The sequence below is a fragment of the Pseudochaenichthys georgianus genome, unplaced genomic scaffold (genome assembly GCF_902827115.2).
Source record: "Pseudochaenichthys georgianus unplaced genomic scaffold, fPseGeo1.2 scaffold_768_arrow_ctg1, whole genome shotgun sequence".
NCBI lineage: Eukaryota > Metazoa > Chordata > Actinopteri > Perciformes > Channichthyidae > Pseudochaenichthys > Pseudochaenichthys georgianus.
This window is the reverse complement of record NW_027263317.1, coordinates 14,234-77,941: the sequence shown is the minus strand read 5'-3', so window position 1 is coordinate 77,941 and position 63,708 is coordinate 14,234. Positions and strand designations below refer to the sequence as shown.

The 63,708-nt window shown below is 42.8% G+C and overlaps 2 protein-coding genes and 1 long non-coding RNA gene across 3 annotated transcripts; 2 read left to right on the top strand and 1 right to left on the bottom strand.

Moving 5' to 3' along the window:
* The first annotated feature begins 11,608 nt into the window (after positions 1 to 11,608).
* LOC117444254 (homeobox protein pnx-like) lies at positions 11,609 to 15,286 on the top strand. The gene is made up of 2 exons (XM_034079915.2): positions 11,609 to 12,200; positions 14,718 to 15,286. The coding sequence occupies exons 1-2, from the start codon at positions 12,089 to 12,091 to the stop codon at positions 15,152 to 15,154; spliced, it is 549 nt and encodes a 182-aa protein (XP_033935806.1). The 5' UTR covers positions 11,609 to 12,088; the 3' UTR covers positions 15,155 to 15,286.
* A 4,391-nt stretch (positions 15,287 to 19,677) lies between these two features.
* Positions 19,678 to 53,680, bottom strand: LOC139433632 (uncharacterized). The gene is made up of 3 exons (XR_011643038.1): positions 53,609 to 53,680; positions 45,107 to 45,171; positions 19,678 to 19,755 (listed from the first exon to the last, which is right to left on the bottom strand). It is a non-coding gene; the product is annotated as an uncharacterized lncRNA (long non-coding RNA).
* Positions 25,354 to 25,989, top strand: LOC117444253 (homeobox protein pnx-like). The gene has a single exon (XM_034079914.2). The coding sequence runs from the start codon at positions 25,369 to 25,371 to the stop codon at positions 25,852 to 25,854; it is 486 nt and encodes a 161-aa protein (XP_033935805.1). The 5' UTR covers positions 25,354 to 25,368; the 3' UTR covers positions 25,855 to 25,989.
* Positions 53,681 to 63,708: the final 10,028 nt, after the last annotated feature.

The window sequence follows — 63,708 nt, the reverse complement described above, 5'->3', positions numbered from 1 at the left end:
TACTCGGGACATGTACTTGAGGAAAAGTAGAAGTACTCAGGACATGTACTTGAGGAAAAGTAGAAGTACTCAGATCTTGTACTTGAATAAAAGTAGAAGTACTCAGATCTTGTACTTGAATAAAAGTAGAAGTACTCAGTTCTTGTACTTGAGTGAAAGTAGAAGTACTCAGATCTTGTGCTTGAGTACAAGTAGAAGTACTCAGATCTTGTGCTTGAGTAAAAGTAGAAGTACTCAGATCTTGTACTTGAGTAAAAGTAGAAGTACTCAGATCTTGAGTAAAAGTAGAAGTACTCAGATCTTGTACTTGAGGAAAAGTAGAAGTACTCAGATCTTGTAGTTGAGGAAAAGTAGAAGTACTCAGATCTTGTAGTTGAGTAAAAGTAGAAGTATTCAGATCTTGTGCTTGAGTAAAAGTAGAAGTATTCAGATCTTGTACTTGAGTAAAAGTAGAAGTACTCAGATCTTGTACTTGAGGAAAAGTAGAAGTACTCAGATCTTGTGCTTGAGGAAAAGTAGAAGTACTCAGATCTTGTAGTTGAGTAAAAGTAGAAGTACTCAGATCGTGTACTTGAGTAAAAGTAGAAGTACTCAGATCTTGTTCTTGAGTAAAAGTAGAAGTACTCAGATCGTGTACTTGAGTCAAAGTAGAAGTACTCAGATCTTGTTCTTGAGTAAAAGTAGAAGTACTCAGGTCTTATACTTGAGTAAAAGTAGAAGTACCAGAGTGTAGGAATACTCTGTTACAGTGAAAGTCCTGCATTCTAAATGTTCCTCAAGTGAAAGTAGAAAGTATTCTCATCTAAATATAGTGAAAGACAGTGAAAGTAGTCGTTGTGCAGATTGGTCCATTTCAGAATAATATATATGATATGTTTTATAATGATTGATCATGAAAGTGTTCTCAGAGCTGGTGAAGGTGCAGCTAGTCTGAAGTACTTTGTAGACTGCAGGGTAGCTGGTGAAGGTGCAGCTAGTCTGAAGTACTTTGTAGACTGCAGGGTAGCTGGAGGAGGTGCAGCTAGTCTGAAGTACTTTATAGACTGCAGGGTAGCTGGTGGAGGTGCAGCTAGTCTGAAGTACTTTGTAGACTGCAGGGTAGCTGGTGGAAGGTGCAGCTAGTCTGAAGTACTTTGTAGACTGCAGGGTAGCTGGTGAAGGAGCAGCTAGTCTGAAGTACTTTGTAGACTGCAGGGTAGCTGGTGAAGGTGCAGCTAGTCTGAAGTACTTTGTAGACTGCAGGGTAGCTGGTGAAGGTGCAGCTAGTCTGAAGTACTTTGTAGACTGCAGGGTAGCTGGTGGAGGTGCAGCTAGTCTGAAGTACTTTGTAGACTGCAGGGTAGCTGGTGAAGGTGCAGCTAGTCTGAAGTACTTTGTAGACTGCAGGGTAGCTGGTGAGGTGCAGCTAGTCTGAAGTACTTTGTAGACTGCAGGGTAGCTGGTGAAGGTGCAGCTAGTCTGAAGTACTTTGTAGACTGCAGGGTAGCTGGTGAAGGAGCAGCTAGTCTGAAGTACTTTGTAGACTGCAGGGTAGCTGGTGGAGGTGCAGCTAGTCTGAAGTACTTTGTAGACTGCAGGGTAGCTGGTGAAGGTGCAGCTAGTCTGAAGTACTTTGTAGACTGCAGGGTAGCTGGTGGATTTACTCCAGGTGGAACTACAGTCTGATTCAACACTTGGTTATATTTCACATCATTCATCCACATCTGTGAAGTAACTAAAGGTATTACATACATGTAGTGGAGTAAAAGTACACAGGAGCAGAACATGGAAATACGGAAGTAAAGTACGAGTACCGTGAAATTGTATTTAAGTTCAGTACATCTACTTAGTTACTTTACACCACTGGATATTTTAGATGTTCTCCGCATAGTTTTAGCTGTAACGGTTATTCTATGACATGCTAACGTTAGCTAGCCAAGATGCTAACAGCTTTTACGAACATAAATCAGCACATAATGGCTCCATATTTTCACAGATAGTTAGAATCACGTGCTACACATTAGTAAGAATAAAGAAGACTTTGAATGAAGGACACAGACCCGTCTCCGGTCTCCGCTTCTGTTTTAGCAGCGATGACCGCCTCTCCTTCTGACGCCATGTTTCAAATCAATGACAACAAAAAGGAGAAGGCTTCTAGTTTGCACCCACTTCCGGTCTGCTCGCCAGCGCAGCAGCGCCACCGCAGGTTGACGTGAGAACTGCAGCTTGCCTCCAAATTAACATTACATTATTACAAATAAACTATCAATGACGCTGGTTAAACTGATCTTTTCCCATGTTCTTCAAGAAAATAATAAATATATAAAATCTGCAAACAATAAATTAAAAATATGTGTACAAAAGAGCAGTGCATAAAAAAGGTGGCATTGTGAAGGAATGTGCAAAACGTACAGAGGATCAAATATTAGAGGTTTAGTGTTTCATCTTTTTCTCCATGAATTTACATTTGCTGTGTTTTTTCAGGTGGATCTTTATGGAGCTAATTTCCTGCCATAACTCCAGTCCACAAACAAACAAGTTTTACAAATGCCTTAACAAACATAGTGTGGTTTGCAAATACAACACACCATCTCTACAAACAATGCATTTCATTTCAAACCTTTATTTAATCAGATTGGTCCCTTGAGATCATAGATATCTTTTTCAAGGGAGACCTGCAGCATATAGATTCCACATGAAACAATAAAGGACATTACACATTATATTTACAGGTTACATAGTTATAGACATTTACAAGTGCCCATTGTATCAGCGAGCATTTCATTTACCCTTGCTTTAAAAACATGCAGAGGAATGAGATGCTCAGTTTCAATTCTTGCTGAAGATTGTTCCAGCAAGTGGAGCTGCGCACATAAAAGCTGTCTCACCTCAGACAGTCCTTGCTCTTGGCACATCTAACAAGACTACATCATGTGACCTCAGACAATAGCTGCTTGCAACTCTCTGTGTGATCAGAGAGCAGATATAATACGGGAGTTTACCCAACAAAGCTTTATAGATAGACGTGTACCAGTGACTGAGCCTCCGTACAGAGAGAGATGGTAAACCTGCCTTGGCATACAGGGTACAGTGATGAGTCAGCGCTTTACAGTTAGTCACAAATCTCAGAGCGCTGTGATACGCAGCATCCAATTTGCTCAGGTAACAGGCAGGTGCATTCATATAGACCAGATCACCATAGTCCAGCACAGGTCAAAGGTCACAGAGCCTTTTCCTGGCCTCAAGCGAGAAACAGGACTTGTTTCTGAAAAAGAACCCTAGCCTCACCCTCAGCTTTTTAAGCAGGTTATTGACATGAAGTTTAAAAGAGAGACAATCATCAAGCCAGATACCCAGGTATTTGTAACAGGCAACAACTTCAAGTTTTGTTCCTTGCGTAGTTACAATATCTAAAACAGGCTCTGGTGTCTTTTTAGCTTTAGGAAAAGAGCATTACCTTGGTTTGATCCACATTTAAAAGAAGCTTTAGTTCAGAGAGCTGAGTCTGAATAGTGTTAGAAACAGCCTGTAATTTAACACCAGCCTCTTTAATGGAGGGACCTGCACAGAACATCACGGTATCATCCGCATAAAAATGTAAAGTAGCTTCATCCACTTTTTCACCTACACTGTTAATATATATGGAGAATAAAAGTGGTCCTAACACAGAACCTTGAGGTACACCATTAGAAATGTTCAACCACTCAGAAGACAGTCCATCAAAGTGAACACATGGGGACCTTTCAGAGAGGTAGTTCACAAACCACCCACTGCATGGCTGGATAGGCCTATACTGAGTAGCCTCTGCTTTAAGATGTGATGATCGACGGTGTCAAACGCTTTGGAAAGGTCAACAAACAGAGCTGCACAACTCTGCTTATTATCTAAAATATTAGTAATGTCATTCACCACTTTCATCGTGGCAGTGATGGTGCTGTGTTTCTTTCTGAATCCTGACTGATGTTCAGACAGGATGTCATTTATACATAAAAACTCCTTTACCTGTTCACTCACTAAGCGTTCAAGAACCTTAGCCAGAACTGACAACTTAGAGATTGGCCGATAGTTATTTAAAATAGTTGCCTCCCCTCCTTTCAGTAAAGGCAAGACATAAGCTGACTTCCATGCACTTGGGGGGCATACCTTTTTTACTGACGTCAGTACAGTATCAATAAAGCCAGCACCGCGCTGAGTATGCCTTTTCCACAACTCGTCCCGTCATGCACGCCGTACACACACACGCACACGCACACACACACACACACACACACACACACACACACACACACACACACACACACACACACACACACACACACACACACACTCACAGACACACACACACACACACACACACACACACACACACACACACACACACACACACACACTCCCTCACTCACACACACACACACACACACACACACACACACACACACACACACACACACACACACACACACACACACACACACACACACACACACACACACACACACACACACACACACACACACACACACACACACAGACACTCCCTCACTCACACACACACACACACACACACACACACACACACACACACACACACACACACACACACACACACACACACACACACACACACACACACACACACACACACACACACACGTATCAAAAGTAGGAAAACAAATCTTCTCTTTACAGAAACACAGAGTTACCATGGAAACCCAATCTGCTGTGATGCATGGAGACGCAGAACATGTATGTGTGCACCTCGTTGGCTCCGTGCAGCTCGTGCACACCCAGCCGCAGACCAGATGTTCGGAAGTGCAAATGCCTTCTTTGCTTTTCAACCGCTCCACATTTCCATGTGCTGTGTTCCAAAGTGAACACAGAGAGCTTTGAGTGGACCAGAGACCACCCCGCGCACGTTCTTCCCAAAGTCAAGCGTGATTTAGACGTTTTGTGGGGGCCGTTAAACGAGCAGCAGTTAAAAGACAGCACAAAGTGTGCCAGCAGCAGTCGCCTCACAAAGAGCTGCGAGCACCCCCGGGTGCTACAATAAAAGCCTTACAGACATTGTTGGAGGGATAATAGTCCTGTTTTCTACTCCTCCTCTCCTCCTCCCCTCTCCTCCCCCTCTCCTCCTCTCCTCCCCCTCTCCTCCTCTCCTCCCCCCTCTCCTCCCCTCTCCTCCCCCCGCCGCGGAGACACATCTGTGAGAGGAAGGAACGAATAAGTGACCGTTTCAGACCTCAAGTAACTTTATCCAGCTATGGGTTTTTCTCCGAGGGCACTCACTAGAGCAGGGGGGTGCTGGTGGAGGGCCGGACTGGTTCAATGCTTACTGCAGAACTTATTGAAATGAACTTGTTGCACATTTTAAACCTGGAACTAACAAAGCTTAAACTATTGCCTATAAAAACAACATTAAATAATCAGTTGCTTTCATTTCTCATGGCTCTATCTGCAGCTTCTCCAGAGTCACTTCTGATGAGCACATTTCCCCACAGGCCAACAACAGCTTCAACAGAACTATTCCCTCAGAGAGAAACCAAACATGCTCTGCTGTCCTGAGAGAAAGTGCAGAAGGAAGCATCCTTTGAAGTCAGTGTGCTGCTCTGTGATGCTAGCTCAGACACTTGGCGTCTCATCAGGGTGCAAGGTCATCAATGTTTGGGGTCCGGCTCTGAGCGGAGGAGACCCTCAGGATGGAGGGAAGGTGCAATATACCGGCGGCCAGATCTAACAGGAATTAGAAATGATCCTGCGGGCCGAAATTAAATCCACCACGGCCCTGATTTGGCCCCCGGGCCTCGAGTTTGACACCTGCCTCGCACTAGAGGCACGTCGCCTCATAATGTATACGTTGGAAAAGTCAATCCCATGTAATTATTCTTGATACTTGAAAAGCAGCTCCCAGCTCTCCGGAGGGTTTCGTTCTGTTCGCAGCTCGTTCCATAAAACAGATGGATTATAACGAGGGGAAATATGACGGGAGATTTCAAGCTTGTGAAGTCATCGGGCTTTTTTCTTATCGACTAAGATTTGTTAGAACAAGTTAGAACAATGTGTAATGTATTTAACATTTAAGAAGTACGATATAAGACAAGCCCAAGTTTCACCTGTGGGCCGTCTCCACTGAGTGAGCCGAGGGCCGCTTCAAAATGGCCGCTGCACACCAAGCAACTACTTCACATCTTCATCAACTCTTCATCATCCTCTCTTCATCTTCCTCTCTTCCTCATCCTCTCTTCCCCATCACCTCTTCATCATCTCCCCCCCCACCCTCTTCCCGTTGTCCTGCAGGAACAAAGCAGAGGTCGGAGAGTTCAGACTCAGCTTCTCTTCTGCTAATTGTCCTTCTGCCCGGCCTCCTCTCTGCGGGACGCCGCAACCCGGCAGCTGCCATCTTCATCTCTTTACTTCGTCATCACTGACCCCCGCCTCAGGATCATTTACTACCCCAGAGACCCCCCCCCCTCTCCCCTCAGGGTATTAGGAAACTATAAGCGACACACACACACACACACACACACACACACACACACACACACACACACACACACACACACACACACACACACACACACACACACACACACACACACACACACACACACACACACACACACACACAGCCATTACTTCTATTTCACTATGTTGGAAGTCTGGCTGTCACAAAGCGTTCTCCACAGATGAAGAGAAAGCATCCTATACTTCCTAAGAAACTAAAGAAAAAAGTCTGAGATATAAAACAGATTTTGTACCAGAACCGATTTCTTCTGCTTCTCTCATTTATGGAATGAAAACTTTATTACAGACTCAGGTCCTGATAAAAGACAAGGCATTACATTTAATCAATTACATACACAGCGTAAAAATAATTCATAGTTTAAGAATCATTAAAATCGGTGTCCTACAAAGAGACAACTATACCAACGTCTCCACAGCTGCGATTGGTAGCGTGTGCAAAGCCTTATGTTCGAGTCATTAAGCCGGCAAATATATTTATACATGAGATTTCTTAAAACAGCTTGTCGACCTGTTCTGGGAATGTCCTTCCATAATCCCTCGTTGGACTCAGGCCCACAATTATATGGTAAAGATGCTTAATGCAAAAGTACCACTGAAGTTTGAAGTAATGTCCCTGGGGAAAGTAGACTTCGATATAACGGATAACGACAATAAGTACATTTTTAACATTTTAAAAATGTCACTACCCGATCCGTCCCCCTGCCCGATCGGTACTGCGCATGTGCGAGATGGTCCGCCGTATTGGACAACTCCGGACGGCAACCCACGATGGACACTTGACACGGTGGCTTTTAGCAAAGCTCAAAAAGAAAATTCGAGAGAGATGAGTTATTGTTATTTCAACGTGACTTCACTATTTAACAACTCTTTTTATTGGGTTCTTTAATTTGGGGTTAAGTACATTGTCAGAATAAGTGAGGAATGGATTTAACTTCTGTTAGACAGCTATATGCCACATGTTTGCATACATTCACAGTAAATATGTATTCAGTATGATAGCTTCTAAGTATTACTGTTACTATTCTGTATTCCCTTATCTATACATTTTCTTTTAATATTATCTTCTACATTACTTTACTTTTATACATGTATCTATTTTATTTAGTTAGTTATTTAATTTACTAGCTAGGACCGGGAGGGGGGGGGACAATAAATAAAGATATTGACTGTATACATGTAAACTCATTGTGCCTGAATAAAACAGCTTGTAGAGGATTGACTCCTGCAGCCACCCTCATCACCTCCACCCTCATCCACCTCCACCCTCATCCACCTCCACCCTCATCACCCCCACCCTCATCACCTCCACCCACATCCACCTCCACCCTCATCCACCTCCACCCTCATCACCTCCACCCTAATCCACCTCCACCCTCATCACCTCCACCCTCATCACCCCCACCCTCATCCACCTCCACCCTCATCCACCTCCACCCTCATCACCCCCACCCTCCATCACCCCCACCCCCATCCACCTCCACCTCCTCCACCTCCACCCTCATCCACCTCCACCCTCATCCACCTCCACCCTCATCACCCACCCTCATCCACCTCCACCCTCATCCACCTCCACCCTCATCCACCTCCACCCACATCACCCACACCCTCATCACCCCCACCCACATCCACCTCCACCCTCATCCACCTCCACCCTCATCACCCACACCCTCATCACCCCCACCCACATCCACCTCCACCCTCATCCACCTCCCCCTCATCACCCCCACCCTCATCACCTCCCACCCTCATCACCCCCCACCCTCATCACCTCCACCCTCATCACCCACACCCTCATCCACCTCCACCCTCATCCACCTCCACCACATCACCCACACCCTCATCACCCCACCCACTCCACCTCCACCCTCATCCACCTCCACCCTCATCACCCCCCCCCTCATCACCCCCCCCCTCATCACCTAACCTTCATCACCCCCACCCTCATCCACCCTCATCACCCCCACCCTCACCCCCATCACCCACCACCCTCATCCACCCCCACCCTCATCACCCCCACCCCCTCCACCCTCATCACCTCCACCCATCCACCTCCACCCTCATCACCTCCACCCCCACCCTCCTCCACCCTCATCACCTCCACCCTCATCCACTCCACCCTCATCACCTCCCCTCATCCACCTCCACCTCATCCACCCCCACCCTCATCACCTCCACCCTCATCCACCTCCACCCTCATCACCTCCACCCCCACCCTCATCCACCTCCACCCTCATCACCTCCACCCTCATCCACCTCCACCCTCATCACCTACACCTTCATCACCTCCACCCTCATCACCTAAACCTTCATCACCCCCACCTTCATCACCCTCATCACCCCCCCCCCCCCCTCATCCCCCCCACCTTCATCACCCCCCCCCCTCATCACCCCCACCCTCATCCACCCCCCCCCCTCATCCACCTCCACTGGCTGCCGGTCAAGTCGTCCTGGATTCAGTACAAAACACTCCTCCTGCCCTCGCCCCCCCAGTACTTATCGGACCCCCTCTCGGAGTCTGCGGTCCTCAGACACGGGCCTGCTCTCCATCCCCCGCTCTCGCCTACGAGCTGTTGGTGACAGGGCGTTCAGTGCTGCGGCCTCCACCCTCTGGAGTGCACTTCCTTCTGAGATGTGTAATGCATCCTCCCTGGACGTCTTCAAAGCATCACTAAAGCACACCTGTTCACCCGGCCTTCGGGCCGAGCCCTTTCTGGTCCCCCGGCTTCCTCTATTTATTTCTTTGGTCTGCCCGATGATTGTCTGTCTGTTTGTCCACCATGTGCAGCGGCCTTGGGTCCCTTGAAAGGCGCTATATAAATATCATTTATTATTATTATTATTACTTGAAGTTTCCGTAAACTTGCTTTTCTGTAGTTTGACCACAGACCGTTTAGAGCGGTGTGCAATAAGCTCTGAGCAGACACATCTTCACTCCATCTGCACACGCACCCAACTCACGCAGGAGAACGTCTGCTTGTGCACATCATGCGGCGTGTGTTCTGTAATAAAGTGTCCAAGATATGTTAACTTATTGCAGACACTAAGATTAATATCAGACCATTTAAAATCAGGACATTTTAGACATTTATCTTCTTTGGTTCTAAAGACATGACAGCACTCTTCCTGGCGCTGATGCCATGCTCCACACCGGGCACAGTGTCATCATCTCACGGTCTCAAATCATGTGTCTTTAAAGATGCAGCTGGGACCTGAACGTTTCTGCCTCTTTACTGTCAGGAGTCATTTTGGGACTTTTTAAATGAATTAACATGAAAAACTGTAAGTCCACAGATTCTATAAGTATCTCTCAGAGTACTTTTACTTTTTGTATTTTAAATATACTTTGATATAATAATACTTTTTTAATCACAACTTACTTGTAGTGGAGTATTTTAAGACTTTGTATTTGTACTTTTCCTTAAAGGTCTCCTATCGTGCAAAATGCACTTTGTGATGTCTTCTCTCCATCAACATGTGTCCCCGCTGTGTCCCCGGTGCGTCCCCGGTGCGTCCCCGGTGCGTCCCCGCTGTGTCCCCGGTGTGTCCCCGGTGTGTCCCCGGTGCGTCCCCGGTGCGTCCCCGGTGCGTCCCCGCTGTGTCCCCCCGGTGTGTCGGGGAACTCACGCAGCGTCAGAAAATAAACCCCTCTCTCTTTTCCTCCGTACCCAAATCTCTAAAAACGGGGAACAACGGAGCTGATCCAGATGTGCGTCCGATATGACGTAACATCTGAAATGTGGACCCACGGCCCAATCAGAAACGCTGCTATCAGAAACAATGACCGACTGTTTTGGACGTAATGTGGTCGGTGTTTACATTAGCATCGCTAACACTCAGAGCTAACCTGTGCTGGAGAGCATGTGTGTGAAGAAGCAGGAAGTAGAAAGGAACTCACCTTGTGGTGTAACCGGGAGAGAGGAAGCCTTTGAGCTCCAGACTGTTTCAGATCCTTGATAATCCATGATATGGAGTTTCATCACGGCAGCATTTAGTTTAGACGGTAGCTGCCGGGTCCCGCATGAGCTCAGACCCTCCTCTTTAAAGCTTTATCCCCAAATCAGCACTTTAGAAACAGGAAGTGGAACAGAGGGAGATGAGGCGTGGCTAGAATGATCTGTTTGGTATTCTGAGCAAAACACTTCATGTTTTTATATATTTGTATATATCTGAGAGCTATGCTGTTGCCTGAAGATAGCATGACAGGTGACCTTTAAGTCAAGGGTCTGATTACTTCTTCTAACAATGTGTACACTGTAGTGCCGAGAGATATGGAGTCAGAGGCGGTGCATCGAAGGTGCAAAAGGGAACTTTAATGAGGAGCAGAAAAGGACATGTTGTAGCTAAGAGGGCACACACTATTTATAGGTAACCCATAACATGTCCGTGTGGGAACAATAACCGCAACTGTAGTTCCAAGTTTGAATTATGTCCCAGTGGTTAAATAGGTGGTCACCACAACACACACTTGAGAGCACTAAAACATGCAGACATGCATCTAAAAAGGTATGGAGTGATACAAAGAGATATAAAATGTTGACTCTCATATGTCAACAACATAAAGCAAGACTCTTTAGACTTTAGACTTTAGACTTTATCAACACATGTCTCTTCTGGAAATGAATGCACACGAACACATATCTAGTGAGATAATGGCTCATCTCACCACAGCACTCGCACACAACCCACTTTCCAGGTTCCTTCCTCTCTACATTCACACTCACTTTCTACTCGCTTTAGCACTAACAACATTAGTAACAATATTGCAGTATTTCTGATGTATGGAGTGACACAACCATCTGTATAAACCTGTATAAATAAAACAAGAACCTGGCCTTATATATGCTCACATGTCTCTTCTGGGAAATATGCAAATTAACACATTTGTAATAACACAATGCCTCATTTGCATATCTAAACGCAACATTTAAGAAACCTTGCAATACAAAAAAGACTTGCTTTAATGTCAGTAATGAAGTGATGAAGTTTCATTGTGATATCTATTAGTTTAAATGTTGCCCCCCCCCCCCCCTCTCTCTTTACTGCAGGATCAGATGCTCATAAACGTGTTAGTGGCTTTATCATTAAACCGCGGTGCTTTGTGGGGGATCAACAGAGGAGAGAAAGGCTTCTTAACTTTCCCTTTGAGGAGTCCATCAATTAGCATCACAAGACGCGTTCACGTGTCCTACCCGCGGAAAATCAAACATTTCCAGATAATGACAAGCGGAGAAACAAAGAGAGACACGAGGGGGAAGAAAGAGAGACAAGCGGAGAAACAAAGAGAGACACGAGGGGGAAGAAAGAGAGGCACGAGGGGGAAGAAAGGGAGACACGAGGGGGAAGAAAGGAGGAACATCTCCAACAGATGCACCGTAATAAATAACGGCTCCAGCTGAGACACGCATTTGCATTTTGAAGTGTTTTTGGGGTAAAAGCGTGTCAGAGAAACGATTGTTCGACAATACACATCCGGGTCTTTTTCAGTGACATGTTAATGTGCATGGTGGCGTGTGCAGAGGCTGTAATATAAAGGGTGAAGAAGAAGAGGAGGTGAGAGGTACCTGCAGAACTGAAACCGATCCTGAAGATGAAGCAAGAAGCGAAACTGACCCGGAGGACATCTTTCTCTGTGGAGGACATTTTGGACCCGGCGAAATTTACAAGAAGACACATTTGTGCAGAGGAGGACACTTCAACAGGTGAGAAATAGTTTTAGAAAGTGTTCAAACTGTGCAGAGTTGGAGGAAGAGTTGTAACATTGCACACTATTTCATTTTAAATGCTTTCTTTGTAAAGATAGGATTAGATTTTGATCCTTAATTGGTGCTGTGTTAGTGTTTACTTGCACAATTCTCCTGTAGCCTACTATTTTATTTGTATTTCTACTTTTATTGCAAAAAGTACACTGCAGCTATATGACAAGAAAGCCTTTAAAGCAGGGGTGTCAAACTCAAGGCTCGGGGGCCAAATCTGGCCCGCGACTTTATTTCATATGGCCCACTAGAGCTCTGAAAGAATATAATATGTTTATTATACGATTACATGGCGATTTACAGAAGCACGTTGCCCATAAACTACATGTCCCACAATGCATCTGAAATTTGACTTTTTTCTCAGAATTTGAATTTTTTTCTTCAAAAATATGCCTTTTTTCTTAGAATTTTCCCTTTTTTTGTCACTTTTTCCCCAAAATGTCATTTTCTTTTCAAAATATCACTTCTTTTTTCCAGAATTTGGCTTTTCTTTAAAAAAAATGTTGTGACATTCTCACTGAAGAGACTTGCAATTACTTGCCCTAGACTTCTGCTTTCAGACGTAGTTAATTATGAAGTTATTACCCTATCAGATAATAATCCAATGCAGAGGCGATAATGTAATATAATGCATTATATTTATATATGTATTTTTATATAGTCTTAAAGTTACAACCGGCCCTTTGAGTGCAACCATAATTCCTACGTGGCCCGTGAGGAAATTGAGTTTGACCCCCCTGCTTTAAAGCATCACTAAATTGTAAAAAGTCATGCATTCATATTCTTACTTAAAGGTGGGGTAGGTAATTCACTTCAGAAACACTTTGTGTTATATTCCATGGAATGCTCTTAACATCCCGATAGCAATGAATATCTGAAGTGCTTTGACAATAAATACATTAATAAATATCATCTGTGGAAGCCGTGGCGCTGTAAAAAGCACGACCAATCATCTGAGCCGGCTAAAGTAACTGGATGGCCTACCTGCCTGTCAGCCTTCCATCTGGGCTCAAACTTACCTCGTGCCCTCATTGGTCATGTGCGCGTTCGTGTGTGTTGGAGGAGGGGCTCTGTGAGGAAGTCTGAAGGAAGGGGCAGGTTTTTTTCGGTTGTGTATTTTCAAATTCTAGCGCACTCGAGCTGGTTTCTCCATTCTTACCGACCTACCTTTAAGTAGAAGTACAAAAGCGTGGGCCTAAAAAAATACCATAATAAAAGTTAAGTCTTTTATTTTACCTTTTTCTTTTATATTTCTCCATTTGAATGAAGGAAGCTAAAAAGTGAAACATCCCCAAGTGATCATAATAATAATAATCTTTAACACATAATAATACATCTATAGTATGTATTAAATCCAATACAAATAAATTCAATACAATTGGGTTTAATCTTTAATATATGAAATTATTTAGTACAAAATTCATGTTGGACTTTATTAAATACAACAGCTCACGACTGTGCATTACACCTCTGTAAGTATGAGGTAGATATATTACTTTATAACTTCATTAACTGATCTAATCATTCATTCATATGTTGCATAGAGAGGCGAAGTCCCGCTCCATGGGACCTTATTTCTGAAAAAGTATGTATTGAAGTCAATGGAGAGAGAAAGATTATCTTTCCATCCCGTTTGAATTGTGCCACGACTTACACATATGTTTGTCGATCTTAACAAATCATTTCCACGTCAAAAAAGTCACAGTTTGTCGTAAAACTGTTGAAATAAAAGACGATGAAAAATATCAACTAGAAAGACTACAAATCCCAGAGTCCCGGTCCCGCATGCTGGCTCCACGGAACCGACTAACTCCCCTTGTGTGTGTGTACAGCTCTCAATGCGCCCAGACTTGGAGTGATTTTCTCCTCTTTTAATACTTTCCGCCTCGTTCTGAAAGAAAGAAGTGAAATATTCCAACGTGACGGCCGTCTTGGTGTGTGGTGCATGATGGGAGATGTAGTTCATTGAGCGGTTTCACACAAACAAAGTGTGTTTAGATTGTTTTGACTTGCAAAATTATCTTTTAAATTGACAAACATCATGTGTGTAATCCGTGGCTCAATTCAAACGGGATCGAAAGATAACTTTTCTCTCTCTATTGACTTCAATACATACTTTTTCAGAAATAAGGTCCCATGGAGGAAAGGGAGGGACTTGGCCTCTCTATACTTAGGAGATACCTTGATCTGTACATTACACCTCTGTAGATATGACTTAGATATTACTTAATAAGATGGAACTGTATTTATCCTCTTGGGGAAATTCAGGCGTCTATAGCAGCAACAGGGTCAGAGTTATTATTATTATCATTGCTATTTCTAGTCTGTATTGTCTCTTTATGCTCCTGCAACACAAACATGTCCCAACTTGGGATCAATAAAGTACCTCTTATCTTTCTCAGAATGAAAACCGGATGATAACTTCATTAACTGATCTAATCATTCATTTCCTTTCCCTTTTAGAATCTCCCCCCCACAGAGATGAAGGCAGAGATCTCCTCAGCCCTGAGGAAGAGGAGGAAGGTGATGAAGGTGAGGAGGCTCCATATCTGGGGAGGAAGAGGCTCCACAGCCCGAAGAAGAGCCGCAGGATCCGCACGGCCTTCAGCCTGGAGCAGCTGCACCTCCTGGAGCTCAGCTTCAGACGCAGCCACTACCTGTCGGTGTTCGAGAGGCAGAACATCTCCGCGCTGCTGCAGCTCTCTGAGACCCAGGTGAAGATCTGGTTCCAGAACAGACGCACCAAGAGGAAGAAGGAGCGGCAGCTGAAGGGTCCGGAGAACGAGGAGGAACACGGGTACATGAACAGTTTCTCCCCGCTCACCGGTAACCAGATGTTTTACCCTCAGATCCACATGTTCTCCCCGCTCTCTTTCCATCAGCAGCACTATTACGCATGACGGGTACATTACGGAGAGAGAGGACTTCCCGTAGAATATGGCACTATTTTCATGATTCTTAAGAGCTGTGCCAAACATGACTGAATGTATTAACGTATTTTTTATACTGTAATTATGCTATAACTTATTTTTTTAATAAACATTTTCTATGAAGTCGTTCTCGTTTGATCGTTTTTTCTTCAAATATTTGGACGTAACACATGAGGCTAATAGTTAATTATTTAAAAAATGGTAATAACTATAGACACATTGATATGCACACATTTACAAAGACACACGTGAGAAATAAATACGTTTCTTTTTTACAAAAACAGTGATATTTAATGCTTTCTTCTTAAAATCCATTGACATCTGTTACGACCCTGGTCGTTATGTGTATTGTGTGCAGAGATTTCCTTCAAGTCTTTTAGAGTCCTTCAGAATTATTAGGTAGGTTTAGTAGTAGGCATGGTCAACAAAACTGAGTTTATGTCTTAAGGGGGGGGGGGGGGGGGGGTGTCACGGCTGCTGCTGCTGTCTGGGATTGTATGTTATATGTATATGTGCCGTTGCCCAGACGCCATTGGATGCCAGTTTCCTGTCCCTCCTCCGGTAGGCCTGACCGAAGATCTGGATTGGAGCAGGTCGGGCCCGACTCACCAATCCCTGGACTCTTGTAAGAGTGTGTGCATCTCAGTTAACAGGAGAGGTCTGAATCTGTGTCAGATGTCTCTCGGTGCTCTCCTTACGTTCTGTGTAGCTCTGTGCTAGTTCTGCTACAGTGGTCAGTTAGGGTGTGTGCGCTTAAGTGTGTATTCTGTGACGGCGTCGAACTTGTGCGAGACGCCTCACTATTTTAGCCTTAAGTGCCCATAGTGTGCTATGACTGTGATAATCTGTGACCTTCGTTTTGTGTAGCGTTATTGTGAACAGATAGCTGGTTTTAAGAGCCTGTATTTTTGATATCATCTTTATTTTGAGTTTATTAAAATCAACCTCTTACCAAGAACACCTGGTTTCGTGTTGCTTCCCTTTTACCCTAAGCGAGCTGGGGACGTAACACATCTAACATGCAGTTGAGTCTTTTAAACAACATTTACAATCATGTGCAAAAAAAAAGTAAACGCATGTTCTCCCGGCTGGTGCTTTTCCATCAGCAGCAGCACTATTACGCATGACGCGCAAAACTGGGCAAATGGCGGACCAACGAGCATCAGAAAAAAGTACTTCCAATAGAACATGGCACTATTTTCATGATTCGTAAAAGTGCCAAACATGACGTACGTATTTTTTATAATGTGCTATAACTTATTTGTTTAATAAACATGACGTTGTTCTCGTTTTTCTTCCTAAAATCCATTGACATCTAACATGCAGTTGAGTCTTTTAAAAATCTAAATAACTTGTTGAAACATAAGTAAACAAAGACACATGTTGCCTCTCCATCACCACCGCTATTACTATCACGCATGACACGCAGACTGGGCACATCGTGGAGCAGCGGGAAAAAGGACTTCCAGTAGAATATGGCGCTCTTTTCACGATTAATAGGAGATGTAAGAGAAACATTTTCTATTACGTTTGTCCGTTATTTCTCAAAGTCAAACATGCAGTTGAGTCAAATAAAACCAACTTGTTGAAACATTTACAATCACAAAGTACAGATGTTTGACAAAAACCCATCAAACCCAGTCCAGGATTGATGTGGTCGACTTCATTTGACAGACAGTATAATTCAAAGTAGTTACATCTATTTCATTGTGAGTTGGCATTTATTAGTATAGCAGAATTTTGTGAAGTAAGATCCCATTTAATGCTACAGATGATAGTGATGTTACAGAGAGAACTATTTACCGTGATGTGATCTGTGTTCTGTGCGCACTCAAAAGTACTGGGAGGCGTGTGGCGCAGGTTCAAACCCCACTGCAGTCAGCACGTCGTTGTGTCCCAGAAAATGTGTATATGCTGCCCTCTTGTGGTCAAATGCTGCAACACCTTTTTACATACATGGCTCCTGCCGTCATACTCTTGGTGTATTATTGTCTGTACACACATTTGCAAGTCTATCAGGTAGATGTGGAGATACTGAAGTTCAGAGGACACGAAACGACATTTAAAAGCATCCATTTAATAGTTTTTGAGAACAGTTTGGACCCACAGTGTCTTACATTAGACTGTTTTCTAAAACTGCTCAAGTATGCAAAGTGGACAGGTAGGCGAGAAAGGCTTTTTTGAGTCTCAGAGACCAAGGTCCTGTACACTTCGCATACATTGACTGCACGACTTCAGGTCTGCGATGTGGACAGTACCTCAAATACACCACTACACAACCTGTGGTATTTGAAAATAAGGGAATGACATGTTTATAATATGCTGCAAAACACAACAAATATGCAGGGTTGCGAGTCTGTTTCTAAGACCATTTTATTTTTGGAACAGAGAAAACACCGTAAATAACAACATTAATATAAACAATAATAATAACAAACAACTGTTAGTCAGACTTCAACTCAGAAAAAAAAGTTTTCCCACACTCTTAAAACCACTATGGGTTTTCTCTTGTGTGAATACGGTGATGTGTTTTGAGATCACTTGATGTAGTGAAAGTGTTCCCACACTCTTCACACCAGTACGGCTTTTCTCCAGTGTGAATACGGTGATGTGTTTTGAGATCACTTGATGTAGTGAAAGTTTTCCCACACTCTTCACAGCTGTACGGTTTTTCTCCAGTGTGAATACGGTGATGTGTTTTGAGACTACTTGATGTAGTGAAAGTTTTCCCACACTCTTCACACCAGTACGGTTTTTCTCCTGTGTGAATACGTTGATGTATTTTGAGACTACTTGATGTAGTGAAAGTTTTCCCACACTCTTCACAGCTGTACGGTTTTTCTCCAGTGTGAATACGGTGATGTGTTTTGAGAGCACCTGATGTAGCGAAAGTGTTCCCACACTCTTCAGACCCCTCTGACCTAAATAATTATCGCCCTATTTCCAGACTGTCTGTAATGGCCAAAGTCTTTGAATCTCTTGTAAACGAACAACTGAAAAAGTTTCTAACTGACCATAATATTCTTAGCGAGTCTCAGTCCGGCTTCAGATCAGGCCATAGTACTACTTCAGCGGCTATGCTAGTCTCAAATGAAGCACTAGACAAGAAAAAACACTGTGCAGCATTGTTTGTTGATCTGTCTAAAGCTTTTGATTCTGTGGATCATGCATTGCTGCTGCAGAGGCTTGGCTGCAGAGGTCTTGGCAAAATGGCTTTGAGCTGGTTTAAAAACTATCTATCTGAAAGAACTCAGTGTGTCTCAGTAGAAGATTATACCTCAGCTGCTCTTACTATAAACAAAGGTGTTCCACAAGGCTCTATTTTGGCCCCGTCTTATTCTCCATCTTTATAAATGAACTAGGAAACGGGATAAACCCAGCACGGTTTCATTTATACGCCGATGATACAGTTGTTTACACAGTGGCTTCCTCTTTAACTCAGGCCATAGAGCTTCTACAGGATGCTTTTAATACACTGCAACACTCCTTGCTAAGGCTAAGACTGGTCCTTAATGCAAAGAAGACCAAGTACATGACCTTCTCTCGCTCTCGAGCTAATACAGCTGTCCCTCCGATTCTTACACTGGAAGGGACATGCCTTGACAAAGTAGCATCCTACAAATATCTGGGCATATGGATTGATGAAAAGATGGCCTTTGATGTTCATATTGGGAACCTACTGAGAAAACTTAGACCTAAACTGGGCTTTTTCTTTCGTTTAAGGAAATGTTTCCCGTCTGAAGCCAGGAAGAGAATTGTGCAGAGTTCCTTTCTGTCTGTATTAGACTATGGCGATGTGATCTATATGCATGCTTCTTCCTCCCTGCTTAAAAAGCTGGACTCTGCGTACCATACTGCTATACGCTTTGTAACGGGTGCAGGCTCTCGCACCCACCACTGCACTTTGTATCAGTCCTTAGGATGGTCCTCTCTGTACCAAAGAAGACAATCACACATGTTGATTTTTATCCTTAAGTCATTGCTAGGTAAGCTGCCCTTATATATCTCCAGACTTCTGTCATTTTATACTTGCTTTTTTAATACTAGACGAGCAGCAAATGGGATGCTTTTAAATGTTCCTTTGATGCAGTCAGAGCTTGGTAAAGCTGCATTCTCCCACGATGCTCCCTTTTTATGGAATACGCTGCAAGTAAAACTTTGTCTCGAGGCACTTCCTACTGTAAATGCTTTTAAAGGTATGCTACGATTAGCCCTTCATGAAACATGTAGCTGTGTACCTGATGCTATTGCTGATGTGAGTATGCTTCTTGCCACTGCACAAATGGCCTTCTGTATTTATATTTGAATTGTATGTTTTTTTTGTTTAATGCCTTTGTTTTATGTTGAAACTTGTTGTGTGCCGTGTTGGTCAGGACTCCCTGGAAGAAGAGATCTTGTATCTCAATGGGACATTCCTGGATAAATAAAGGATAAATTAAAATTAAAAAAAATTCACAGCTGTACGGTTTTTCTCCTGTGTGAATAAGCAGGTGGCGCTTTAAAGTTACAGATGTTGTATAGGATTTGTCACATTGCTGACAGCTGTGACGTCTCTCCTTTCCTTTCGGTTTCTAGAACAGAAGGACAGAGAAAGAGAGAAAGTCAATCTAAAAAGCATAAATACACAAGTAAACAATAAAAACTCACTTAATATAAACCTTGAGTTAACAAAATACTACTTATCAACTGTTTGTGTTTATTATATTTGTATTATATTTGATACAGTAATACAGCAACATTCTAACCACCGTATATACCAGAGGTGGGGGACTTGAGTCACATGACTTGAGTCACATATCTTTTAACTTGAGACTTGCTTGAATAGCATTGATAAAAGACTCGACTTGAGTAGGGGTGTAGAGCTATTTGTTCAAGCACCGGATCAGCAAAACAGGACAGTCTGTGAACCAGTCTGCCTTGATCTATGTATTCATGTCTGTGACTCTCACAGTATCTGCTGCCCACAGCTGTTTTGTAGAAGGAAAACCTCCTTCACTTCATGAAATCTCTGCAGCACCAGGAGGCAGTAACGTGTAACTCAGCAGAATCTGAGAAGAGCGGTTCCTTTTACCGTTTACTTCACTGTGTTCACCTTCATTAGAACGGCTAAACAGCAACCGCAGGCTGCTACGTTTTAAAAACACACGCAAACACACACTGAACTCCCCAATATTTCCCTCAATGACCTGTTTTATGATTTCAGAGCCCCACTCTCCATTGTTGTTAATGTGGAAAATAAAACTAGTTTCATAACCACTGTCTTTTAACTGATTTAAATGCGGAAACTGGGGTTATTCATCAGGATTTCGTAGGACTTGACTTGCTTGACTCTCACCCCAGTAACTTGAGACTTGCACATGTATGACTTACTCCCACCTCTGGTATTCAGGAGACAGAGGGAGACGGCATCCTGTCACTGCGAGTCTCAGTATGCTCTGTTCGTCTTGTGTTTGAGTTTTTTTGGTCTAAACTTTGTCGTGTCTGTATGAAACGTCATTTTGAGAGACCATGCTTTTGATCCTGTGGATTACATTTGCCTTCTGCTGACCATGTCTGGCCATTCAACTTTTCAAGACGCACCTGAGTGACAGCACGAACAAGTATGGCGAGGAGCCCCGGCCTCTACGCTGCTACAGCCGCGAGGCTATGCTAGAGCTACAATGCGATCGGCCTCCTACGAATACATCAAGCCATCTGTGCTCTTCGATATTGGATGACATCCCTCGGGAGCCGCTTAGAAACACCAAGAAAAAGAGACGAGGAAGGAGGGGAGGCGTTCAGAATCGCCTACGGCGGAGATTCAGCCGGCCACCACTTCCATCCATCATTCTCACAAACCTGCGCTCATTGAGCAACAACGTGGACACACTAAGGACATACACAAGGCAGAGTCCTGCATCGGGTCGGGTACCCGACGGGTGACCCGCAAAAAAGGTGATTCGCGGGTGGTATTTTTCCAAACGCTTTTTTCCGGGTTCGGTTCTGGGTAAAACAAAGATGATGCGGGTCGGGTCGCGGGTGTTGCATAATAAATATATTGAAATAATGATAATTTAGTTTAATGTTTAAATCCTCAGACCTCTCCCCCGCGGGACCGTGCATAATCATAACCTCTGCAGCGCATCAATCTGCTGCTGAGCGCGCCACATTCGAAATGGCTGAGGTGAAGCTCTCTAGCGGAGAATACAGCATTTTCAATAACACTTCCTCAAGAGCGAAACCCAGCGTCTGGGAGGCTTTTGGTTCCTAGATGGAGAAAATAACCAACATCCCACGCTTTTTGAGACAAATATGCAACTGCGTGTGTTAATAATTGCACGTTTTCACTGCTCATATATAGGCTATGCGGGTTCGGGTCGGGTCGCGGATCTTGTGCCGACGGGTCGGGTTGCGGAACTAATTGGCAATATGTGCGGGTAGCGGGGCGGGTTCGGTATTGCACGTCGCGGGTGCGGGGCGGGAGCGGGTCTTGAAAATCAGACCCGTGCAGGACTCTGACACAAGGTACTGTCATGAATTTCTTGAGGCCTCTTTATTATGTTTCACGGAAAGTTGGCTACAATCTACGATGCCTGAATCTCTCTTTGAAGTACCCGGATTCAAACCTTTATTTAATCAGATTGGTCCCTTGAGATCATAGATCTCTTTTTCTTTCAAGGGAGACCTGCAGCATATAGGCTCCACATGAAACAATAAAGGACATCATACATTATATTTACAGGATACACTTACATAGACATTTACAAGTGCCCATAGTATCAACGAGCATTTCATTTAGCCTAGCTTTAAAAACATGCAGAGGAATGAGATCGCTCAGTTTCAATTCTTGCTGAAGATTGTTCCAAGCAAGTGGAGCTGCGCACATAAAAGCTGTCTTACCGAAGACAGTCCTTGCTCTTGGCACATCTAACAAGACTACATCATTGCGATCTCAGACAATAGCTGCTTGCAACTCTCTGTGTGATCAGAGAGCAGATATAATACGGGAGTTTACCCAACAAAGCTTTATAAATACCACGTGTACCAATTACTGAGGCCTCCGTACAGTAAGTGATGGCAAACCTGCCTTGGCATACAGGGTACAGTGCTTTACAATTTGTGACAAATCTCAGTGCGCTGTGATAGGCGGCATCTAACTTGTTCAGGCAATGGGCAGGTGCATACTAGGGATGGGAATTTGAAAGCAAAATGTATATTCGAATATTCGACCCCCCAAAAAAACGGTTAAACATATCCTATAAAAAAAAAATTGGGTAAACATTTTTCTTCTCAAAACTTTGTTCAGAATTTTTTTTTTACATTTTTTTCAATACGTTTTAGAAATACATACATGTTCAAATAAGTGTAGAAACCAAGTCGAATTTGTCAAATGTATTGAACTGGTGATCACAGTTTGACAGCTATAGGCCTACAGCTTTCATGTGGAGGCGATTCACAATCAGGCCAGCTGTAGAGAAGACCCTCTCAGCTGGAACGGAGGTTGCGGGTATAGCAAGGTATAGCATGTATATATAAGTTTAATTTGGCATAGTTTGACCTCTACACCGCACTCACTAACCTGGTCGAAATATTTCCACACATTACTCCTTTTTGACGCCATGTCTGTTGTGTAGGACTCTTCTTAGAGTGTAAATAATTACCGGACTATAAATATGTTGAATACCGACAAAACTAAATCTCTCCTGTCAAAATGTCTATGCACTTTTCCGCCACACACGGTTGCCAAGCAGCGCTTATTGTTGTTTAGGCTGGCCACTCATGTGTCGCGAGTGTTGACAGGGGGCGGGCGAGCACGCTCATGAACTGTTGGCGCCGGAACCTCGCAATGGCTGCGGAGCTCATTTGCGCCACATTTGGGCCTAAGATGAGGTTTGAGTCTGCGTGATCTGCGTGTCGGGAGGGGCAGCAGCCGTATCTTTGGCTAGAACTAGCTAGATCTGATGGATTTGGACATAAACGCGAGTGAAGTATAACCGGGCACGAGAGAGAGAGATCAGCAAATCTGCCGTCAACACATTTAGCTATGGCACAGTCGTATATATATACACATTGAATTATTCAATTTGATAATATGTAATCAACTTAGACAATAAACAGGCACTGGTGTCTTTTTAGCTTTTGAAAATAGCATTACCTTGGTTTTTCAACATTTAAAAGAAGCTTAAGCTCAGCGAGCTGAGTCTGAATAATGTTAAAAACAGCCTGTAATTTAACACCAGCCTCCTGAATGGAGGGACCTGCACAGAACATCACGGTATCGTCCGCATAAAAATGTAAAGTAGCTTCATCCACATTTTCACCTAAACTGTTGATATATATGGAGAATAAAAGTACACCTAAAACAGAGCCTTGAGGAACACCATTAGCAATGTTTAACCACTCAGAAGACAGCCCATCAAAGTGAACACATGGGGACCTTTCAGAGAGGTAGTTCTCAAACCACCCACTGCATGGCTGGATAGCCAATACTGAGTAGCCTCTGCTTCAAGATGCGATGATCGACGGTATCAAACGCTTTGGATTCACCCTTGTTCGAGCAGACAGGGATGCGAACTCGGGGAAAACCAGAGGAGGCGATATTTGTGTGTATATTAATGACCTGTGGTGCCGATCATACTCAGTAAATGTAAAACCTGCAATCCCAACGTAGGAATTCTCAGCATGACGTTAAGACCCTTTTATCTGCCTAGAGAATTCAGGTGTGTTATTGTTTGTTGTTTACGTGCCTCCCAGCGGCAGAGCGCCACTGGCGGCCGGCTCCATCGCTGACTGGGTTCACGAGCTGCAACTCAGCCACCCCGATGCACCGGCAATAGTGCTCTGGGACATGAAGCAATGTCGCCTGGAGACTGTGTTACCTGGGTTCCAGCAGTATGTTAGGGATCACAGCAGGAAAGACAATATCCTGGAAATGCTTCGTAAATGATAAAGGAGCCTATGTGTCCACTACAGACCACCAATACTGAACTCTGATCATAATGTTGTGAATATGATACCAGTGTATAAGACCAAACTGAAGGGAAGTCAACCAGAAAAGAAAGTAATAAGGACACGGACAAATTAAAGTAGTGTTGAGATCGTCCTGATTACACATGCTGAAGAACTTTTCATGATATTGATGCTTGAAGTTTTACGTATGTAATATGTATATGTTTTTTACGATTTTATCTGTTGCTGTTTGATAACTTTGCGTTTTAAAAAGAGGGTGTTGAGATCTCCATAACAGGTTGAATACTTAAAAACGAAAGTTAGTTATAATACAATATAATCAATTATATTCTTGTATAACCCACAATGAAAATGCTTCATATTATATGCTTTCTATATTTACAGTATAAACCAAGTGGTTTGTTAAATTGAGTGTAAGTGTAAGAATGATTTATGGGTGTCACTGATAAGAGAGTAGGCAGTTTCTTCCCTCTCCTCTCACAGCAGGGAGGGGGGCTCCGGACTTAAGGAGAAACACATTGAGGCCTCAAAAAGGTGGTTATGTCATAGTCATAGAATATGTCTAGTCATGTTTGTTTTACACAAACTTGGGAAGGTGTGTCTTATGCCAGAGCCAATAGAATATGTTGGTTGGGTATAGTGTGTGTGTACAGCTCTCAATGCGCCCAGACTTGGAGTGATTTTCTCCTCTTTTAATACTTTCCGCCTCGTTCTGAAAGAAAGAAGTGAAATATTCCAACGTGACGGCCGTCTTGGTGTGTGGTGCATGATGGGAGATGTAGTTCATTGAGCGGTTTCACACAAACAAAGTGTGTTTAGATTGTTTTGACTTGCAAAATTATCTTTTAAATTGACAAACATCATGTGTGTAATCCGTGGCTCAATTCAAACGGGATCGAAAGATAACTTTTCTCTCTCTATTGACTTCAATACATACTTTTTCAGAAATAAGGTCCCATGGAGGAAAGGGAGGGACTTGGCCTCTCTATACTTAGGAGATACCTTGACCTGTACATTACACCTCTGTAGATATGACTTAGATATTACTTAATAAGATGGAACTGTATTTATCCTCTTGGGGAAATTCAGGCGTCTATAGCAGCAACAGGGTCAGAGTTATTATTATTATCATTGCTATTTCTAGTCTGTATTGTCTCTTTATGCTCCTGCAACACAAACATGTCCCAACTTGGGATCAATAAAGTACCTCTTATCTTTCTCAGAATGAAAACCGGATGATAACTTCATTAACTGATCTAATCATTCATTTCCTTTCCCTTTTAGAATCTCCCCCCCACAGAGATGAAGGCAGAGATCTCCTCAGCCCTGAGGAAGAGGAGGAAGGTGATGAAGGTGAGGAGGCTCCATATCTGGGGAGGAAGAGGCTCCACAGCCCGAAGAAGAGCCGCAGGATCCGCACGGCCTTCAGCCTGGAGCAGCTGCACCTCCTGGAGCTCAGCTTCAGACGCAGCCACTACCTGTCGGTGTTCGAGAGGCAGAACATCTCCGCGCTGCTGCAGCTCTCTGAGACCCAGGTGAAGATCTGGTTCCAGAACAGACGCACCAAGAGGAAGAAGGAGCGGCAGCTGAAGGGTCCGGAGAACGAGGAGGAACACGGGTACATGAACAGTTTCTCCCCGCTCACCGGTAACCAGATGTTTTACCCTCAGATCCACATGTTCTCCCCGCTCTCTTTCCATCAGCAGCACTATTACGCATGACGGGTACATTACGGAGAGAGAGGACTTCCCGTAGAATATGGCACTATTTTCATGATTCTTAAGAGCTGTGCCAAACATGACTGAATGTATTAACGTATTTTTTATACTGTAATTATGCTATAACTTATTTTTTTAATAAACATTTTCTATGAAGTCGTTCTCGTTTGATCGTTTTTTCTTCAAATATTTGGACGTACACATGAGGCTAATAGTTAATTATTTAAAAAATGGTAATAACTATAGACACATTGATATGCACACATTTACAAAGACACACGTGAGAAATAAATACGTTTCTTTTTTACAAAAACAGTGATATTTAATGCTTTCTTCTTAAAATCCATTGACATCTGTTACGACCCTGGTCGTTATGTGTATTGTGTGCAGAGATTTCCTTCAAGTCTTTTAGAGTCCTTCAGAATTATTAGGTAGGTTTAGTAGTAGGCATGGTCAACAAAACTGAGTTTATGTCTTAAGGGGGGGGGGGGGGGTGTCACGGCTGCTGCTGCTGTCTGGGATTGTATGTTATATGTATATGTGCCGTTGCCCAGACGCCATTGGATGCCAGTTTCCTGTCCCTCCTCCGGTAGGCCTGACCGAAGATCTGGATTGGAGCAGGTCGGGCCCGACTCACCAATCCCTGGACTCTTGTAAGAGTGTGTGCATCTCAGTTAACAGGAGAGGTCTGAATCTGTGTCAGATGTCTCTCGGTGCTCTCCTTACGTTCTGTGTAGCTCTGTGCTAGTTCTGCTACAGTGGTCAGTTAGGGTGTGTGCGCTTAAGTGTGTATTCTGTGACGGCGTCGAACTTGTGCGAGACGCCTCACTATTTTAGCCTTAAGTGCCCATAGTGTGCTATGACTGTGATAATCTGTGACCTTCGTTTTGTGTAGCGTTATTGTGAACAGATAGCGTTTTAAGAGCCTGTATTTTTGATATCATCTTTATTTTGAGTTTATTAAAATCAACCTCTTACCAAGAACACCTGGTTTCGTGTTGCTTCCCTTTTACCCTAAGCGAGCTGGGGACGTAACACATCTAACATGCAGTTGAGTTTTAAACAACATTTACAATCATGTGCAAAAAAAAAGTAAACGCATGTTCTCCCGGCTGGTGCTTTTCCATCAGCAGCAGCACTATTACATGACGCGCAAAACTGGGCAAATGGCGGACCAACGAGCATCAGAAAAAAGTACTTCCAATAGAACATGGCACTATTTTCATGATTCGTAAAAGTGCCAAACATGACGTACGTATTTTTTATAATGTGCTATAACTTATTTGTTTAATAAACATGACGTTGTTCTCGTTTTTCTTCCTAAAATCCATTGACATCTAACATGCAGTTGAGTCTTTTAAAAATCTAAATAACTTGTTGAAACAAGTAAACAAAGACACATGTTGCCTCTCCATCACCACCGCTATTACTATCACGCATGACACGCAGACTGGGCACATCGTGGAGCAGCGGGAAAAAGGACTTCCAGTAGAATATGGCGCTCTTTTCACGATTAATAGGAGATGTAAGAGAAACATTTTCTATTACGTTTGTCCGTTATTTCTCAAAGTAACATGCAGTTGAGTCAAATAAAACCAACTTGTTGAAACATTTACAATCACAAAGTACAGATGTTTGACAAAAACCCATCAAACCCAGTCCAGGATTGATGTGGTCGACTTCATTTGACAGACAGTATAATTCAAAGTAGTTACATCTATTTCATTGTGAGTTGGCATTTATTAGTATAGCAGAATTTTGTGAAGTAAGATCCCATTTAATGCTACAGATGATAGTGATGTTACAGAGAGAACTATTTACCGTGATGTGATCTGTGTTCTGTGCGCACTCAAAAGTACTGGGAGGCGTGTGGCGCAGGTTCAAACCCCACTGCAGTCAGCACGTCGTTGTGTCCCAGAAAATGTGATATGCTGCCCTCTTGTGGTCAAATGCTGCAACACCTTTTTACATACATGGCTCCTGCCGTCATACTCTTGGTGTATTATTGTCTGTACACACATTTGCAAGTCTATCAGGTAGATGTGGAGATACTGAAGTTCAGAGGACACGAAACGACATTTAAAAGCATCCATTTAATAGTTTTTGAGAACAGTTTGGACCCACAGTGTCTTACATTAGACTGTTTTCTAAAACTGCTCAAGTATGCAAAGTGGACAGGTAGGCGAGAAAGGCTTTTTTGAGTCTCAGAGACCAAGGTCCTGTACACTTCGCATACATTGACTGCACGACTTCAGGTCTGCGATGTGGACAGTACCTCAAATACACCACTACACAACCTGTGGTATTTGAAAATAAGGGAATGACATGTTTATAATATGCTGCAAAACACAACAAATATGCAGGGTTGCGAGTCTGTTTCTAAGACCATTTTATTTTTGGAACAGAGAAAACACCGTAAATAACAACATTAATATAAACAATAATAATAACAAACAACTGTTAGTCAGACTTCAACTCAGAAAAAAAAGTTTTCCCACACTCTTAAAACCACTATGGGTTTTCTCTTGTGTGAATACGGTGATGTGTTTTGAGATCACTTGATGTAGTGAAAGTGTTCCCACACTCTTCACACCAGTACGGTTTTTCTCCAGTGTGAATACGGTGATGTGTTTTGAGACTACTTGATGTAGTGAAAGTTTTCCCACACTCTTCACAGCTGTACGGTTTTTCTCCAGTGTGAATACGGTGATGTGTTTTGAGATGACTTGATGTAGTGAAAGTTTTCCCACACTCTTCACACCAGTACGGTTTTTCTCCTGTGTGAATACGTTGATGTGTTTTGAGATCACTTGATGTAGTGAAAGTTTTCCCACACTCTTCACAGCTGTACGGTTTTTCTCCAGTGTGAATAAGGTGATGTGTTTTGAGAGCACCTGATGTAGCGAAAGTGTTCCCACACTCTTCAGACCCCTCTGACCTAAATAATTATCGCCCTATTTCCAGACTGTCTGTAATGGCCAAAGTCTTTGAATCTCTTGTAAACGAACAACTGAAAAAGTTTCTAACTGACCATAATATTCTTAGCGAGTCTCAGTCCGGCTTCAGATCAGGCCATAGTACTACTTCAGCGGCTATGCTAGTCTCAAATGAAGCACTAGACAAGAAAAAACACTGTGCAGCATTGTTTGTTGATCTGTCTAAAGCTTTTGATTCTGTGGATCATGCATTGCTGCTGCAGAGGCTTGGCTGCAGAGGTCTTGGCAAAATGGCTTTGAGCTGGTTTAAAAACTATCTATCTGAAAGAACTCAGTGTGTCTCAGTAGAAGATTATACCTCAGCTGCTCTTACTATAAACAAAGGTGTTCCACAAGGCTCTATTTTGGCCCCGTCTTATCTCCATCTTTATAAATGAACTAGGAAACGGGATAAACCCAGCACGGTTTCATTTATACGCCGATGATACAGTTGTTTACACGTGGCTTCCTCTTTAACTCAGGCATAGAGCTTCTACAGGATGCTTTTAATACACTGCAACACTCCTTGCTAAGGCTAAGACTGGTCCTTAATGCAAAGAAGACCAAGTACATGACCTTCTCTCGCTCTCGAGCTAATACAGCTGTCCCTCCGATTCTTACACTGGAAGGGACATGCCTTGACAAAGTAGCATCCTACAAATATCTGGGCATATGGATTGATGAAAAGATGGCCTTTGATGTTCATATTGGGAACCTACTGAGAAAACTTAGACCTAAACTGGCGGCTTTTTCTTTCGTTTAAGGAAATGTTTCCCGTCTGAAGCCAGGAAGAGAATTGTGCAGAGTTCCTTTCTGTCTGTATTAGACTATGGCGATGTTATCTATATGCATGCTTCTTCACTCCCTGCTTAAAAGCTGGACTCTGCGTACCATACTGCTATACGCTTTGTAACGGTGCAGGCTCTCGCACCCACCACTGCACTTTGTATCAGTCCTTAGGATGGTCCTCCTCTGTACCAAAGAAAGACAATCACACATGTGATTTTTTATCCTTAAGTCATTGCTAGGTAAGCTGCCCTTATATATCTCCAGACTTCTGTCATTTTATACTGCATTTTTTAATACTAGACGAGCAGCAAATGGGATGCTTTTAAATGTTCCTTTGATGCAGTCAGAGCTTGGTAAAGCTGCATTCTCCCACGATGCTCCCTTTTTATGGAATACGCTGCAAGTAAAACTTTGTCTCGAGGCACTTCCTACTGTAAATGCTTTTAAAGGTATGCTACGATTAGCCCTTCATGAAACATGTAGCTGTTACCTGATGATATGCTGATGTGAGTATGCTTCTTGCCACTGCCACAAATGGCCTTCTGTATTTATATTTGAATTGTATGTTTTTTTTGTTAATGCCTTTGTTTTATGTTGAAACTTGTTGTGTGCCGTGTTGGTCAGGACTCCCTGGAAGAAGAGATCTTGGTATCTCAATGGGACATTCCGGATAAATAAAGGATAAATTAAATTAAAAAAAATTCACAGCTGTACGGTTTTCCTTCCTGTGTGAATAGCAGGTGGCGCTTTAAAGTTACAGATGTTGTATAGGATTTGTCACATTGCTGACAGCGGTGACGGTCTCTCCTTTCCTTTACGGTTCCTAGATACAGAAGGACAGAGAAAGAAGAGAAAAGTCAATCTAAAAAGCATAAATACACAAGACAGTAAACAATAAAACTCACTTAATATAAACCTTGAGTTAAACAAAATACTACTTATCAACTGTTTGTGTTTATATATTTGTATTAGATTTGATACAGTAATACAGCAACATTCTAACCACCGTATATACCAGAGGTGGGGGGACGTGAGTCAAGTCACATGACTTGAGTCACATATCTTTTAACTTGAGACTTGCTTGAATAGCATTGATAAAAGACTCGACTTGAGTAGGGGTGTAGAGCTATTTGTTCAAGCACCGGATCAGCAAAACAGGACAGTCTGTGAACCAGTCTGCCTTGATCTATGTATTCATGTCTGTGACTCTCACAGTATCTGCTGCCCACAGCTGTTTTGTAGAAGGAAAACCTCCTTCACTTCATGAAATCTCTGCAGCACCAGGAGGCAGTAACGTGTAACTCAGCAGAATCTGAGAAGAGCGGTTCCTTTTACCGTTTACTTCACTGTGTTCACCTTCATTAGAACGGCTAAACAGCAACCGCAGGCTGCTACGTTTTAAAAACACACGCAAACACACACTGAACTCCCCAATATTTCCCTCAATGACCTGTTTTATGATTTCAGAGCCCCACTCTCCATTGTTGTTAATGTGGAAAATAAAACTAGTTTCATAACCACTGTCTTTTAACTGATTTAAATGCGGAAACTGGGGTTATTCATCAGGATTTCGTAGGACTTGACTTGCTTGACTCTCACCCCAGTAACTTGAGACTTGCACATGTATGACTTACTCCCCACCTCTGGTATTCAGGAGACAGAGGGAGACGGCATCCTGTCACTGCGAGTCTCAGTATGCTCTGTTCGTCTTGTGTTTGAGTTTTTTTGGTCTAAACTTTGTCGTGTCTGTATGAAACGTCATTTTGAGAGACCATGCTTTTGATCCTGTGGATTACATTTGCCTTCTGCTGACCATGTCTGGCCATTCAACTTTTCAAGACGCACCTGAGTGACAGCACGAACAAGTATGGCGAGGAGCCCCGGCCTCTACGCTGCTACAGCCGCGAGGCTATGCTAGAGCTACAATGCGATCGGCCTCCTACGAATACATCAAGCCATCTGTGCTCTTCGATATTGGATGACATCCCTCGGGAGCCGCTTAGAAACACCAAGAAAAAGAGACGAGGAAGGAGGGGAGGCGTTCAGAATCGCCTACGGCGGAGATTCAGCCGGCCACCACTTCCATCCATCATTCTCACAAACCTGCACTCATTGAGCAACAACGTGGACACACTAAGGACATACACAAGGCAGAGTCCTGCATCGGGTCGGGTACCCGACGGGTGACCCGCAAAAAAGGTGATTCGCGGGTGGTATTTTTCCAAACGCTTTTTTCCGGGTTCGGTTCTGGGTAAAACAAAGATGATGCGGGTCGGGTCGCGGGTGTTGCATAATAAATATATTGAAATAATGATAATTTAGTTTAATGTTTAAATCCTCAGACCTCTCCCCCGCGGGACCGTGCATAATCATAACCTCTGCAGCGCATCAATCTGCTGCTGAGCGCGCCACATTCGAAATGGCTGAGGTGAAGCTCTCTAGCGGAGAATACAGCATTTTCAATAACACTTCCTCAAGAGCGAAACCCAGCGTCTGGGAGGCTTTTGGTTCCTAGATGGAGAAAATAACCAACATCCCACGCTTTTTGAGACAAATATGCAACTGCGTGTGTTAATAATTGCACGTTTTCACTGCTCATATATAGGCTATGCGGGTTCGGGTCGGGTCGCGGATCTTGTGCCGACGGGTCGGGTTGCGGAACTAATTGGCAATATGTGCGGGTAGCGGGGCGGGTTCGGTATTGCACGTCGCGGGTGCGGGGCGGGAGCGGGTCTTGAAAATCAGACCCGTGCAGGACTCTGACACAAGGTACCGTCATGAATTTCTTGAGGCCTCTTTATTATGTTTCACGGAAAGTTGGCTACAATCTACGATGCCTGAATCTCTCTTTGAAGTACCCGGATTCAAACCTTTATTTAATCAGATTGGTCCCTTGAGATCATAGATCTCTTTTTCTTTCAAGGGAGACCTGCAGCATATAGGCTCCACATGAAACAATAAAGGACATCATACATTATATTTACAGGATACACTTACATAGACATTTACAAGTGCCCATAGTATCAACGAGCATTTCATTTAGCCTAGCTTTAAAAACATGCAGAGGAATGAGATCGCTCAGTTTCAATTCTTGCTGAAGATTGTTCCAAGCAAGTGGAGCTGCGCACATAAAAGCTGTCTTACCGAAGACAGTCCTTGCTCTTGGCACATCTAACAAGACTACATCATGCGATCTCAGACAATAGCTGCTTGCAACTCTCTGTGTGATCAGAGAGCAGATATAATACGGGAGTTTACCCAACAAAGCTTTATAAATACACGTGTACCAATTACTGAGCCTCCGTACAGTAAGTGATGGCAAACCTGCCTTGGCATACAGGGTACAGTGCTTTACAATTTGTGACAAATCTCAGTGCGCTGTGATAGGCGGCATCTAACTTGTTCAGGCAATGGGCAGGTGCATACTAGGGATGGGAATTTGAAAGCAAAATGTATATTCGAATATTCGACCCCCCAAAAAACGGTTAAACATATCCTATAAAAAAAAAATTGGGTAAACATTTTCTTCTCAAAACTTTGTTCAGAATTTTTTTTTTACATTTTTTTTCAATACGTTTTTAGAAATACATACATGTTCAAATAAGTGTAGAAACCAAGTCGAATTTGTCAAATGTATTGAACTGGTGATCACAGTTTGACAGCTATAGGCCTACAGCTTTCATGTGGAGGCGATTCACAATCAGGCCAGCTGTAGAGAAGACCCTCTCAGCTGGAACGGAGGTTGCGGGTATAGCAAGGTATAGCATGTATATATAAGTTTAATTTGGCATAGTTTGACCTCTACACCGCACTCACTAACCTGGTCGAAATATTTCCACACATTACTCCTTTTTGACGCCATGTCTGTTGTGTAGGACTCTTCTTAGAGTGTAAATAATTACCGGACTATAAATATGTTGAATACCGACAAAACTAAATCTCTCCTGTCAAAATGTCTATGCACTTTTCCGCCACACACGGTTGCCAAGCAGCGCTTATTGTTGTTTAGGCTGGCCACTCATGTGTCGCGAGTGTTGACAGGGGCGGGCGAGCACGCTCATGAACTGTTGGCGCCGGAACCTCGCAATGGCTGCGGAGCTCATTTGCGCCACATTTGGGCCTAAGATGAGGTTTGAGTCTGCGTGATCTGCGTGTCGGGAGGGGCAGCAGCCGTATCTTTGGCTAGAACTAGCTAGATCTGATGGATTTGGACATAAACGCGAGTGAAGTATAACCGGGCACGAGAGAGAGAGATCAGCAAATCTGCCGTCAACACATTTAGCTATGGCACAGTCGTATATATATACACATTGAATTATTCAATTTGATAATATGTAATCAACTTAGACAATAAACAGGCACTGGTGTCTTTTTAGCTTTTGAAAATAGCATTACCTTGGTTTTATCAACATTTAAAAGAAGCTTAAGCTCAGCGAGCTGAGTCTGAATAATGTTAAAAACAGCCTGTAATTTAACACCAGCCTCCTGAATGGAGGGACCTGCACAGAACATCACGGTATCGTCCGCATAAAAATGTAAAGTAGCTTCATCCACATTTTCACCTAAACTGTTGATATATATGGAGAATAAAAGTACACCTAAAACAGAGCCTTGAGGAACACCATTAGCAATGTTTAACCACTCAGAAGACAGCCCATCAAAGTGAACACATGGGGACCTTTCAGAGAGGTAGTTCTCAAACCACCCACTGCATGGCTGGATAGGCCAATACTGAGTAGCCTCTGCTTCAAGATGCGATGATCGACGGTATCAAACGCTTTGGATTCACCCTTGTTCGAGCAGACAGGGATGCGAACTCGGGGAAAACCAGAGGAGGCGATATTTGTGTGTATATTAATGACCTGTGGTGCCGATCATACTCAGTAAATGTAAAACCTGCAATCCCAACGTAGGAATTCTCAGCATGACGTTAAGACCCTTTTATCTGCCTAGAGAATTCAGGTGTGTTATTGTTTGTTGTTTACGTGCCTCCCAGCGGCAGAGCGCCACTGGCGGCCGGCTCCATCGCTGACTGGGTTCACGAGCTGCAACTCAGCCACCCCGATGCACCGGCAATAGTGCTCTGGGACATGAAGCAATGTCGCCTGGAGACTGTGTTACCTGGGTTCCAGCAGTATGTTAGGGATCACAGCAGGAAAGACAATATCCTGGACAAATGCTTCGTAAATGATAAAGGAGCCTATGTGTCCACTACAGACCACCAATACTGAACTCTGATCATAATGTTGTGAATATGATACCAGTGTATAAGACCAAACTGAAGGGAAGTCAACCAGAAAAGAAAGTAATAAGGACACGGACAAATTAAAGTAGTGTTGAGATCGTCCTGATTACACATGCTGAAGAACTTTTCATGATATTGATGCTTGAAGTTTTACGTATGTAATATGTATATGTTTTTTACGATTTTATCTGTTGCTGTTTGATAACTTTGCGTTTTAAAAAGAGGGTGTTGAGATCTCCATAACAGGTTGAATACTTAAAAACGAAAGTTAGTTATAATACAATATAATCAATTATATTCTTGTATAACCCACAATGAAAATGCTTCATATTATATGCTTTCTATATTTACAGTATAAACCAAGTGGTTTGTTAAATTGAGTGTAAGTGTAAGAATGATTTATGGGTGTCACTGATAAGAGAGTAGGCAGTTTCTTCCCTCTCCTCTCACAGCAGGGAGGGGGGCTCCGGACTTAAGGAGAAACACATTGAGGCCTCAAAAAGGTGGTTATGTCATAGTCATAGAATATGTCTAGTCATGTTTTGTTTTACACAAACTTGGGAAGGTGTGTCTTATGCCAGAGCCAATAGAATATGTTGGTTGGGTATAGAGGAGGTGTTTGTGGGTTTTCGATCCGGTTTTTTGAGCATATAAAGACTGGCTTTTTTGGATTTTCGGGGGGGAGAGAGGGGGAAACCCCTGGTAAGCTCTGTCCTTCAGAGCTGGGTTAATAGCTCTCGGTAAGGTTCTCTCAAACTTGGTAAATATCTCTTGAATTTCTTGGTTGGAATGCTGAGTGAATTTCTTTGAATGAGGGAATATCTTTGAATGCTGAATGGAATGATTTTATGGAAGAAGCGTTTGTGAGTATTAGTACCTGCCTACGTGAGGAACTGCCTCCGAAAACTGTGGGATAGGTATGCGTTTGTGAGTATTAGTACCTGCCTACGTGAGGAACTGCCTCCGAAAACTGTGGGATAGGTATGGGTTTTTGAATGTTAGTCCCCGCCATCTGTGACGGAAAATAAAAAGGTATGGAATCGATGTGAATTGATTTCGTGAATGGAAAGTTGAATGTGCTTTTTATTATCACCGGTCTTTTTATGAGGAAATGCCTCTAAATTCTATCGGGAGATTTTAAATGTCACAACTGAATTGGGCAGTTGAAGTGAAACATTTTGGTAATAAATGTAAGACTGTGAATTAAAGTTTCATATTTGAACATGATCACAGCATCATTTTTTTGTTTAGTATGATTATAATGTTGTAAAGAGAGAAGGTAAAAACCCTGTATTAGTTTGGACCTATTTTTCTTCAAATAAACTGATCCCACCTTTTGGACTGGGACAATTTAAAGGACATCTGTGCTCTCCTCTCCTGCTTCAAAGGTAAGACTGCACCCTGCCACACACACGTTTAGGTAGGAACACACCCCATTTACTGATAGCAAAATCCTTCGGGATCGCTTAAACAGATTAAAAAGAGTTGTCTGAATTGAAACAGCAGTTAATTGAACCTGGTTCTTCGGGGAGTTAATAGAGGTGAGATCTTGCTGACGTTGGTGGATCTGAGCCAAGCAGTAAACTTACATAGACTCAGTAACTTCGGTCAGGTCAATTAGTGAGGTCAGAGTAATTTACCGGAATAAATTATCAGGACCTCACCTATACTCTAAACATGGCGCCCAACGTGGGGCTCTGTGGAAAGTAATATTTTTACAGAGTCAAAATACAAGAACCAAAACGACCTAGTGAAAAAAGTCGATGAGTACAAATCAGCGAAATACAGGCTGAAAGTCTTGTTAAAATACCTACCCGAATCCTAGAATATATATTTTAACTTAAAGTGTAGTAATTTAAGTTGATACTATTGCACCGGACTGAGGGTTATATTATATCGGATATTGCTGTCTGTTAAAGAAGCTAAAGTAGGTTCTTCTTCCCCTAGCTAAATTGAGAAGCCCCTGTGGTCCCTTTAATCACAGGTTTAGTGGCTAGTAGTGAAGTCAGCCGTAGGAGCACTGCTCAGTATCTGTCCAATTACTTTTAAACTTATAGGTAGGACTTGTCAAAGAGCTGCGGTTTGAACTTTTGCGTTAAAACTAGTGCTGTCAAAATTATCGCGTTAACGGCGGTAATTAATTTTTTGAATTAATTGCGTTAAAATATTTAACGCATGTGCAGAATGGCCCGCCCCATACGTGCCACCAGTGGCAGCGCCAGGGTATGAATGGGGTAGGCTACACCCATACCAAGAAATGGCTTAGCCCCACCGTGACACATGATGTTAAAGTAAGCAAAATAAAGTCTGCCAACTCGCGGAGTAAATCACACAGACAGCAGTTAGTCAGATTGATTTCAGCAGCCACGGTTTGGAAAACTTTTGTCACTTAGTGATCTTCTTCTCAATAGAACATCTTTGATAACGGCGTGGTGTTGTTGCAGGAAGTCCCGACGGAGAATACTTTTGCTGTAGTACAGGGGTGCACATAACTGGTACACAGGTTATGTGCGTAATCTGAAATGCGTACCGTCACTTGTGTCTCAAAGCGCATTTGCGTACCGACGTACTTGTGAAGCTTTTCCAGAAGGCGGTTAGATCCCCGGACGACAGAGTCGGTCTCCGTGTGCACAGACAGGCTGCTGTTAACGTCGGTCTGTACAACGGAACTGAGCCAAAACTACGCCAACCGGCTGCGGAGGGAGACTCCCCCCTTCACTGGAGAACTGCTCTAAAACAGCTGATCACAACGTTCACACTCTGTGGTCACAAAGTACTCCACTAGCCCCCCTCTGTCGACTTTCCTGAAGTACTCCACTAGCCCCCCCCCCCCCCCCCCCCTCTGTCGACTTTCCTGAAGTACTCCCCGTTGATAGAAATCAACACGTAATGAATTAAGACCCCACGGTTTGATGATTGATAGGTGTGTGGGCTGTCTTTCATTTTGACACACAGACAAATGTTATAATAAACATAGATACTGTATGTTAAATGGATATATCCGCCTTCTTTCATTTATCTTTCCATTCCCAACAATATACATAAATAAATGTCATATTTTGGACATAGTTCGAATGGTGATTAATCATGATTAATTAATTTTTAAGCTGTGATTAATCTGATTAAAATTTTTAATCGTTTGACAGCCCTAGTTAAAACATAACGTGGGGAAGAGTTAATGGGAGATTTAATAAAGATAAACATAGGTCTAAAGGTACCTATGCTGTTGAAACAGCTCGAAGCTCGATACATAACACTCTTAACTGAGGTGTCCGCATGTACTAGCTGAATCCAGAAGAGTAGCCTAGAACCAAGTGACGGTATAGTCGGACTGATCCTCCGGCGTGAGTAAAAGCCTAGAAACTTGCATGTGTATAAAAGAGTGAACGTAAACCCTTGAATAAAATAAAAAATAAAATAAAAAGAATGGCTGATGAGGTTAAAACGCAATTGAATGACTCAGAGCCAACCACACAGGGAGGGATACACAGAAGCAAAATCCGGAGCTTCTGCTCGCCCTGGTCAGCTTAGCCCAGACCCACGGGCGTACCGCGACCTAAAGACTTTCCTGTCAGACTACCGTTTGGACAGAGAGCCACAAGCAGGTGGTATAATGTCTGAGACCCTACCTCCACCCTACAGGGATAAAAGCTCAAAAATGCCATTTATGAGTATCTACTAATCCTAGAAGAAAACACATTGTTAGACACGATATTCAGGGAAAAGGAATGTTGGAAATAATAAATGTCAATTATTGAAAATCTTAAACTAGATCAACAAACCATGTTAGTGAACCCTGCTAATAGGAAGCTAAAACATGCAGGAGGAATAGCAGCAGCTCTGGCAAAGAGAATAGGTCCTAGCACAGAGTGATAATATGATAAGGACTATTAAACTGTCAGAAGGCAAGGTGGTGATCAGATGACCCACAAATACTGGTTGTTTTGCATGTACTTTGAAGAGAAAACCTAAGTGGGAACTATCAGCAGATATCAAACCCCAACAATATCTTCAAAACTAATATGAGGAAGTTTTTTTTTGCGAAGCTAAAGCTCAAATACTTTACCAAAATCAACTAAACTATTTTGCTCAATGAAGGAGCTTGCACTTTTGGAAAAAAAAATCTCCCCCTTTCTCTGCTCCCGAGGTGCTGCAGAAAAACCCAGCACACAGGGTCAGAGACAGGGTCAGAAAATCTGAGCAGACCACGGAGCGACCCATTAAAACTTTTATGGCCTCAGCACAGAGAGGAAGATCTGGAGACTGTAAGCAGGCTATCCACCCCCACCCTCACCCAGCACAAGGGGAATAGTGTTCCTCTCACCAAAGAACAAATCACCTCTTAACCAAGTCAGATCTAAAATAGACATAGCTCCAGTTGTTAAGAAAAGAGGGAGATTCAAACAATTATCTTAACACCAGAACAGAAATATCAATATAAAAAAACTGAGAATAAGAATGTAAAATGGCAGAGCATGATGTCTGATCCAGATGTGGAGTTTAGGACCTCATGAAGTAAGCCACAAAGGGAAACATTGAAACCCTTAAAGAAAACCGCTGCTCCAAAGGTAACACTGTTTACAGAGGGGAGTTTGCGAAAAGGTGACCAAGCAGCCACTTGGGCCTTTATAATGAAAACTAATTCAGGTGAAGTACTTTGCAAGCAAAAGGGTGCAACCAGGTACAGCACAAACTGCTGAGGCAAAGGCCATTTGTTGAGGGACTTCTTTTTGCTAAACAACGTAAAATAACACACATCCGTATTGTTACTGATAGAGATTATTGTTACAAAGCAGGTAAAGAAGAGCTTAATAACTGGGAACAAAGGCAGGTGACCAATGTGAAAGGTGAAGCACTTACACATGCCCTTCAAGTGAGGGTCTTATTGCAGAGTCAAAGGCAGGCATGTACCTAGAGTGGAATCATGTCCGTAGCCATACAGATAAGATCAAATTAGACTATCGGGGTAATAGAGAAGTGTTACCTTGCTTAAAGCAGGGAAAGAGTTAACCACCTGACTGCCATATTCCCTAGAATATGGAAAAAGGGTGGAAGCATTCACGTACCACCTGAAGAAGCTCCTCAGGTTGTGCGTGAACTACACAGCAGTTTAGGCCATGTGGGCCTAGTTCGGATGAGAAAATATTGTCTCCACAATAAAATCCTCATACCGAAACCTCATACACCTACAACACACACGGTCAACATGTCTTCAATGTGTAGAGGTGGATGGGAAAATGTATCCTGAGCATCTTAAAATAATAGAGGAAGAACCACTAATCAGTTTTAGTGCTGACATAGCAGGTCCTTTTCCAACCCGCACTCCCAGTAGGAACAAGTATTTCCTTGTGACTTTTGATAATGGAGGGAGTCATAAACATGTCTATCCTCTGACCAGAGCAACTGGAACACAGTGTCTGCTGAAATGGCGGAACATATAAGTATGTTTTTCCTAAAACTGAGAGAATAAGAATGGATAATGCGACTCACTTTAAAAATGAGAAAGTGTTGTCACCCTTGCAGGATAAAGGGATTCACACCTAACTGGTCTTTACCATAGAGGTACCAGGCGTTAGAGCAGCCACAGAGTGGAGTATACAAACTGAAAAACAAATTGGGACATTCCAATCAATTTGACAAAGCTGAATATATTCCTATATGTATGGAAAAGCTACCTAGGGCAAAGGTCAGGTCATATCGAACTATCACATCTTTTCCGTTTAAGTTCAGAAATCGTGTATGGATGACCAGAAAGGGGCGAAGTCCAGAGAAGGGTTAGCTTAAAACTAAATCAGAAGGTTTGGACACAGTGAAGTCAATCTCTGGGAACATAGTTTCACTCCAGAAGAGAGGACCGGTTCACCCGAGCCTGAGTTTAGAATCCAGATAGGAATATGACTGCGGCCTTAACCCAATCCACTGTTGATGCTATCAGTCTCACATCACATGACATGTTTTGCACACACCCGTGGCAGTTAATGTGCTTTCTTCCACAGGAGAGGATGGCTTTTTGTGGGATCTTCCCGCAAGAATTTAGAATTTGTCTTGGTAAATTCGGTACCAAGGGATATTTTATAGAGCAAAAGAGGGAATTTAAGTCTGAGTAACAAGCAATAGCTCAAATGCAAAGGATTTAACAGTAGAACTGTTAGAATCTTTAGTGCATTATGCAAAGAAAGATGGCAAGAGGAAACTCTGTCTATTAGCATATGGATCATTGGAGCTTGAATGGAGAACACCTCAGTATCAAAGAGGAAATGGGAAATAACCTTTGTATTATTTTTCTCATTGTTTTTTAATTTTACACTATTAGTTTTCTTTTCAGTTATTTTAATTGTTATATGCCTACACCCTACAACAGTATTCATTTAAATAAGATTTTTTTTTGAGCACATCTTCCTCCTTCTTTTTTGCTGGTTTCCACACAGCATGGAGGTGAAGGGCTGTCAGGTCGTTAAACTGATAAGAGTAAGTTATGGCCCAGTGCTTGAGAAAACCCTTGGGGAAGTTTTTAAACTGAAAACAACTTTTTATGAATCAGAGAAATGATTTATACTTGATCTTAGCTATATTGTTGAGATTAATACCTCAGCAATCTACCAAGAGGATTTGAACCTGCCTAGCGGGGAAACTTCAGTCACAGTGCCTCAAGTGAAGCCAAGTCCTGGACCCAGGAAACCTGTGCAGCATGGAGCCAGCGTCTGAGTCACCTGTACCCCTGCCAGTGGAGGATGATGTTTCTTCCAGCTCTGAGGGACAGGCTGCATCTCTACCCGCTGAGCCACTCAGATCGCAGTGGATTTCCCAAAAAAGGACGACGACTACCTGACAACTGCATGGTCAGACATCAGACGCCAGGTAGCAGCAGCCCTACCTACCCCTGACACTGGTCCACTTCACCGTCTCCAACGACTTCGTGCTGGTCAAGGACTTCCGGAGAAAGAGCTGTAAATCCAACCGTTGGCAAGGGCCCTACCAGGTGCTCCTCGTCACCCAGACAGCGGTCAAGGTCACCGAGAGAGCTACGTGGGTCCACGTCAGCCACTGCAAGGTCGTAGTCACAGGCCAGGAGAGACGGTAGAAACAGACGACAACAAGTAACGTGCCAAGTCACCACCAGCACCACACTCACACTGCACACACAGGATGCCATGAGCGAGTGCCAGCTAAGCTGTTTCATATGCTTCTGGTTCCTCGTTTGTGCTATCATTGTGTGGGCCTCATTGACCTTGTCACAAAGTCATGAGCGATTATCGACGAGGTCTAACAAATCCATAACAACTGTCGGCCGAGTTATCTGGCTTTCGTTTGGAGGTGTCATCCAGGGAGGAACCTCAACCCCTCCATGGTCAGGGTCAAGGATTTACATCAGATAGCAACATGGATCTAGGAGTCTACACTGGAACAACAGATACTGTAGGCCCCCGCTCCAGCAAGTGCCAGGCCGAGTGGGGGTGCGCACAAATCTATGATCATCATGACTCTTTTTACTCGGGTGCCTGACCTGTGATGACGAGAACATTCCAGTGAGGTACTATGTTTTCGGTGTTCTCCACACCAGGTTCATCAAAAGGTCGTCCTGATTACACATACTGAAGAACTTTTCATGATATTGATGCTTGAAGTTTTACGTATGTAATATGTATATGTTTTTTACGATTTTATCTGTTGCTGTTTGATAACTTTGCGTTTTAAAAAGAGGGTGTTGAGATCTCCATAACAGGTTGAATACTTAAAAACGAAAGTTAGTTATAATACAATATAATCAATTATATTCTTGTATAACCCACAATGAAAATGCTTCATATTATATGCTTTTCTATATTTACAGTATAAACCAAGTGGTTTGTTAAATTGAGTGTAAGTGTAAGAATGATTTATGGGTGTCACTGATAAGAGAGTAGGCAGTTTCTTCCCTCTCCTCTCACAGCAGGGAGGGGGGCTCCGGACTTAAGGAGAAACACATTGAGGCCTCAAAAAGGTGGTTATGTCATAGTCATAGAATATGTCTAGTCATGTTTTGTTTTACACAAACTTGGGAAGGTGTGTCTTATGCCAGAGCCAATAGAATATGTTGGTTGGGTATAGAGGAGGTGTTTGTGGGTTTTCGATCCGGTTTTTTGAGCATATAAAGACTGGCTTTTTTGGATTTTCGGGGGGGAGAGAGGGGGAAACCCCTGGTATACTCTCTCCTGGTAAGCTCTGTCCTTCAGAGCTGGGTTAATAGCTCTCGGTAAGGTTCTCTCAAACTTGGTAAATATCTCTTGAATTTCTTGGTTGGAATGCTGAGTGAATTTCTTTGAATGAGGGAATATCTTTGAATGCTGAATGGAATGATTTTATGGAAGAAGCGTTTGTGAGTATTAGTACCTGCCTACGTGAGGAACTGCCTCCGAAAACTGTGGGATAGGTATGCGTTTGTGAGTATTAGTACCTGCCTACGTGAGGAACTGCCTCCGAAAACTGTGGGATAGGTATGGGTTTTTGAATGTTAGTCCCCGCCATCTGTGACGGAAAATAAAAAGGTATGGAATCGATGTGAATTGATTTCGTGAATGAAAAGTTGAATGTGCTTTTTATTATCACCGGTCTTTTTATGAGGAAATGCCTCTAAATTCTATCGGGAGATTTTAAATGTCACAACTGAATTGGGCAGTTGAAGTGAAACATTTTGGTAATAAATGTAAGACTGTGAATTAAAGTTTCATATTTGAACATGATCACAGCATCATTTTTTTGTTTAGTATGATTATAATGTTGTAAAGAGAGAAGGTAAAAACCCTGTATTAGTTTGGACCTATTTTTCTTCAAATAAACTGATCCCACCTTTTGGACTGGGACAATTTAAAGGACATCTGTGCTCTCCTCTCCTGCTTCAAAGGTAAGACTGCACCCTGCCACACACACGTTTAGGTAGGAACACACCCCATTTACTGATACCAAAATCCTTCGGGATCGCTTAAACAGATTAAAAAGAGTTGTCTGAATTGAAACAGCAGTTAATTGAACCTGGTTCTTCGGGGAGTTAATAGAGGTGAGATCTTGCTGACGTTGGTGGATCTGAGCCAAGCAGTAAACTTACATAGACTCAGTAACTTCGGTCAGGTCAATTAGTGAGGTCAGAGTAATTTACCGGAATAAATTATCAGGACCTCACCTATACTCTAAACAGTAGGGAACAGTTGAAAGCCTGTTTTGATTGGACAGATTGGGAGATCTTTCAGGAAGGTTCACTAGATGAAAGAACTACTGTTACCAAAGACTATATTAACTTCTGTGTTCCCACTAAAGAAATACGAATCTATCCAAGTAATAAATCATATGTGACTAAGGACATTAACAAAAAGCTATAAAATCAGGAAAATAGCTTTCACAAACAAAGACTATGGGAGCACTTAGAGAAAGAACTGAAAGTCAAATTGAGGGAATCAAAACTGGCACACAGAGCTTTTGGGAAAGACCCCAAAAAAGTGTGTGGGACACCATGACAACCATGACAGGAATGACCTCTTCAGCTAAACCTATTTTGACAGACAAGACATACTTGATCCATACCAATTTGCCTATAAGCAAGGGGGTGGTACTGTTGTTACTCTGGTTCATATCATTACTAAACATTTAGATAAACGTCACACCTATGCAAGAGCCCTCTTCCTAGACTTCTCAGCAGCAACACAAAACAAGCAGACATCTTGGTGTCAGAAATGGCCAAAATGGGATCTCATGAACCTTTGTGGGAAAAGTACTGCGGTGTGAATGCGCCTTATGCGTGGGAAACCCTGGACTTGAATTTTGAATTGAGCCGTCCCTTATAGATACTATCTCCTTACGTATTAGTGATGGGAATCCCGGCTCTTTTTAGTGAGTCGGATCATTTGGCTCGGCTCACTAGTGAGAGCCGGTTCTTTCTGCTCCCAAACGGCTCTTCATGTTACCACAGTTTACCAGAGCCTCAGTTTCGCCGCGTGCTCCACTAGCACCCCCGTCAAGGCTCGCCGGCAGTACACTTTCCGTCACAGGAACATGCTTTGCTGGCGGTGAAAAGAATCCCACCAGACTCCTTTGCCCCGCCAACAGAGGGATGTCCTTGTCCTTTTCGTCATTTCAAGCGATAAAAACTCTTCTGGACGCCCTCGGCTCGAGTTCAGGGCGTTCCGAGCTGAATAAGGGCGTCAAATGACGGCAAGACGCCCGCCTGGCGGATATGCTGGAATTAGGAATATATTGTGATGAAGTGCACACTGACCGGAGCTCCAGGCGTCTCCTTGTTCTCCTCCATGCTGCTCTCAGGGCTCTTCTCCGGCTGGGTCTCTGAAATAATCAACACAACTACAGCTGACACAAGACAACTCAATACAACCGACAGACACAACAAAACTAATCTACTTTGTAGGTTCATCGCAGAGGTGAGAAGTAACTAAGTACATTTACTCAAGTACTGTACTCAAGTACTATTTAGAGGTACTTTTACTTTACTTGAGTATTTCCATGTAATGCTACTTTGTCACACACCCACCATGTATACATCGGCGGTTAGATCACCGGACGACATAGTCGGTCTCCGTGTGCACAGACAGGCTGCTGTTAACGTCGGTCTGTACAACGGACTTGTGCCAAAACTATGCCAACCGGCTGCGGAGGTAGACTCCCCTCCCCCCCCCCCTTCACTGGAGCTAAAACAGCTGATCACAACGTTCACACTCTGTGGTCACGAGGTACTCCACTAGCCGCCGCCCCCCCTCTTGATAGAAATCAACACGTAATGAATTAAGACCCCACGGTTTGATGATTGATAGGTGTGTGGGCTGTCTTTCATTTTGACATGCGGAAAGATGTTATAATAAACATAGATACTGTGTTAAATGGATATATCCGCCTTCTTTCATTTATCTTTCCATTCCCAACAATATACATAAATAAATGGCATATTTTGGACATAGTTCGAATGGTGATTAATCTGATTAATTAATTTTTAAGCTGTGATTAATCTGATTAAACATTTTAATAGTTTGACAGCCCTAGTTTTATCACATTATGTGCAGTGCCTTGTCTTATCTATGCTGCTGTGACGTAAACATGTTCCAAATTAACCCATTTGGTCAATGTGGTGCCAAGCAGAGGAGAAAATGATAGAAAGGTCAGATAGTTATTAACGTTACATGCAAATGACTAACCATTACGATAAAAAGTTATTATTATTAAATTATTATTAATATGGAAGAAGCTGCTTTCTCCCTGTTATATTTGGTTAAGCCAGACAACAAGCTTTGGGATAAGATAAGGGCTTTCCTGGACTCAAACCATCTCGGCTGCCAACAATAAATATTAGGGATGTCCCGATCACCTTGTTTTGCTCCCGATCCGATTCCGATCATTTGATTTTGACAATCTGCCGATACCGATTTTTCCCGATCCGATCTTTATGCAATGCATTAAGAGAAAAAAAAGGTAACAGATAACAGCTGGTCATCCAACGCGATGAATTCAGCTATCTTGGCTGTTATTGTTTGGCCTTTTCTCTGTTCTGGGGCCGTTTCTCTTTCCTTTTAAAAGTCTCTGAAAGTGTCGGTTGCTTCAGTGCCGTTACCTGAGTGGCCGCTGTGTACTCGCCGTGTTGTTGTTGGTGTTTGTTTCTCAGGTAGCGTATTAGATTGGTCGTGTTGAACGTAGCTCTGTTCTTTCCACCACGCGGAACCTCTGCCTTGCAAACATTGCATCTGGCTGTTACACTGCCTTCGCTTTCAATTTTATAATACTTCCAAACTCCTGACATTTTCTCTGTCCTGACTCCCGAGTCACCAGCTGAACGTAGCCTCTCGTTAGCTTACTGCTACTAGTAGACACTGCGCCCACTCTGTTGATTTCAGAGGAATAAGCACCAGGTCTGAAAACAAGCCCAACAGAAGCAACACATACATGATGTTGTGTAATTTTAAACCAAAACTAAGTCCTCAGGATGACTTTAAGACGTGAACATGGTCATTTTTGTTTTGTAACATTAAATAAATAAAAAAAAAATTATATATATATAAAAAAAAAAAAAAAATCCCGATCCCCGATTTTTTTCTCCCGATCTTCGATTTTTTGAAAATCACGTGATCGGCTCCGATCCCCGATCACGTGATCGGATCATCTCTAATAAATATAATAATAAATAAATATAGATGAGCTATGAAGAAACAGAAAAATAACGGTAATAATAATGAAAGAAGTTAAATTAAATGGGAAACTGATGAATAGGTGATTTAATCATAAGAGAAAGAGATGTGTGTATATATGTACATATGTGTGCATATATATGTATTTATTGACTATTTATCTACCTATTAAACAATGAAGTATACCTATATTATGAAGCAAATCATGTATAAATACAACACAATATGGATACATCAAATGTAACTGACACTGTAATCCCCCTGCCCCCCATCCTTCATGTTATGTCCTGTCCTACTTGTGGTGTGTGTGAGCCATGTCCTTGTCTGTGTGTTTTTGTCCTTTGAAAATGTTTAATAAAATGTTAAAAAAATATATATTATTAATATAATACAAATATTTAGATATAATTCATCATAATCTGTGTAGCAATTTACATTCTAATTTACAGCTCACAGTTTGTTCACTTTTATTTCATTAAAATCACTTTATTCACATAGAAAGTGACATTAATGGTTGTTTGAACCACGGTTATAACGCTATCTGTGTCATTAACCATCACTAAGTTAACACCGAAAACAAACATTAGCTAGTGAGACTGTTTAATGTAATCCATGCAGGGTTTCCCACACAGACTATACTTGGGCGGGCCGCCCAGGTATATTAACGGCCGCCCAAGTATATTTCGCGACCCCATTTAGTTTTTTTTTTTTTTAATATCATTTTTTTATAAAAAAATGTTTATTCGTCCGTGACTCGTCTGCGATCGATTAACTTGTGGACAATGATCCCTCGCTCCCTTGCACTGATCTCGCCTCCTTCTGGCCTGTTAAGTGGCCTGCCTCACACAGGGTGACTGGCTGTCCACATGATGTGGCCTGCCGACATGGCCACTGTCATACAGATCATAAATGGGGCGGTGGTGGCGAAGTTGATAGGGACTTGGCTTGGCAAGTGGAAGGTCACCAGTTCAAGTCCCGGCAAGACCAAGTGCTACCGAGGTGTCCCTGAGCAAGGCACCGTTCCCCACACTGCTCCCCGGGCGCCGTTCAAAATGGCAGCACACTGCTCCTAACACTAGGATGGGTCAAATGCAGAGAAACAATTTCCCCACGAGGGATTAATAAAAGTTCATCTTAATCAAAGCCCTTGATTGGTCTCTGTGTGTCATTCAAGCTCGGGATAAGCTCAGCTCAGGTGAGGTAAAGGACTCTCTGAGTGTTTAGAGTTAACTTAGTCTAAGTTCTCAGTGGGTCTCAAACGGTGTGGTCACCATTTATGTAAACACATATTTCCATTTGAGAGGGTAGTGATTGGTCCAATGGATAGTGAGGTGGGCTGAAGATCGGAAGGCTGTGAGTTCAAATCCCGCCAGGAACACCACCACTAGTGTGCCCTTGAGTAAGGCACTTAGCCCTTAGTTACTCCAGGGAGAATGTCCCTGTCATCGGTCATTATAAGTCGCTTTGGATAAAAGCGTCAGCTAAATGAAATGTAATGTGATTAGTAAAATATTCATGAATAAATAAATAAAAACTTAACTGGGTGAAAAAAGGTAAGATACACTTTTAAAACTTGTTGAGAGAAAAATAGTCTTTGCTGCTGCCTCAAAGAGGAGCAGGGGGGAGAGGAGGGAGACAGGAGAGGCTGATTCAGGAGCACAGACACACTCACAACTATAAATGAACCAAAAATAAATGAATAAACAAGTTTCAGTGTTTTTTTCATATTGGAAATGGTATGTTATTGGTTATGGCCATGATTTTATGATTATTGAAATGTGTAACAGTTCTGTTTAATATAGGTGTTTCCATAGATCTAGTCTCTTTATTTTCCCCTCAAAATGCACCAGATTGATGCATTTAACTCCAAAATAAAAAATAAAATCTTACCGGGGGGCATGCCCCTGGACCCCCATAGAGGATTTGAGGTCGACCCCCACTAAAAATCACATGGATAGGTTCCTAAATACATTTATAAATGGTGGAGGAGAGTCCTCTCCTGTCAGACTGAGAGACTCAGTGAGCTAAAGGACTCAGTGTTATCTCAGCGGGTCTCAAACGGTTTGGTCACCATTAATGTAAACAATTATTTCCGAGGCACACATTTATATGATCATTATAGTTATAAAAAAATAAGAGAATAAATGAAAAACAGCTATGAAATACTATATGACAGCAAAACAAGAATAAAGTTTAAAAGGGTGATTTGTAAAATATCCATAAAGAAAAAGTAAATCTGTTACAGTTCTGTTTCATATGGGTGTTGGGAGATGTATTCATAGGTCTCTTTATTTTGCTCTCAAAGTGCACCAGATTAATGCATTTAACTTCAATATTTAAAAATAAATCTTCCCGGGGGAGCTTGCCCCGGACCCCCCTATGTGAGGTCCACACACCACCTATAAAAATAGCACTTGACCCCTGCTTACACCTATATGCCGTGAGCTGATTATCGAGCCTTCGTTGTAACAGTTGCGGGAACACTGTGTATATGCGTGTGGGGAGTGTTGCAGTAGATAATTCCTCTGTAGCGACCGGTACATTAATGGGAAACCCTAAATGTTTGAGCACCCTCTATGAAACGTCAAGCTACCCCACAGCACCCCAAAATAAATCTCTGGCGCTGCCACTGAGCCTGACTATGTGTGTTGGGGAGGCCTGACAGAAAAAGTTTGAGAACCACTGGACTACTGCAACCTGGTCTACTTGCATGTGCCATCCGACCTCTGCAGCTCATCCAGAATCCAGCGGCTCCTCTGGTCTTCAACCTTCCTAAATGTTACCACCAGGGCTCGAGCTTAAGGACGTCCCGTCGTCGAAAAAAATAGTGTCGGGGAGGATAAAAAATAACTTTGGGACGAATTTGGGACGAGAGTTAAAATAAAAATATCCTGCAAACTCTACAAACGGCGATGAAAATGAAACCGACTGCACGTTTTGTGTAGCACACAGTTATTAAACCTCCTTGTCAACATAAACACACACGCACAAAACATTTAGCAACCCGCGAAATACACACACATGTAGCCACTGCTGTGCCGCTGGCTGTGCCCGCGAATTCCTGGTCCGCAAATTTGCGCTCTCTATGGTCTAGCCAGATTAATATAATATGGCTCTGGGTCTAGCTATGTACTGAGTGTGTGTATTTCGCGGATTGAGTGATGTACAATGACAATGGCATCCCGTGGAGGAATTCTGAAATGTTACATCACAAAAACGCACAGCAGAACCAGACCCTGGAGCGCCGGCCTCTTTATTTACTTCATCCCCTATGAGTAATAAGGCTGAGATGAGAACCCTCCATCGTATTTAGTCCTTAGCATATGCTGCCTCTCCCCATGTAGGGATGGGTACCGAGCCCTGGTATTAAACGGGCCCCGGGCCGGAATTATTAAAGACAGTGGTAACGTTAAGCTCCGACGTTATCAGACTTTTTATCGGTACAGGAGACATTTAAAAAATATATGTCATATGTATTATTGCTACATACACATTATATCGCAGTTTTAGTTTCACCAACTCCGTTTCTAATATGCAATAAGACTACAACATGCGTCTATGATGTATTTTCGAGCTTTCCAATCCAGATGAGATCTCTCTGTCCCGTCTATGTGCGAGGGGGCGGGGCCGTTTGTAAAGGTCTCCTGACTGTGTTACAGACTGTCATCCTGGTTAGTGGTAGGGTTGCCAGAAACTGACCATGATCAAAATCGATTATTCGGCAGCCCTGGCGAATAATAATATATATTTTGGTTGAAACTAAGCCAGAAAAAAAAAAAAAAAATTAATTAAAAAAAAAAAAATGATAATAAAAAAATATATATAAATAAAATCGATTTTTAAAAATAATATTCGATTATGGAGACTGTAACGAATAATCGAATAATCGCTGGCATCCCTAGTTAGTGGTTACTCTGGGTTCTGTCTTCAGGACACAGTGTTGGATTTTTTTTGATAATTGGATGGGACTTGATTGGATTCAATATTAGAGTAATTTTCTCGTTTGTGTGTTTGTTTATATGTATAAACGTTTGTATATTTTAAATATATTTGGCCTTTGTTTATGTGATTGAATGATTTACTAAAATAAAAAGGTTGATGAATTATCATCTAATGATTTGTATGATGTTTTATTTATGTTAAAGGTCACTTTGAATGATTTTAACTAATGATAATGTAGAAAAAAAAGGAAAAAAAATTCGGGACGGTCCACATTAATTTCGGGACGGCTTGGATTGTATTTCGGGACGGTTCCGGGAGGATGGGGGAAAAAGTTAGTCGAGAGCCCTGGTTACCACACCACGCCGCTCCTGCGCTTCCTTCACTGGCTTCCAGTAACTGCTAGAATCCACTTCAAGACCCTGGTACTTGCGTACCGTGCTGCGAATGGATCTGGCCCTTCCTACATCCAGGACATGGTTAAACCGTACACCCCAGCACGTGCACTTCGCTCTGCATCAACCAAACGGCTCGCTGCGAGGGGGACCCAAGTTCCCATCAGCAGAAACACGTGGGTTTGCTATCCTGGCTCCAAGATGGTGGAATGAGCTCCCCATTGAAATCAGGACAGCAGATAGCTTGCACATCTTCCGGCGCAGACTGAAAACTCATCTCTTTCGACTCCACTTCGAGCGATAGAATTACTAACAAAGAACTGCTAACAGAGCACTTATATACTAATAAAAGGACTGGCTCCTCTAAAGCCAGTTGAGTGGCACTTGAAATGTTTGGCTCTATGAAACCTGATGTACTTATATGATTCTGTTTTCTTCAAGTTTGTATCTTCCTGGTTGAATGTACTTATTGTAAGTCGCTTTGGATAAAAGCGTCAGCTAAATGCAATGTAATGTATGCTTCATTTTTATTCAGGGTTCTTACACCTTTTCCAAAGTCAAATTCAAGCACTTTTCAAGCATTTTCAAGGTGCATTTTCCAGCTTTTCAAGCATCTTACAGCTGTTGTAAATTACATATTTATATACACATACTCAAATGATTATTTCCCTACCTCACATTAAATCAGATGTTCTTTATGCTATAAACAACCAAATGTGTGTTTCGTGATAGCCTTCTACACGAGGATGAAAAATTAAAGAATTAAAGTTTAAAAGTTTAATATTTCAAAATTAGTGACCTGTACATAGACTAGGCCTCCCATATAACCTGGCTGAGCCGATATACAACAATCAGCCAAATAACTTTTCAATACATTATTGATTAATTGTTGGTAGTGAACGCAAGTCAGAGGTACATGGTGTACTTCTACTCCACTTCAGTTCAGAGGTACATGGTGTACTTCTACTTCTCTACAGTTCAGAGGTACATGGTGTACTTCTACTCCACTACAGTTCAGAGGTACATGGTGTACTTCTACTCCACTACAGTTCAGAGGTACATGGTGTACTTCTACTTCTCTACAGTTCAGAGGTACAAGGTGTACTTCTACTCCTCTACAGTTCAGAGGTACATGGTGTACTTCTACTCCTCTACAGTTCAGAGGTACATGGTGTACTTCTACTGCACAACAGTTCAGAGGTACATGGTGTACTTCTACTCCACTACATTTCAGAGGTACATGGTGTACTTTCCTCCACTACATGTATTTAATCCCTTTAGTTACTTCACAGATGAATGATGTGAAATCTAAGCAAGTGTTAAATCAGACTTTAGTTCCACCTGGAGTAAATCCACCAGCTACCCTGCAGTCTACAAAGTACTTCAGACTAGCTGCACCTTCACCAGCTGCCCTGCAGTCTACAAAGTACTTCAGACTAGCTGCACCTCCACCAGCTACCCTGCAGTCTACAAAGTCATTCAGACTCGCTGCACCTTCACCAGCTTTGAGAACACTTTCATGATCAATCATTATAACACATATATATATATTATTCTGAAATGGACCAATCTGCACAACGACTACTTTCACTGTCTTTCACTATATTTAGATGAGAATACTTTTCTACTTTCACTTGAGGAACATTTTGAATGCAGGACTTTTACTGTAACAGAGTATTCCTACACTCTGGTACTTTTACTAAGTACAAGATCTGAGTACTTCTACTTTTACTCAAGTACAAGATCTGAGTATTTCTACTTTTACACAAGTACAAGATCTGAGTACTTCTACTTTTACTCAAGTACAAGACCTGAGTACTTCTACTTTTACTCAAGTACAAGACCTGAGTACTTCTACTTTTACTCAAGTACAAGACCTGAGTACTTCTACTTTTACTAAGTACAATATCTGAGTACTTATAATTTCACTACAAGATCTGAGTACATTACATGGGATTAAAGCAAAATGTAGTTTTAATTGTATAATACTTCAATTTTATATAAAAGCAGGGCTCGACATTAAGGATGGCCCGATGGCCCGGGGCCATCTAGCATTTAGCTCGGGCAATGAAGCCTCACCTGCTGGTTGCCCGATCGGGCAATCTATTATGCCAGTATCATGCAGCTCGCGGATCCAGTAATGAGTGACCCGACAGTAAAACTAAACACATCTATAACTAGTTTAGGTAGTTTGAGAAGTAATTAAAATAGCTACGTGTGATATTCTAACCTGAAGTGTGTGTTTTGTCCGCTCACCGCTGCATGTGGTCATGCAGAGCTGCGTGTGGTCATGCAGAGCTGCGTGTCGAGTCGTCAGCAGCAGCTGATCTCTCTCTCCCGTCAGATTAGACTTCACTCGCGTTTATGTCCATATCGATCAGATCCAGCTAGTTCTAGCTAATGATATGACTACCTGCTTATTAAAAGACACCTAAACAATAAGCGTCGCTATGCAACTGGGTGAGGCCACAAAGTATAGCGCAGCATTATGCATTTGTTTACATGCCCACCGGAACCCCGAGGCATTACCAACAGATCAACGCACAATCAACCCATACAGGACATCTCTTTCTCCACATTAAGTGTTAGACATTAGAGTTGACTATTCTTGTCTGTCACATAAGTGGCGCAACTGAATACTACCCGGACAATGAATCGAATGCAACCACATTTTCGCGGGAATTTCAGTTTGTTACGGATTCTGATGCTGAATACATAATGATCAAATAATTTAAAGTCAGAGTGTATTACAATGTTTCTTAGTCCACCAAAGCAAGGTGAACAACCTGGAAAGAAGAGAAAGACTGAGCTGCAGCCCCCCCCCCCCCGAAAAAAGAGAATCAAAATGATAGGTATGTGCCCAATAATATTTTCTTCAAAGTAAATATTCAATATTTTTTCTTCAAAAGTACATATTTTTTTCATAAGTAAATATGGGCATAACATGTTTTAATAGATAATTTTTGTATGGTGGTCCAGAGACAGGAATATAATTTCACATTTGTTATGATATAAATGATTTTTTTATGGTGGTCCAGAGACAGGGATTATAATTTGACATGTTGTATGTGTTTGCAGATGTGCTCATCAAGCACCTGGAGAAAAGATTCCAAGATCTCCAGAAAGGGAGTGTCCCTTCAAAATGTTCCATCTTCAACCCCAGTCAGTGGCCCTCTGACAGACAGAGGGCCATTGAGTCGTTGAATCAGCAAACACAAACAAGAAGAAGTGAAATTAAGAATACAATTGAAATTGTATAATATTGTGGTGGTTCATTTTATAATTCTAGAGAATGCACCAGACAGCATCTAAGACCTGCAGGTCCCCCAAACCTTTCGTGAGTCATTTCGTCCTCGCGCATTTTTCAGGGCCATCTCTATTGGACTCAGGGCCATCTGTAAATTAGCTTAGATGGCCCACAGGGCCATCTCCCAAAATCCTTAATGTCATGCCCTGAAAAGACAGTTTGTTTTCATGTTTTCAAATAAACAAAGTCTTGGCTTTCAGAATATTAAACTTGTTTCGGCAAATTCAGATGATAAATACAACTCTGAAGCTTCGGCATAATTACAAGCAGAGAACGGACTAATGTAACGTCACAGCAAGCATAACAGCAGCCGGTGTTTCTTGTGAGTGTTTCCCCGGTACACAAACGCAAAAATACACAAACAAACTCGCGAGCTTCCCCCAGACCAGTAATACAAACGAAAATGTGTCTTCGGGTCAATGCGACTGATTTCGATACAGCAAGTCACATTTGGTTTAGGCACGAAACATACTACCAGTATAAATACATTGCTTTCAAAATCGCTCTGTGTCGAATCAATAGATTATATTCTGTGACTATAACACGAAGTGCCGTGAGTGCTTCATCCTCTGAACACCACATGATGGCGACTGTAACGCACATAACATAGGTACGCTCCTCTGAAATGTTTGTCCCCTGCAATTATTATTATCCCTCATGGAGTTCGCTATTCAGCTTGCTAACGTTAGCTTAAACAAACGTAACATGCAACATTAGCCTAATCTAAAATGCTCTACTGCGGCGTACCTTTCATGTGGCTCGTCAGCGCAGACCAGGGTGGGAATTTCAGGGCATCACGGCCACGACGGCCATGGCCGTCGTGGCCGTGATGCCCTGTTAAAAAAAATGCAATTCACGGCCAAAGTGGCCTTTGTGCCCCTGTCAAAAGTAAAAAAAAATGTCCTGTGGTATTGGTATTTTGACTAGCAATTTAGTTAAATTGTTTCGTTTATCAACGCTACAACATAGCGTTTCGTGAGTCGGTTGTCGTTGTTGGGGGGAAAAGCAAACAGCTGTTTGCTGCTCGCGAACAGCTGTTTGCTGCAGAGCACAGCGCGAGCAGGCTCCCGTGAGCGGGAGGGCGCTCCTTCTTCACTACAGACTATCGCGCCACCTAACCATTCGCCAACATGTTTTTAATACGAGCGGTAACCGGCCAAGCGCCGTGCAAAAAACAATCTTCAAATAAAATAAAGTCACCGGAGGAGTTAAAGGAGTGACAGGGAGTTGGCTGCAGTGCCGCGTCCTAAAACCCTTTTATAATCCATCGATTAGATTTATGATTCGAAAATTATAAAAGTAGGGTAGACATGTGGAGATTATCCGGCTGAACAAAACGTGCATTTATCAAACGGGTTTGTTTTCCACAGACATTATTTCCAGCTATTTTCCAAAACCCTATGGAGAAATGCCATTGCTTTTTGTGGAGGGAACCAGCAGCTTACTTCCTGGTTTCAGGACGCGTCACTGCACCTCTCAATATGATGCCAGTATAAACAAGGTCTTCTGTCGGCTCTGTACATCAATGCCGACCTATGCTGACAAGTAAGTGAAGAGTAGACAATATAAAGATATTGGCGAAGTGTCCCAGCAGTTTAGGATAATGAAGGTTCTAATCAAATCAATTACATAGCCATTACATGTCTAACTCCTAATGACAGGAAGGCAGAAAGTGCATTATACAAATAATAATACTCATAATAATAGCAGACATTTTTTAACAATGACCACAATATCATTATTTTAATAAACCAAATATGAACAATTGAGGAAAATGAGGAAGAACTGATGATTAAAATGTTGTAGTAAAGTAGTAATGTAGTTAGTGCATAAATTATTGCAACAAATGTGTTAATTTTCTTCATTATTAGTCGATTTTATTTTGGTGGACGAATGCTCCGGGCCAGAGGTTACAATGGTGGGGCCAGTGACAATACAATGTTACCCTTACTGTCTACCCCTGACTGACTTATGTGGTTTAACGTATACGTTTAAGAAACACTATTGCTATTCAGCCATTTGTAAAACGACTGGTGTTGACGTTAGTGCTACACTTTTCAGTCATGTTGATTGACCAGCGTAATTTAACCAAACAGCCTTTGTGCCCTGTCATGTGGCCTTTGTGCCCTGTCATGTGGCCTTTGTGCCCGTCATGTGGCCTTTGTGCCCTGTCATGTGGCCTTTGTGCCCGTCATGTGGCCTTTGTGCCCTGTCATGTGGCCTTTGTGCCCTGTCATGTGGCCTTTGTGCCCGGTCATGTGGCCTTTGTGCCCGTCATGTGGCCTTTGTGCCCTGTCATGTGGCCTTTGTGCCCTGTCATGTGGCCTTTGTGCCCGTCATGTGGCCTTTGTGCCCTGTCATGTGGCCTTTGTGCCCTGTCATGTGGCCTTTGTGCCCTGTCATGTGGCCTTTGTGCCCTGTCATGTGGCCTTTGTGCCCTTAAAAAAAAAATGTGAACGGGAAGGCCAAATGGCCTTGCCCCTAAAATGACGAAATTCCAAGCCTGGCGCAGACTCTCGCATCGTTATTTTTGCAAACTTTGCAGGAGGCTACTCGTGGGCTTGACCCTCGTCTTAGCCATGGCTTGTATTTGTCTTCTGCTAGCCAACGCTCGTTGAAACGGCAACCTCCAGGCACACAGTCATCGATCACTCTCATCAGAATGCCCAGGTCACACGTGACACAAACACCTGCATGTCGCGCGCATAGCGCGGGAACGCCGCAGCGGAGATGTTTTATGTAGAAGAAAAGCAATTCTTTTCTTTTAATCTAAAAAGCGAACTATTCAGTCAGACAGCAATTTTTTGTAAAAGTAAAGCATTTACATTTTCAAGCACTTTATCTCAATTTCAAGCACTTTCCCAACCTTGAAAACACCACCTCAAATTTCAAGCATTTTCAAGGATTTCAAGCACCCGTACGAACCCTGTTATTATATCTTATTGCATCTTTTAAATATGTTTAACTGTAGGCCTAATGCCTGAAAACACTTCTGCGTTGACACAATCATTTCCCAGTTTAAGATAAATCATTATTTACATAAAGTATATCTATTTATCTAATGAGCTAAAGTTAAACCGTCGCTTAGCGTTAGCTGCTAACTGAAGAACTCCATTCATTGCAATGGGAAAAATGCTACGTCACCGTGAATGGCGATGCTGATAAGCTAGTTAGCATATATTTAAAACCATATCTATGGTAAAGAGCACCAACACAACAACTCAACCTGTCTTAAAGACAACTGGTGCAATAAATAACTTACATAAAGTCAGCTGAGCATTACAAATCAACTGTTACTCACCCAGAGCCGAACTGGAATGATAACTGGAGCGGCACACAGTAGTGATGGCAGTTTGACACTAACGGCCCGTATACACTACAGGCGTCAGAAAAGCTTGAAGCTGGGCGTGTCCGAGGCTTGGCGCTTTCTCGCGCCCAAGGCGACCAACAACCAATCAGGAATCTCCCGCCCGCCCCCGGCATACAAAGCAAAAAAAAGCCCGGCTCTTCTTTACTATTGCCAAAATGGATGCCGGTTTTGTAGCAACGGAAGCGTTGGTTTATTCAATGTCTCGCAGGAGGCCACGTATAGTGCGTCGCTGTTGGGTACATCCGATACTCAGAAAACGTCTGCAACGGGGGGAATACCACGTTCTTGTCCAAGAGATCCGCCTGGATGGTGTACTGTTTCAGCACATCTGCGACTCGCCATCTGCCTACGGTACGTGTTGTGTATTTCTACTTCTTTAATATGACTCTGTATATAAAGAGAGAGAATGCATGCAATGGATGAATGAAGTCTGTGATTTAGTTCAGATGAATGACATTAATTAAGATAGCTAGGTAAACGCAGTATTGCTCCCCTGTGTGTGTGTGTGTGTGTGTGTGTGTGTGTGTGTGTGTGTGTGTGTGTGTGTGTGTGTGTGTGTGTGTGTGTGTGTGTGTGTGTGTGCCTGTGGTGTAATTGTGTGTCTGTGGTATGTTTGTGTGTCTGCGGTGTGTGTGTGTCTGCCTGTGGTGTAATTGTGTGTCTGTGGTATGTTGGTGTGTGTCTGTGGTATGTCTGTGTGTGTGTGTGTGTGTCTGCCTGTGGTGTAATTGTGTGTCTGTGGTGTGTATGTGTCTGCCTGTGGTGTAATTGTGTGTCTGTGGTATGTTGGTGTGTATGTGTCTGCCTGTGGTGTAATTGTGTGTCTGTGGTATGTTGGTGTGTGTGTGTGTCTGCGGTGTGTGTGTCTGCCTGTGGTGTAATTGTGTGTCTGTGATGTGTGTCTGTAATGTGTGTGTCTGTGATGTGTCTGTCTGTGTCTGGTGTGTGTGTCTGCGTGGCGTATAACTTTTTTTTTTTTTTAAATCATGTATATTACTTTTTTCTCAGGTACCTGGCAACCGGTGACTCGTACAGGACCATAGCATTCAGCTATCGGGTCGGGCATGCAGCAGTGGCTGTCATCATGAAGGAGGTTGCGGGTGCCATCTGGACCGCGCTGGTTGAGGAGACCATGCCGGTACCACAGACGGAGGACTGGAGAGCCATCGCTGCTGGGTTCCAGGAGCGCTGGAACTTTCCAAATTGCGTTGGTGCCATTGATGGGAAGCACGTGGTGATCCAGGCTCCGGCACATTCTGGGTCCCTCTACTTTAATTATAAGTCCACCCACTCCTTGGTACTGCTGGCTGTCGTGGATGCCCAGTACCTCTTCAGGGTAGGGGATGCCCAGTACCTCTTCAGGGTAGGGGATGCCCAGTACCTCTTCAGGGTAGGGGATGCCCAGTACCTCTTCAGGGTAGGGGATGCCCAGTACCTCTTCAGGGTAGTGGATGCCCAGTACCTCTTCAGGGTAGTGGATGCCCAGTACCTCTTCAGGGTAGTGGATGCCCAGTACCTCTTCAGGGTAGGGGATGCCCAGTACCTCTTCAGGGTAGGGGACGCCCAGTACCTCTTCAGGGTAGGGGACGCCCAGTACCTCTTCAGGGTAGGGGATGCCCAGTACCTCTTCAGGGTAGGGGATGCCCAGTACCTCTTCAGGGTAGGGGACGCCCAGTACCTCTTCAGGGTAGGGGATGCCCAGTACCTCTTCAGGGTAGTGGATGCCCAGTACCTCTTCAGGGTAGGGGATGCCCAGTACCTCTTCAGGGTAGTGGATGCCCAGTACCTCTTCAGGGTAGGGGATGCCCAGTACCTCTTCAGGGTAGGGGATGCCCAGTACCTCTTCAGGGTAGGGGATGCCCAGTACCTCTTCAGGGTAGTGGATGTCGGAGGTTTTGGAAGGAGCAGCGACGGTGGAAGCCTGCGGAATTCTGCATTTGGAGAGGGCCTCCGAGGTGGCAGTCTGCAGCTCCCACCTGACACCCTCATCCCAGGAGCAGAGCGGCTCGGCCTTCCTCCCCATGTGTTCGTTGGGGATGAGGCTTTTCCGCTGCTGGACAACCTGCTGCGTCCGTTCCCTGGACGTCAGCTCACAGGAGGCTGTTCAACTACCGCCTCGGCCAGGTTGGTGGTTGAATGTGCGTTTGGCATCCTCTCATCTCAGTGGAGAATGTTCCGGCGTGTCATCACCACCAGCCCGGAGGTAACAGAGTTGTGTGTGAAGGCCACCTGTGTGTTGCACAACGTCCTCCGCAGGAAGACAATAGGAAGGTCATCACGCACACCTGTCGTCGCAGAGTCGAGTGATGAAGCTCCAACCCTGCGCGATGCACCTATGATGGGCTCAAACAACGCCACACGCCGATCCATCCAACTGCGGGAGACCTTCTGCTCCTATTTCAATGAGGAGGGTGTCGTCATGGCAGCAGAACGTGGTGTAGGCACCATGGCTCCTCTAAACCAAAAGCTCTTTTAAGAGCTACCCATTTTCTTTAAAGAGCAAATGTTCCAAATGAGCCATTTTAAAATCAAACATTGCTAATAAACATGTTTCTTGAATTGATGTTATTATATTATGATATGACTAACAACCTTTTTCTTTCAGCCCTGTTTTTACTGATAAACCACTCATAACTTCAATATGTTTTCACATGACCAATTACAGAAGAAAGTACATTATATATTCCAACATACATGAAGCTTCTGGTATGTTGCAACTGACAAACCACATGAACAAGTGAAGACACAGTATAGCCATAACATACTTGAAATAATGTTTTATTTGGTGAATTTGAGTGAAGTGTGTGTGATGAGTGTAAAAAAATGTAATGTGGATCAGTATGTGTGAAAAAATCATAAAATTCTACATTGTTCTCCTGGTCCACCTCAAAAATGAGCTGGTGTACCCCGAGGCGGACTCTTGCCCTCTGTGCCTTTGTCATCTGCCTCATGGTGGGCAAGAGGCTCTTGAAGAATTGAAAGTCCTCGTCCTCCTCCACCACTGGTGGGGTTGGCTGGGCAATTGGTCACAGCAGACAGCAGACTTCTTTCATCTTTTCTTGCAGACGTTCTCTAATGAAATTAAATGAAATAATAAAGTTAATAAATAATAAAGTGAATTTCGTTAATTTACTAAATTATTCCTCCATTAATGAATGCTATTTTTATGCTACATTCCATGCTGGCCAGTGTGAGAAAAAGTTTTTAGAGAGTACTTGTCCATGGACAAGTGAGTTTGGCAATTTACTTGTCCGAATACATTCTTCACTTGTCCAGAATGGACAAAAATTGGGGCCACTGGAATCTTCTTCTTCGTCATCGTATTTTACACTTTCCCACGGTTTTTACAACACCGCTAACGTAAGTGAGCGGTAAGATGTTACTGCATCACACATAGGGATGGGTATCGTTTGGATTTTAACGATTCCGGTTCTGCTTTTCGATTCCGGTTATTTTCGGTTCTCGATTCCGGTTCTTTGAGAGGGTAAATAAGTCCCATGACAAACTGGGAGAAAAATATATTTATGAAAACATTAAGTCAAATCTGTATTCCTATTTACAAATCACTTCATACTATTGAATTTCTTACGGTTATTGAATACAATTATATAAAAATAATCTCTGCATTATTTAGTTAGTTCTAAGTGGTGCAGTTTAAGAATGTACAATTGGCCCAGTCTCCTCTGATGTTACACTGCAACCTGCCTGTGAGACAGAGTCCAACCACACATAGGCCTAATAATAATAATAATAATAATAATAAATTATTATTATCTCAAAAAGAGAGATGCTAACAAATAATCTAGGAAGTTTAACCACTTGGATTAAACCGGAGGTGACAAGTCTCGGTGTCATCCTGGACTCAGATTTGAACTTTAACGCCCATTTAAACAAAGTGACCAAAATAGTTTTCTTTCATCTCAGAAACATAGCGAAGTTAAGACCATTCATAAATCACAATGATGCAGAGAAGATAATTCATGCTTTTATATCTAGCCGACTGCAATGCACTATTCACTGGTCTCCCCAAGAAAGCTAGACTCCAGCTCATTCAAAACTCTGCAGCTAGACTACTGACGAATACCAAAAGGAGGGAACACGTTAGTCCTGTCTCAGCTACTCTACACTGGCTTCCTGTAACTTTCAGAACTGATTTGAAGGTGCTTCTCCTTACATACAAAGCTCTAAATGGACAAGGACCCAGCTACATTGCTGACTCTCTAATAAACTACACACCCGCCAGAACACTGCGATCATCAGATGCAGGTCTATTAGAGGTCACCAGAAAGAGTCATAAGAAGATCGGTGATGCAGCCTTTGTAAACCACGTTACCCAACAATATTAGGGAAGCCAATACATTAGGCATTTTTAAAAGGCAGCTTAAAACCTATCTCTTTACCAAAGCATTTTTACACTATTATACTGCACTATTCCCTGTGATTGACATTGCACTATTTCTCTATGTTTTATTCCCCATGTTTTTATTTTTAATTATTTTATCCCACTTTTTGCTCTTGCTGCTTGTTTTACACTGATTTGATGTCTTGTTTTTTACTGATGTAAAGCACTTTGAACTGCAATCCCCTGCATGAAAGGTGCTATAGAAATAAAGTTATTATTATTATTATTATATTTATAGCCTATAGGCCTAGCGCTTTTCTACAACTCAAAGCGCATACACATGTCCTGCAATACACATGCTGCAGCTGCCCAGCTAATCACTGTTTGTAAAAGTAAATAAATAGTATTTTCATTTCAATAATGTACTTTCTATACCCTGCTTCATAAACAATACTAACATGACATCCCTGTGCTCCTCCGAGTCTGGGGGTCCGGGGATGTGAGGACAGCGCGAGGACAGACAGGGAGGCTGCTTCACTTCATAAAGGAAATGGCGGTCAATATTAACGACACAGGAGCTAAAACGCTTAATAACCTTCATTACGTGTTAGAAAGAACATAAGAAAGTTTGACAACGATGAGGCTGTTAAACGGACAGCGGATCCGCTGTGTGTAGAAAGAGAGAGATAGAGAGACGCTGAGCTGCAACGTGCAGCGATCAGCTGATACGGAGCATAGAAAGGGAGAGCTGCGGTCCGCGGGGCTCCGCCTCCTGTCCTCACAACTCTTATTAATCCCGGTACCGGACAATTGTTATTTGTTCCTACTCGAAACCGAATTTTGCTTCCCAACCCTGCTACTGTGCTACACTTCCCACCCCGCTCCGCCCCGCCCCCGTCTAACTGTACAGAAAACGGCGAGATGCATTTCCTTATGAATCGACAAGCAGAACCGAAACTAACATTTCTAAACGAACAATGGCGGACACAGACAATTTGCGAATGAGTTCTGCCTTTTGTAAACTGAATTTATCAATAATTTGTCAATAAATCGGGGCGAAAAACGTCACTTGTCCACCGGACAAGTCAATTAAAAGATCTACTTGTCCGATATTGTAAATAACACGTCCCGGACGGTGGGACGTGTACTTTTTCGCACACTGGCCACTGGCTAAATATACTGTCTATGCTTGATAGCTGTGAATCAAATCAAGTTTTATTTATATAGCACATTTCTAAACGATTTTTGGTCGAGCCAAAGTGCTGTACATATAATAAAATGAGCCTACAGTAGAGACACTTTACAGCAAATACAACAACACAGATTGTTCAGAATAT

What these genes read in the sequence shown, in the direction of transcription:
- LOC117444254 (XM_034079915.2), top strand. Translation starts at nt 12,089, where the DNA reads ATGAAGCAAGAAGCGAAACTGACCCGGAGGACATCTTTCTCTGTGGAG. An exon ending in AGAGGAGGACACTTCAACAG is followed by an intron (nt 12,201 to 14,717) that starts GTGAGAAATAGT and finishes TTTCCCTTTTAG; the next exon opens with AATCTCCCCCCCACAGAGAT.
- LOC117444253 (XM_034079914.2), top strand. Translation starts at nt 25,369, where the DNA reads ATGATAACTTCATTAACTGATCTAATCATTCATTTCCTTTCCCTTTTA.